Genomic DNA, 72089 nt, shown 5'->3' on the forward strand with positions numbered 1-72089 from the left:
ACTCCGATCCAGCAAAGTGTCGGGGAAGAGTTCTGTCAGCACGACGGCGTGGTGACGATCTTGATGTTCTACTGTCGCAGGGCTTCGCCTAAGCACCACTACAATATTATCGAGGACTATGGTGGAAGGGGGCACCGCACACGGCTAAGAGAACGATCTTAGAGATCAACTTGTGTGTCTAGGGGTGCCCCCTGCCCCCGTATATAAAGGAGCCTAGGGGGTGCGACTGGCCCTAGGAGGAGGCGCGCAGGAGGAGTCCTACTCCTACTGGGAGTAGGACTCCCCTCCCATTCCCTAGTTGGATTAGGACTTGGGGGGGGGAGGAGGAGAGGGAAGAAAGGAAAGGGGGGCGCCGCCCCCCTCCTTGTCCAATTCGGACTTGGGGGGAGGGGCGCGCGGCAGCCCCTAGGCCTCCTCTCCTCTTTCTCCACTAGGCCCATTAAGGCCCATTAGATTGCCGGGGGGTTCCGGTAACCTCCCAGTACTCCGGTAAAATGCCGATTTCACCCGGAACACTTCCGATGTCCAAACATAGGCTTCCAATATATCAATCTTTATGTCTCGACCATTTCGAGACTCCTCGTCATGTCCGTGATCACATCCAGGACTCCGAACTAACTTCGGTACATCAAAACTCATAAACTCATAATATAACTGTCATCGAAACCTTAAGCGTGCGGACCCTACGGGTTCGAGAACAATGTAGACATGACCGAGACACGTCTCCGGTCAATAACCAATAGCGGAACCTGGATGCTCATATTGGCTCCCACATATTCTACGAAGATCTTTATCGGTCAGACCGCATAACAACATAAGTTGTTCCCTTTGTCATCCGTATGTTACTTGCCCGAGATTCGATCGTCGGTATCTCAATACCTAGTTCAATCTCGTTACCGGCAAGTCTCTTTACTCATTTCGTAATACATCATCTCGCAACTAACTCATTAGTTGCAATGCTTGCAAGGCTTATGTGATGTGCATTACCGAGAGGGCCCAGAGATACCTCTCCGACAATCGGAGTGACAAATCCTAATCTCGAAATATGCCAACCCAACATTTACCTTTGGAGACACCTGTAGAGCTCCTTTATAATCACCCAGTTACGTTGTGACGTTTGGTAGCACACAAAGTGTTCCTCCGGCAAACGGGAGTTGCATAATCTCATAGTCATAGGAACATGTATAAGTCATGAAGAAAGCAATAGCAACATACTAAACGATCGGGTGCTAAGCTAATGAATGGGTCATGTCAATCACATTATTCTCCTAATAATGTGATCCCGTTAATCAAATGACAACACATGTCTATGGTTAGGAAACATAACCATCTTTGATTAATGAGCTAGTCAAGTAGAGGCATACTAGTGACGTTTAGTTTGTCTATGTATTCACACAAGTATTATGTTTCCGGATAATACAATTCTAGCATGAATAATAAACATTTATCATGATATAAGGAAATAAAATAATAACATTATTATTGCCTCTAGGGCATATTTCCTTCACAATCATCCTCCTCCCCGGCGGGGTCTAGCCGGCGAGCCCCAGGCCGCATGATGCGGTGCCCGCGAGGTCGTCCATTTGCTCCGCGCGGCCCTCCACCATGAGCCTCCTCATCACGCGGCCTCCAATTGGGAGCAGAGCCGGCGAACATGGCACCAGTGCTCGCTGTGGTGCGCGAAGACGAGGCCCCGGAGCGGCTCATGGGGAGCCGGCGTGCAACGGGCCGAGGAAATTGGAGGATGGTGATCATCTCGTCAGGGACCTGCGCTGCGCGCCCACTGAGAAGTGCTCGAACAGGTCAGCGTCCGCACCATCCTGTCTAGGTCAAGCTCGAAGAGCTTGGCGGCCGCCTTGGCCCAGGCCCTCTCGTGACGCTTCTTGTCGGCCGTCCGCTCCACCTCATAATCTCCAATGACCGGCCGCCACGGTGGTACTAACCTTCGACTACGTGGCCGGGGAGGAGATCACGAACAGCGCCGAGCGGACTGTAACATCCTGATTTTTCGAGAGTTCAATTTTTTTTCTCTAAGCCAAGGGATGTTGCAATGTAATCTTTAATTATATATTTTGGAGATTTCTCAAATTAATACCAAGTTGTTTGGAATTAATTTAACACATGTGAGGTGGAAAATATTTTCCGTAATATCCTGAGTTGATTTATTTGTTCGTAGTATTTCATTTAAGTTGTTCTTGCCTATTTTGTTACTTGGATTTCTTGGTTTTTTGAAGACTTTTAAGTTGTCTTGTTTCTGTTCCTCTTGTAGCAATCCTAGTAAAAGAAATTAATATTATATTATATTGATTTTCTTTTCTTCTCTCTCCTTTCATTTCTCTTTCTTTATTGGTCCTTGAACCAATACGTGCATCCTAGCCTAGCCATTGTTGGCATATTGCACGTATGCACCAAAAATTGGTCACACACATGCACGTATGCACTGGGCCATCTCTTCTCTATATTTCATTTTAAGTGTCCAGCCACCAAAGAAACTTGGCCTAAGGCCCAACCAGCAGGCCAGCGGCCCAGCCGAGTGAGCGAGCGGGTGGCTCGGCTCTCCTCCTTCCTCCCGCACGCACACAGAAGAAACGCCATGGCTGCCGCCTCTTCTTTTCCCTTCAAATCCCATTAATCCCTTCACCGTTTCCATCTGTCATCAACACAAGAATTACTCCCCACTCAACGACGAGTCCGTTTAGTCTAATGGCTCCACTCATGATGCGCTTAATCTCATGCAAGTAACCGACGAAGTTATTGGCCCAACAATGGCATTCACCTCCTGATCTCCCTCCTCCAGCGACCATTCGGCAGACCCTTCACGGCACGACGTGCGCCAGGAGCACCTCTATAAAAGCCCCATCATCCCATCCTCCAATTCCTTTCCAATCACTCGTAATCCACCCCGCAATACAGCCCCATCTCTGTTGTTCTTCGACTACCGCCGCCTAAGGTGAGCATCCTAGTCCAATTCCTCCCACCAACATAATCCCCTTAGCCAAGCCTACCTCCTAGACATCTCTTTTCGTCCGTTTGTTGTTGTTGGCCGCGCGCACAACGATGTCGTGCCGCTGCCACCCTTTTGGACCGACGTTGTCGTCAATAGATGGCCGTTCGTCATGTCCGCCCGCATCCCGGTGTTTCATCATCACCAAGAGCGTCATGCACCATCTTCTCTTCATCACCGGGGTTCAACGACGACGACGCGCACTGGAAATGTTCATTTTCTCTTCAACGACTTCCTCTCCGACTAGTGATCGGTGACTCAAATCCAAACTCAAACCCCTAGGAAGATTCTGATGAAGCTAGGAGCGAGTTGATTGTTTTGTTTGAGTAGATGTTGAATTGTGTTAATTTTTTTATCAAGTACGTATGATGTTTTGTGTAAGTAATCATGCGTAGTTAGTTATATTTTTGTTATGTTCGTAGCATGCTTAGGGTATTTCCTAATTATTGTTGTGAGTCTAGGATTATTTAGAATGTCGTAGAATTTGTTTCGGGTTTATTAAATTAGTGATGCATGATAATACAATTTGTTAATTTTTTTATCGTACATAGACATGTGCGTGAATACTGTGGGAGCAATATTACCATGTGTAGAAACAGTCATGTTTTAGTTTAATTGCGATAGGATTATAATTGTTATTTAATTATTATTTTCGGGTTATGTTGTGAGACATAACACATGACTGTTGTCATCTTGTGAATGATTGATGATGCCATGACTAGATTATTGTTGGTCCATTTGTTACACATGTATTTAGATTATTATTATTTTAGATGCCGCATGGTTTGTGCATATAATGTTTTGGAATCATTTTAGAATCATATTCATTTGATGTCATGTAGTTTATCTAGTTTAGTCGTGACGTTGTATAGTTTGGTTAGCATTGTCGATACTTGTTGTCAACTATAATATTTTGTGTTTTGTTAAAATGCTATTAACAGTTGTGAATATTAGATGTTATCTAAATATTGATTTGTGGGTAAATATTGTATTGCCATGCTATGTTGAGTCTTGTCGTTCAAATGCATAGGATAGTTATTGTTTTGTTTTTTATGCCATGTCAGTCATTATTTTTGTTTTTTATAGTTAGTCCAAAGTATTGTATTGGGCACTATTAAAGTTCAGTTAGCATATTGTTGTTTAGAACGTTAGACATGATGGCCGAGTTTTACTTAGTCCGGATAAACCTATACCCAACCAATCCATTCAATCCCTCTACTCATCATCAATCGATCTACCTGCTTCGAAATCTCCATATCCATCCACATCTTTCTACCAATCCTTCCTATATTGTTATTTCATTTGGATGTTATTTGGATTTTATTGCTTGTTATTTATTGTGCTTCGCCGTTACACGAGTAGGAGGCGACGGTACGGGAGAGGAGCACTACGAGGAAGAAGGAAACAGGGGACTCGACAACGAATGCATGCCTCCTTCTTTGATCATACTTATCCTATGGTTTACAAAATTGCATTGAGTTTTATTGTTGCTATGTGCATGCTATTTTAATTCTCGTAGCAAGCATGTCGATTGACACATTACCCTGATCCGCTTGTCGCCTATTTACTTGACACCTGAGTAGAAGTATATAATTCCGGTAGAGTAGAAATGCTTAGCCATGCTTATCACCCTGTAGGTGCCTTATTGAATGACCTCCAAGTCATTGACAGTTGAAACTTAATGCTGAGCTAGGCCGGTTGGCCCTTGTTGGCCCTCTCTATCCTCTTCTACTCTGGGTGAAACTTATCATCTGAATACTGGTGCGGGCGACAGCTGAATCAAGGATTGAAGGAGCGATTGGCTGCCCTTCACGAGTTGAAGGGGGCAATTAGTCGTCCGTGCCGCATAAGGCCTAATAAGTCTTGGATTTGAAGATTGTGATAACAGTACAGCCACATGCTATATGGGCACTGGCTTGGTCAAGTAAGCTAGTCAGCCTTAGGTGTCGATGTCGCCGTACCGCAGATGGGATAGCTGCCTTGCGAGGAGTATCCTCGGCACATATGGGGGGACCGGTTTGAGGACGTACTCTCAGTACCATGCGCCAGACTCGGTGGGCATGTCACATCTTTGGGGGATCTAGTCCAAAGACCTCGTCACCATCCTCCTGCCCGTACACCAAATGGAGTACTATACCAGCGGCCACTGGTGGCAACAAGTCGGGATTGTGTCGTGTGGGTAAAGTGTACGACCTCTGCAGAGTGTAAAACTATTCGAATAGTCGTGTCCACGGTCATGGAAAACACATGAATCTTTCTTGACGTACAGGACCTGTCTTGCTTATTCCCTCTTTTCCCTATTCTTGAAACCTATGAAGGATGTGAGTTGATCGAGGATCCTCACTTGATGAAAGTTAAAATTTTCTACGCATCACCAAGATCAATCTATGCAGAAACTAGCAACGAGAGAGAGAGAGGGGAGTGCATCTTCATACCCTTGAAGATCGTGACACGGAAGCGTTACAAGAACGCGGATGAGGGAGTCATACTCGTGGCGATTCAGATCGCGATAGATTTCGATCCAAGCGCCGAACAACGGCGCCTCCGCGTTCAACACACGTGCATCCCGGTGACGTCTCCCACGCCTTGATCCAGCAAGGAGAGAGGGAGAGGTTGGGGAAGACTCCGTCCAGCAGCAGCACGACGGCGTGGTGGTGTTGGAGCAGCGTGGTACTCCGGTAGGGCTTCGCCAAGCGTCGCGGGAGGAGGAGGTGTTGGGGAGGGGGAGGGCTGCAGCTTGGATGTGGTGCGGCTGCCCTCCCACCTCCCCTCTATTTATAGATGCAAGGGAGAGGGGGCCGGCCCCCTCCAGATGGATCTAGAGGGGGGGCGGCGGCCAAGGGGGGAGGCTTGCCCCCCAAGCCAAGGGGGGCGCCCCCTTTAGGATTCCCCCAAACCCTAGGCGCATGGGCCCTAGGGGGTTTGGCGCCCAGCCCACCTAGGGGCTGGTTCCCCTCCATATTCAGCCCATAGGGCCCTCCGAGGCAGGTGGACCCTCCCGATGGACCCCCGGAACCCTTTCGGTGGTCCCGGTATAATACCGATAAACCCCTGAACACTTCCGGCGACCGAATAAGGACTTCCCATATATAAGTCTTTGTCTCCAGACCATTCCGGAACTCCTCATTACGTCCAGGATCTCATCCGGGACTCCGAACAACATTCAGTAACCACATACAAACTTTCCCTACAACCCTAGCGCCATCAAACCTTAAGTGTGTAGACCCTACGGGTTCGGGAATCATGCAGACATGACCGAGACATCTCTCCAGCCAATAACCAACAACGGGATCTGGATACCCATGTTGACTCCCACATGTTCCACGATAATCTCATCGGATGAACCACGATGTCGAGGATTCAATCAATCCCGTATACAATTCCCTTTGTCTACCGGTATAGCACTTGCCCGAGATACGATCGTCGGTATACCGATACCTTGTTCAATATCGTTATGGCAAGTCTCTTTACTCGTTCCGTAACACATCATCCCGTGACCAACCCCTTAGTCACATTGAGCTCACTATGATGATGTCTTACCGAGTGGGCCCAGAGATACCTCTCCGTCATACGGAGTGACAAATCCCAGTCTAGATTCGTGCCAACCCAATAGATACTTTCGGAGATACTCGTAGTGCACCTTTATAGCCACGCAGTTGCGTTGTGACGTTTGGCACACCCAAAGCATTCCTACGGTATCCGGGAGTTGCACAATCTCATGGTCTAAGGAAAAGATACTTGACATTAGAAAAGCTTTAGCAGACGAACTACACGATCCTGTGCTATGCTCAGGATTGGGTCTTGTCCATCACATCATTCTCCTAATGATGTGATCCCGTTATCAATGACATCCAATGTCCATGGTCAGGAAACCGTAATCATCTATTTATCAATGAGCTAGTCAACAAGAGGCTCACTAGGGACATGTTGTGGTCTATGTATTCACACATGTATTATGATTTCTGGATAACACAATTATAGCATGAACAATAGACAATTATCATGAATTTGGAAATATAATAATAACCATTTTATTATTGCCTCTAGGGCATATTTCCAACAGTCTCCCACTTTCACTAGAGTCAATAATCTAGTTACATTGTGATGAATCGAACACCCATAGAGTTCTGGTGTTGATCATGTTTTGCTCGTGGAAGAGGTTTAGTCAATGGATCTGCGACATTCAGGTCCGTATGCACTTTACAAATATCTATGTCTCCATTTTGAACATTTTCACGGATGAGTTGAAGCGACGCTTGATATGCCTGGTCTTCTTGTGAAACCTAGGCTCCTTGGCAAGGGCAATGGCTCCAGTGTTGTCACCGAAGAGAGTCATCGGGCCCGACGCATTGGGAATAACTCCTAGGTCGGTAATGAACTCCTTCGTCCAGATTGCTTCATGTGCTGCCTCCGAGGCTGCCATGTACTCCGCTTCACATGTAGACCCCGCCACAGCGCTTTGCTTGCAACTACACTAGCTGACTGCCCCACCATTCAAAATATACATGTATCAGGTTTGTGACTTGGAGTCATCCAGATCTGTGTTGAAGCTAGCATCGACGTAACCCTTTACGAGGAGCTCTTCATCACCTCCATAAACGAGAAACATATCCTTAGCCTTTTCAGGTACTTCAGGATATTCTTGACCGCTGTCCACTGTTCCATGCCAGGATTACTTTGGTAGCTTCCTACCAAACTTACGGCAAGGTTTACATCAGGTCTGGTACACAGCATGGCATACATAATAGACCCTATGGCCGAGGCATAGGGGATGACACTCATCTTTTCTCTATCTTCTGCCGTGGTCGGGCATTGAGCCGTGCTCAATCTCACACCTTGCAATACAGGCAAGAACCCCTTCTTGGACTGATCCATATTGAACTTCTTCAATATCTTATCAAGGTACGTGCTTTGTGAAAGACCAATGAGGCGTCTCGATCTATCTCTATAGATCTTGATGCCTAATATATAAGCAGCTTCTCCAAGGCCCTTCATTGAAAAACACTTATTCAAGTAGGCCTTTATGCTTTCCAAGAATTCTATATCATTTCCCATCAATAGTATGTCATCCACATATAATATGAGAAATGCTACAGAGCTCCCACTCACTTTCTTGTAAACACAGGCTTCTCCATAAGTCTGCGTAAACCCAAACGCTTTGATCATCTCATCAAATCGAATGTTCTAACTCCGAGATGCTTGCACCAGCCCATAGATTGAGCGTTGGAGCTGGCACACCTTGTCAGCATTCTTAAGATCGACAAAAACCTTCTGGCTGCATCATATACAATTCTCCCTTAAGGAAACCATTAAGGAATGCCGTTTTGACGTCCATTTGCCATATCTCATAATGATAGAATGCGGCAATTGCTAACATGATTCGGACGGACTTCAGCTTCGCTACGGGTGAGAAAGTCTCATCGTAGTCAACCCCTTAAACTTGTCAATAACCCTTAGTGACAAGCCGAGCCTTATAGATGGTCACATTACCATCCGCATCTGTCTTCTTCTTAAAGATCCATTTATTTTCTATGGCTCGCCGATCATCGGGCAAGTCAGTCAAAGTCCATACTTTGTTTTCATACATGGATCCTATCTCTGATTTCATGGCTTCCAGCCATTTGTCGGAATCCGGGCCCGCCATCGCTTCTTCACAGTTTGAAGGTTCACCGTTGTCTAACAACATGATTTCTAGGACAGGGTTGCCATACCACTCTGGTGTGGAACGTGTCCTTGTGGACCTACGAAGTTCAGTAGCAACTTGATCCGAAGTTTCATGATCATCATCATTAACTTCCTCTCTAGTCGGTGCAAGCACCACAGAAACATTTTCTTGAGCTGCGCCACTTTCCGGTTCAAGAGGCAGTACCTCATCAAGTTCTACTTTCCTCCCACTTCTTTCAAGAGAAACGCTTTCTCTAGAAAGGATCCATTCTTGGCAACAAAGATCTTTCCTTCGGATCTGAGGTAGAAGGTATACCCAATAGTTTCCTTAGGGTATCCTATGAAGACACATTTTTCTGACTTGGGTTCGAGCTTTTCAGGTTGAAGTTTCTTGACATAAGCATCGCATCCCCAAACTTTTAGAAACGACAGCTTAGGTTTCTTCCCAAACCATAATTCATACGGTGTCGTCTCAATGGATTTTGACGGAGCCCTCTTTAAAGTGAATGCGGCAGTCTCTAAAGCATAACCCCAAAATGATAGCGGTAGGTCGGTAAGAGACATCATAGATCGCACCATATTCAATAGAGTGCGATTGCGACGTTTGGACACACCATTATGCTGAGGTGTTCCAGGCAGCGTGAGTTGTGAAACAATTCCACATTTCCTTAAGTGCGTGCCAAATTCGTGACTCAAATATTCTCCCCCACGATTTGATCGTAAGAACTTTATTTTTCTGTCACGTTGATTCTCAACCTCACTCTGAAATTCCTTGAATTTTTCAAAGGTCTCAGACTTGTGTTTCATTAAGTAGACATACCCATATCTACTCAAGTCATCAGTGAGGGTGAGAACATAACGATATCCACCGCGAGCCTCAACGCTCATTGGACCGCACACATCAGTATGTATGATTTCCAATAAGTTGGTCGCTCGCTCCATTGTTCCGGAGAACGGAGTCTTGGTCATTTTGCCCATGAGGCATGGTTCGCATGTGTCAAATGATTCATAATCAAGAGACTCCAAAAGTCCATCTGCATGGAGTTTCTTCATGCGTTTGACACCATTATGACCAAGGCGGCAGTGCCACAAGTATGTGGGACTATCATTATCAATCTTACACTTCTTGGTATTCACACTATGAACATGTGTAACATCACATTCGAGATTAAACAAGAATAAACCATTGACCAGTGGGGCATGACCATAAAACATATCTCTCATATAAATGGAACAACCATTATTCTCAGATTTAAATGAGTAGCCATCTCGCATTAAACGAGATCCAGATACAATGTTCATGCTCAAAGCTGGTACTAAATAACAATTATTGAGGTTTAAAACTAATCCCGTAGGTAAATGTAGAGGCAGCGTGCCGACGGCGATCACATCGACCTTGGAACCATTCCCGACGCGCGTCGTCACCTCGTCCTTCGCCAGTCTCTACTTATTGCGCAGCTCCTGTTTTGAGTTACAAATATGAGCAACCGCACCGGTAAATACGCAGGAGCTACTACGAGCGCTGGTTAAGTACACATCAATAACATGTATATCACATATACCTTTGGCATTGCCGGCCTTCTTATCCGCTAAGTACTTGGGGCAGTTCCGCTTCCAGTGACCGTTTCCCTTGCAATAAAAGCACTCAGTCTTAGGCTTGGGTCCATTCTTTGGCTTCTTCCCGGCAGCTGACTTACCGGGCATGGCAACTCCCTTGCCATCCTTCTTGAAGTTCTTCTTACCCTTGCCTTTCTTGAACTTAGTGGTTTTATTCACCATCAACACTTGATGTTCCCTTTTGATCTCCACCTCCGCTGATTTCAGCATTGAATATACCTCAGGAATGGTCTTTTCCATCCCCTGCATATTGAAGTTCATCACAAAGCTCTTGTAGCTAGGTGGGAGCGACTGAAGGATTCTGTCAACGACCGCATCATCCGGGAGATTAACTCCCAGCTGAGACAAGCGGTTGTGCAACCCAGACATTTTGAGTATGTGCTCGCTGATGGAACTATTCTCCTCCATCTTACAACTACAGAACTTGTCGGAGAATTCATATCTCTCGACCCGGGCATGAGCTTGGAAAACCATTTTCAGCTCTTGGAACATCTCATATGCTCCGTGTTGCTCAAAATGCTTTTGGAGCCCCGGTTCTAAGCTGTAAAGCATGCCACACTGAGTCAGGGAGTAATCATCACTACGCGACTGCCAGGCGTTCATAACGTCTTGAGTTGTTGAGAAAACAGGTGCTTCACCTAGCGGTGCATCAAGGACATATGCTTTCTTGGCATCTATGAGGATAATCCTCAGGTTACGGACCCAGCCCGTGTAGTTGCTTGATAACCCACAAGTATAGGGGATCGCAACAGCTTTCGAGGGTAGAGTATTCAACCCAAATTTATTGATTCGACACAAGGGGAGCCAAAGAATATTCTCAAGTATTAGCAGCTGAGTTGTCAATTCAACCACACCTGGAAACTTAGTATCTGCAGCAAAGTATTTAGTAGCAAAGTAATATGATAGTGGTGCTAGCAGCAACAAAAGTAAAGACAGCAAAAGTAATGTTTTTGGTATTTTGTAGTGATTGTAACAGTAGCAGCGGGAAAGTAAATAAGCGTAAACCAGTATATGGAAAACTCGTAGGCACCGGATCAGTGATGGATAATTATGCCGGATGCGGTTCATCATGTAACAGTCATAACATAGGGTGACACAGAACTAGCTCCAATCCATCAATGTAATGTAGGCATGTATTCCGTATATAGTCATACGTGCTTATGGAAAAGAACTTGCATGACATCTTTTGTCCTACCCTCCCGTGGCAGCGGGGTCCTATTGGAAACTAAGGGATATTAAGGCCTCCTTTTAATAGAGAACCGGAACAAAGCATTAGCACATAGTGAATACATGAACTCCTCAAACTATGGTCATCACCGGGAGTGGCCCCGATTATTGTCACTTCGGGGTTGCCGGATCATAACACATAGTAGGTGACTATAGACTTGCAAGATAGGATCAAGAACTCACATATATTCATGAAAACATAATAGGTTCAGACCTGAAATCATGGCACTCGGGCCTTAGTGACAAGCATTAAGCATAGCAAAATCATAGCAACATCAATCTCAGAACATAATGGATACTAGGGATCAAACCCTAACAAAACTAACTCGATTACATGATAAATCTCATCCAACCCATCACCGTCTAGCAAGCCTATGATGCAATTACTCACGCAAGGCGGTGAGCATCATGAAATTGGTGAATGAGGATGGTTGATGATGACGACGGCGACGAATCCCCCTCTCCGGAGCCCCGAACGGACTCCAGATCAGCCCTCCCGAGAGGTTTTAGGGCTTGGCGGCGGCTCCGTATCGTAAAACACGATGATTTCTTCTTTGATTTTTTTCTCATCGAAACTCAATATATGGAGGTGGAGTTGGAGTCGGAGACGCAACAGGGGGCCCACGAGGTAGGGGGCGCGCCCTGGGGGGGCGCCCCCCACCCTCGTGAGAAGGTGTGGGCCCCCTGGTCTTCATCTTTGGCGAGGATTTTTTATTATTTTTTCTAAGATGTTTCGTGGAGTTTCAGGTCATTCCGAGAATATTTGTTTTCTGCACATAAAACAACACCATGGTAATTATGCTGAAAACAACGTCAGTCTGGGTTAGTTCCATTCAAATCATACAAGTTAGAGTCCAAAACAAGGGCAAAAGTGTTTGGAAAAGTAGATACGACGGAGACGTATCAACTCCCCCAAGCTTAAACCCTTGCTTGTCCTCAAGCAATTCAGTTGACAAACTGAAAGAAAGAAAGAAAAACTTTTACAAACTCTGTTTACTCTTGTTGTTGCAATTATGTCAAGCCAGCATTCAAGTTTTTAGCATAAATCATAACTAACCACATTTGCAATAATTCTCAGGTCTCATAAGTACTCATATCAATAGCATTATCAACTAGCAAGTCATAATAATAAATCTCGGATGACAACACTTTCTCAAAACAATCATAATATGATATAACAAGATGATATCTCGCTAGCCCTTTCTGAGACCGCAAAACATAAATGCAGAGCACCTTTAAAGATCAAGGACTGACTAGACATTGTAATTCATGGTAAAAGAGATCCAATCATAGTCACACCCAATATAAATTAACAGTGATGAATGCAAATGACGGTTGTGCTCTCCAGCTAGTGCTTTTTAATAAGAGGGTGATGACTGAACATAAAAGTAAATGGATAGGCCCTTCGCAGAGGGAAGCAGGGATTTGTAGAGGGGCTAGAGCTCAGTTTTGCAATAGAGATAAATTGTATTTTGAGCGGTATACTTTCATTGTCAACGTAACAACTAAGAGATGGCGATATCTTCCATGCTAAACACATTATAGGCAGTTCCCAAACAGAATGGTAAAGTTTATACTCCCCCTCCACCAACAAGCATCAATCCATGGCTTGCTCGAAACAACGAGTGCCTCCAACATACATCAGGTCCCAGGGGGAGTTTTGTTTGCAATTAATTTTGATTTAGTTTGCATAAAGTATGGGACTGGGCATCCCAGTGACCAGCCATTTTCTCGCGAGTGAGGAGCGGAGTCCACTCCTCTTGAGAATAACCCGCCTAACACGGAAGATAAGGACAGCCTTTGTTGATACATGAGCTATTCGAGTATACAAAACAGAATGTTTATTTGAAGGTTTAGAGTTTGGCACATACAAATTTACTTGGAACGGCAGGTAGATACCGCATATAGGAAGGTATGGTGGACTCATCTGGAATAACTTTGGGGTTTAAGGGATTGGATGCACAAGCAGTATTCCCGCTTAGTACAAGTGAAGGCTAGCAAAAGACTGGGAAGCGACCAACTAGAGAGCGACAACAGCCATGTACATGCATTAAAATTAATAAACATTGGATGCAATCATGAGTAGGATATAATCCACCATGAACATAAATATCGTGAAGGCTATGTTGATTTTGTTTCAACTACATGCGTGAACATGTGCCAAGTGAAGTCACTTAAATCATTCAAAAGAGGATACCACCCTATCATACCACATCATAATCATCTCAATAGCATGTCGGCATACAAGGTAAATCATTATAACTCATAGCTAATCAAGCATGGCACAAGCAACTCTGATCTCTAATTGTTATTGCAAACATGTTTATTCATAATAAGCTGAATCAAGAACGAGGGACTCATCATATTTACAAAAACAAAAGAGGTCGAGTTCATACCAGCTTTTCTCATCTTAGTCAGTCCATCATATATCATCATAATTGCCTTTCACTTGCATGACCAAACAGTGTGAATAATAATAAGAGTGCACATGCATTGGACTAAGCTGGAATCTGCGAGCATTCAATAAATAGGAGAAGACAAGGCAATATGGGCTCTGGGTTAATTCAACAATAATGCATATAAGAGCCGCTTCAACAATTTAATTATGGTCTTCTCCTACTGACCCCCAAATAAAAGAAAATGAATAAAATTATTTACACGGGAAAGCTCCCAACAAGCAAAAGAAGAATGGGAAATATTTTTGGGTTTTCTTTTTAATTATTACTACTACAGCAGAAAAATAAACTACTACTAATTTTTTTTGGTTTTTCTTAAGGTTTAACAATCACACAAGAAGAAAGCAAGAAAAAGAAGGTAAACTAGCATGGATATTACAGTGAAAAAGTATGAGCACCGACATCTAGCAATGAGTGTGTGTGAACATAAATGTAACGTCGGTGAGAAATACGTACTCCCCCAAGCTTAGGCTTTTGGCCTAAGTTGGTCTATGGCCACGGCTGGGCTGGCGGATATCCATAATAATAGTTGTTGGGGTCGTACTGTGACTGTGATGAGGAGGGGTAGTTGGGATCATACTGATGTGCAGGGGTTATCGCCTGCTGAGCTGCAGCGTGGAGTCGGGCTGCCTCCGCTCTCCTCTCGTACTCTTCTTCCTCCTCTCTGGTAATAACATATCTTCCTTTTGTCTGTGAATCAAAGAAGGCAGGAGCAGGGAGAGTAATACGGAAAACACGTCGTTTATCAAAAATTAAGTGATGTAAGAGAGGTGATTCAGGCCTCTCGACAAACTGGTGCGAAGCCATAGAGTTATAATCTAAATATGCAGGAGGCAACTCCATATCACCCTCACAAATGTCTATTTCAAGAAAATGAGCTAAGCGGGTTGCATAAATTCCTCCAAAGAAATCTCCATTATGTCTATTATGATGCAACCTATGAGATACAGTGGCTCCCATATGATAAGATTGGTCTCCTAACACAGCACTCCTAAGAATGTTGAGATCAGGGACACACATGTGACATGCTTCATCCTTAGCATTTATGCATCTACCGATGAAAAGAGCAAAATAATGTATAGCAGGAAAGTGAATGCTCCCTATGGTAGCCTGCGTTATGTCTCTGGATTCCCCCACAGTTATACTAGTAAGAAAGTTTCTAAATTCAGATTTAGGGGGATCCCTAATACTGCCCCAAGATGGAAGTTCGCAAGCAGAAGTGAAATCTTCTAAGTCCATGGTATAAGATTTGTCATAAAGATCAAACATGACTGAAGGAGAATTACGCGAAGATGAATACTCAAACCTCCTCACAAATGAACTTGTGAGATCATGATACTGGGGGCATTTGTTAGCCTCAAAATCCTCAAGACCGGCATTGCGCAAATATGATTTGAATTCTTCTTTAATTCCCGCACGGTCCATAAAATTTTCTGACGGCCATTCGCAAGGCCGTACTGGAGCGTCTCTTGGTGGATCCTCGTCAGCATCGCGCATAGCAATTCTGGGTCCTTGCTTCTTAGAGGAACCACCTTGTAACATCTTCCTAAACATATTGTTTTTATATGAAAAATTCTGAAATTTTTAGTAACTTCAAAATAAAAGTAAACCAAATTCAATAAAACTGATAGCAACTACTCCTACAAGTGCCTAGAGCCTATATCAAGCATTAGAACTACTTGGAACCATATAAATTTGACATGCAAGCTCAAGAACATGGTCACCTATGCAGCACAAATTTGCAAAGAATAAAGCACTAGAACAAAAACTAATTAGAACAATGGAGGAGTCACATACCAAGGAACAATCTCCCCAAGCAGTTTTGCGAGAGGTGCTTTGAGCAAGGAGATCAAAAATCACAGCAAAAGTGGCTGGAACTCGTGCTTGAGTTGGTTTTTCGGGTTTGTGTGAGATAGAGGAAGACGATGGGTGCTGGGATAAGTGGAGGAGGGCCACCGTGGGCCCACGAGGTAGGGGGCGCGCCCTATAGGGGGGGCGCGCCCACCACCCTCGTGGCCAGGTGGCAGCTCCTCCCGCGGTAATTTTTGCACAGTAAATCCTCAAATATTCCCGAAAAAATCATCTTAAATTGGCATGGCATTCTGAGGACTTTTATTTTCGGGATATTTTTATATTGCACAGATAAGTCAGGAAACAGACAGGAAAAATACTATTTTTACTTTACTTAATATAAATAACAGAAAATGTAGAGAGGGTACAGAAGTTTGTGCTTCTAGTTTCATCCATCTCATGCTCATCAAAAAGAATCCACTAACAAGGTTGATCAAGTCTTGTTAACAACCTCATTCTGATAATCATGGAACCGGAGAAATTTCGAATAACACTAAGTTACCTCAACGGGGATATGCACATCCCCAATAATAAGAATATCATATTTCTTCTTGACAGTAGGAAGAGGAAATTCAAAACCTCCAAATATAATCGATGGAATTTTTCCAATAGAGTTGATACTATGAACTTGAGGTTGTTTCCTCGGAAAGTGTACCATATGCTCATTACCATTAACATGAAAAGTGACATTGCCTTTGTTGCAATCAATAACAGCCCCTGCAGTATTAAGAAAAGGTCTTCCAAGAATAATAGACATACTACCATCCTCGGGAATATCAAGTATAACAAAGTCCGTTAAAATAGTAACGTTTGCAACCACAACAGGCACATCCTCACAAATACCGACAGGTATAGCAGTTGATTTATCAGCCATTTGCAAAGATATTTCAATAGGTGTCAGCTTATTCAAGTCAAGTCTACGATATAAAGAGAGAGGCATAACACTAACACCAGCTCCAAGATCACATAAAGCAGTTTTAATATAATTTCTTTTAATGGAGCAAGGTATAGTAGGTACTCCGGGGTCTCCAAGTTTCTTTGGTATTCCACCCTTAAAAGTATAATTAGCAAGCATGGTGGAAATTTCAGCTTTCGGTATCTTTCTTTTGTTAGTAATGATATCCTTCATATATTTAGCATAAGGATTTGTTTTGAGCACATCAGTTAATATCATACGCAAAAAGATAGGCCTAATCATTTCAGCAAAGCGCTCAAAATCCTCATCATCCTTTTTCTTGGATGGTTTCGGAGGAAAAGGCATGGGTTTCTGAACCCAAGGTTCCCTTTCTTTACCATGTTTCCTAGCAACAAAGTCTCTTTTATCATAACGTTGATTCTTTGATTCTGGGTTATCAAGATCAACAGCGGGTTCAATTTCTACATCATTATCATTACTAGGTTGAGCATCATCATGAACATCATCATTAATATTTTTACTAGGTTCATGTTCATTACCAGATTGTGTTTCAGCATCAGACATAGAAATATCATTTGGATTATCAGGTGGTTCAGCAATAGGTTCACTAGAAGTATGCACAGTTCTACCATTTTTCTTCTTCTTTTTAGAAGAACTAGGAACATCAATATTATTTCTTTGAGAATCTTGCTCGATTCTCTTAGGGTGGCCTTCAGGATACAAAGGTTCCTGAGTCATTCTACCAGTTCTAGTAGCCACTCTAACAGCATAATCATTTTTCTTTCTATTCATTTCATCAAGCACTTCTTTTTGAGCCTTAAGTACTTGTTCTACTTGGGTGGTAACCATAGAAGCATGTTTGCTAACAAGTTTAAGTTCACCTTTAACATTAGCCATATAATCACCCAAGCGTCTAATCATATAAGCATTTTCTTTTAATTGTCTACCAAAATAAGCATTGAAGTCATCTTGCTTATACATAAAGTTATCAAACTCATCCAAGCATTGACTAGCAATTCTAGTAGGAGGGACTTCAACTTTATCATATCTATAAAGAGAATTTACCTTTACTACCTGTGTCGGGATATCGGGATCAGGAGGTTCTTCAGTAAATAAATAATTGAGATCATAGGTTTCTTCAACAGGCAATGAATTAAGACCATGTATTTCTTCAATAGGAGGTAAATTCTTAACGTCTTCAGCTTTAATACCTTTTTATTTCATAGATTTCTTTGCCTCTTGCATATCTTCAGGACTGAGAAATAAAACACCTCTCTTCTTCGGAGTTGGTTTAGGAATAGGCTCAGTAATTGGAGCAGGAGATGGCTCAGGAGGTGGCTCAGGAGGTGCCCAATTATTTTCATTTGTCAACATATTATTCAATAGAATTTCAGCTTCATCCGGTGTTCTTTCCCTGAAAAGAGAACTAGCACAACTATCCAAGTAATCTCTGGAAGCATCGGTTAGTCCATTATAAAAGATATCAAGTATTTCTGGTTTCTTAAGAGGATGATCAGGCAAAGCATTAAGTAACTTGAGAAGCCTCCCCCAAGCTTGTGGGAGACTCTCTTCTTTAATTTGCACGAAGTTGTATATTTCCCTCAAAGCAGCTTGTTTCTTATGAGCAGGGAAATATTTAGCAGAGAAGTAATAAATCATATCCTGGGGACTACGCACACAACCAGGATCAAGAGAATTAAACCATATCTTAGCATCACCCTTTAATGAGAACGGAAATATTTTGAGTATATAGAGGTAACGCGATCTCTCGTCATTAGTGAACAGGGCAGCTATATCATTTAACTTAGTAAGATGTGCCACAACAGTTTCAGATTCATAGCCATAAAACAGATCAGATTCAACCAAAGTAATTATATCAGGATCAACAGAGAATTCATAATCTTTATCAGGAACACATATAGGTGAAGTAGCAAAAGCAGGGTTGGGTTTCATTCTATCTCTAAGTGATTCTTTGTTCCATTTAATTAATAACCTCTTAAGCTCATATCTATCTTTGCAAGCAAAAATAGCAGTAGAAGATTCCATATCAAAAAGATAACCTTCAGGAATAACAGGCATCGTATTCAGATTCAATAATTTGTTTTTCTCTAGCCCTAGCAATTTGTTCATCAAGATATTCACTAAGGGGCACAGTAGTATCAGGCATACAAGCAGTTTCATCATAAGTATCATGCATAGTAGAAGTGGCATCATCAATAACATGCGACATATCAGAACGAATAGCAGAAGCAGATGTAGGTGTCGCAAACTTACTCATAACATAAGGTGAATCAAGTGCAGAGCTAGATAGTAGTTCCTTACCTCCCCTCGTAGTTGAGCGATAGATCTTGGTTTTGGATCTCTCAAGTTCTTCATAGTGTCCAGCAGATATAAATCCCTAGTGACTCAAAGAATAGAGCTATGCTCCTCGGCAACGACGCCAGAAAAAGGTCTTGATAACCCACAAGTATAGGGGATCACAACAACTTTCGAGGGTAGAGTATTCAACCCAAATGTATTGATTCGACACAAGGGGAGCCAAAGAATATTCTCAAGTATTAGCAGCTGAGTTGTCAATTCAACCACACCTAGAAACTTAGTATCTGCAGCAAAGTGTTTAGTAGCAAAGTAATATGATAGTGGTGGTAGCGGCAACAAAAGTAAAGACAACAAAAGTAATGTTTTTGGTATTTTGTAGTGATTGTAATAGTAGCAGCGGGAAAGTAAATAAGCGTAAACCAGTATATGGAAAACTCGTAGGCACCGGATCAGTGATGGATAATTATTCCAGATGCGGTTCATCATGTAACAGTCATAACATAGGGTGACACAGAACTAGCTCCAATTCATCAATGTAATGTAGGCATGTATTCCGTATATAGTCATACGTGCTTATGGAAAAGAACTTGCATGACATCTTTTGTCCTACCCTCCCGTGGCAGCGGGGTCCTATTGGAAACTAAGGGATATTAAGGCCTCCTTTTAATAGAGAACCGGAACAAAGCATTAGCACATAGCGAATACATGAACTCCTCAAACTAAGGTCATCACCGGGAGTGGTCCCGATTATTGTCACTTCGGGGTTCTCGGATCATAACACATAGTAGGTGACTATAGACTTGCAAGATAGGATCAAGAACTCACATATATTCATGAAAACATAATAGGTTCAGATCTGAAATCATGGCACTCGGGCCCTAGTGACAAGCATTAAGCATAGCAAAGTCATAGCAACATCAATCTCAGAACATAATGGATACTAGGGATCAAACCCTAACAAAACTAACTCGATTACATGATAAATCTCATCCAACCCATCACCGTCCAGCAAGCCTATGATGGAATTACTCACGCACGGCGGTGAGCATCATGAAATTGGTGATGGAGGATGGTTGATGATGACGACGGCGACGAATCCCCCTCTCTGGAGCCCCGAACGGACTCCATATCAGCCCTCCCGAGAGGTTTTAGGGCTTGGCGGCGGCTCCATATCGTAAAACGCGATGATTTCTTCTCTTTGATTTTTTTCTCATCGAAACTCAATATATGAAGGTGGAGTTGGAGTCGGAGACGCAACAGGGGGCCCACGAGGTAGGGGGCGCGCCCTAGGGGGGGCGCCCCCCACCCTCGTGAGAAGGGTGTGGGCCCCTGGTCTTCATCTTTGGCGAGGATTTTTTATTATTTTTTCTAAGATGTTCCGTGGAGTTTTGGGTCATTCCGAGAATATTTGTTTTCTGCACATAAAACAACACCATGGTAATTCTGCTGAAAACAGCGTCAGTCCGGGTTAGTTCTATTCAAATCATACAAGTTAGAGTCCAAAACAAGGGCAAAAGTGTTTGGAAAAGTAGATACGACGGAGACGTATCATTGCTGCCATCGTCTTTCAGCTTGGTTTTCTCTAGGAACGCGTTGAAGTTGAGGGCAACATTAGCGCGGGCCATTTGATCTACAAGACATATTGCAAAGATTTTAGACTATGTTCATGATAATTAAGTTCATCTAATCAATTTATTTAATGAACTCCCACTCAGATAGACATCCCTCTAGTCATCTAAGTGATACATGATCCGAGTCAACTAGGCCGTGTCCGATTATCACGTGAGACGGACTAGTCATCATCGGTGAACATCTTCATGTTGATCATATCTTCTATACGACTCATGTTCGACCTTTTGGTCTTTCGTGTTCCGAGGCCATGTCTGTACATGCTAGGCTTGTCAAGTCAACCTAAGTGTATTGCGTGTGTAAATCTGGCTTACACCCGTTGTATGTGAATGTTAGAACCTATCACACCCGATCATCACGTGGTGCTTCGAAATAACGGACCTTAGCAACGATGCATAGTTAGGGGGAACACAATTCTTGATATTTTAATGAGGGATCATCTTATTTATGCTACCGTCGTTCTAAGCAAATAAGATGTAAAAACATGATAAACATCACATGCAATCAAATAGTGACATGATATGGCCAATATCATTTTGCTCCTTTTGATCTCCATCTTCGGGGCGCTATGATCATCATCGTCATCGGCATGACACCATGATCTCCATCGTCGTGTCCTCATGAAGTTGTCTCGTCAACTATTACTTCTACTACTATGGCTAACGGTTAGCGATAAAGTAAAGTAATTACATGACGTTTATGTTGACATGCAGGTCATAAATAAATTAAGAAAACTCCTATGGCTCCTGCCGGTTGTCATACTCATCGACATGCAAGTCGTGATTCCTATAACAAGAACATGATCAATCTCATACATCACATATATCATTCATCACATCCTTTTGGCAATATCACATCACACGACATATGCTGCAAGAACAAGTTAGACGTCCTCTAATTGTTGTTGCAAGTTTTTACGTGGCTGCTATAGTTTTCTAGCAAGAACGTTTCTTACCTACGCCAAAAACCACAACGTGATATGCCAATTTCTATTTACCCTTCATAAGGACCCTTTTCATCGAATCCGATCCGACTAAAGTGGGAGAGACAGACACTCGCTAGCCACCTTATGCAACTAGTGCATGTCAGTCGGTGGAACCAGTCTCACATAAGAGTACATGTAACGTCGGTCCGGGCCGCTTCATCCCACGATGCCGCCGAATCAAGATAAGACTAGTAATGACAAGTAAATTGACAAAATCGACGCCCACAACAACTTGTGTTCTACTCGTGCATAGAAACTACGCATAGACCTAGCTCATGATGCCACTGTTGGGGATCGTTACAGAAATTTAAATTTTTCTGCGCATCACCAAGATCAATCTATGGAGAAACTAGCAATGAGAGAGAGAGGGGAGTGCATCTTCATACCCTTGAAGATCGTGACACGGAAGCGTGACAAGAACGTGGATGAGGGAGTCGTACTCATGGCGATTCAGATCGCGGTAGACTCCGATCCAAGCGCCGAACAACGGCGCCTCCGCGTTCAACACACGTGCAGCCCGGTGACGTCTCCCGCGCCTTGATCCAGCAAGGAGAGAGGGAGAGGTTGGGGAAGACTCCGTCCAGCAGCAGCACGACGGCGTGGTGGTGTTGGAGCAGTGTGGTACTCCGACAGGGCTTCGCCAAGCGTCGCGGGAGGAGGAGGAGGTGTTGGGGAGGGGGAGGGCTACGCTTTGGATATGGTGCGGCTGCCCTCCCACCTCCCCTCTATTTATAGAGGCAAGGGAGAGGGCGGGTAGCCCCCTCCAGTGAAGGAAATATGCCCTAGAGGCAATAATAAAGTTATTATTTATTTCCTTATATCATGATAAATGTTTATTATTCATGCTAGAATTGTATTAACCGGAAACATAATACATGTGTGAATACATAGACAAACATAGTGTCACTAGTATGCCTCTACTTGACTAGCTCGTTGATCAAAGATGGTTATGTTTCCTAACCATAGACATGAGTTGTTATTTGATTAACGGGATCACATCATTAGGAGAATGATGTGATTGACTTGACCCATTTTGTTAGCTTAGCACTTGATCGTTTAGTTTGTTGCTATTGCTTTCTTCATGACTTATACATGTTCCTATGACTATGAGATTATGCAACTCCCGTTTACCGGAGGAACACTTTGTGTGCTACCAAACGTCACAACGTAACTGGGTGATTATAAAGGTGCTCTACAGGTGTCTCCGAAGGTACTTGTTGGGTTGGCGTATTTCGAGATTAGGATTTGTCACTCCGATTGTCGGAGAGGTATCTCTGGGCCCTCTCGGTAATGCACATCACATAAGCCTTGCAAGCATTGCAACTAATAAGTTAGTTGCGGGATGATGTATTACGGAATGAGTAAAGAGACTTGCCGGTAACGAGATTGAACTAGGTATTGAGATACCGACGATCAAATCTCGGGCAAGTTACATAACGATGACAAAGGGAACAACGTATGTTTTTATGCGGTCTGACCGATAAAAGATCTTCGTAGAATATGTAGGAGCCAATATGAGCATCCAGGTTCCGCTATTGGTTATTGACCGGAGACGTGTCTCGGTCATGTCTACATTGTTCTCGAACCCGTAGGGTCCGCACGCTTAACGTTACGATGACAGTTTCATTATGAGTTTATATATTTTGATGTACCGAAGGTTGTTCGGAGTCCCGGATGTGATCACGGACATAACGAGGAGTCTCGAAATAGTCGAGACATAAAGATTGATATATTGGACGACTATATTCGGACACAGGAATGGTTCCGGGAGTTATCGGATATAAAACGGAGTACCGGGGGTTACCGGAACCCCCCCCCCCCGGGGGGGGGGGGGTTAATGGGCCTCATGGGCCCAAAGTGGAGCAGAGGAGGGGCGGCCAGGGCAGGCTGTGCGCCCCTCCCCCTCTAGTCTGAATTGGACAAGGAGTGAGGGGCGGCGCCCCCCCTTTCCTTTCTCTCCTCTCTCTCTTCCTTCCCCCTCTCCTAGTTGGACAAGGAAAGGAGGGGGTCCTACTCCCGGTAGGAGTAGGACTCCTCCCTGGCGCGCCTCCTCCTGGCCGGCCGCCCCTCCCCCTTGCTCCTTTATATACGGGGGCAGGGGGCACCTCTAGACACAACAATTGATCCTTGAGATCTATTAGCCGTGTGCGGTGCCCTCCTCCACCATAATCCTTGATAATATTGTAGCGGTGCTTAGGTGAAGCCCTGCGACGGTAGAACATCAAGATCGTCACCACGCCATCGTGCTGACGGAACTCTTCCGCGACATTCTGCTGGATCGGAGTCTGGGGATCGTCATCGAGCTGAACGTGTGCTAGAACTCGGAGGTGTCGTAGTTTCGGTGCTTGATCAGTTGGGCCGTGAAGACGTACGACTACATCAACCGCGTTGTGCTAACGCTTCCGCTTCCGGTCTACGAGGGTACGTAGACAACACTCTCCCCTCTCGTTGCTATGCATCACCATGATCTTGCGTGTGCATACGATTTTTTTGAAATTACTACGTTCCCCAACAGTGGCATCCGAGCCAGGTTTTATGCGTTGATGTTGTGCACGAATAGAACACAAGTGAGTTGTGGGCGATATAAGTCATACTGCTTACCAGCATGTCATACTTTGGTTCGGCGGTATTGTTAGATGAAGTGGCCCGGACCGACATTACGCGTACGCTTACGCGAGACTGGTTCTACCGACGTGCTTTGCACACAGGTGGCTGGCGGGTGTCAGTTTCTCCAACTGTAGTTGAACCAAGTGTGGCTACGCCCGATCCTTGAGAAGGTTAAAACAGCACCAACTTGAAAAACTATCATTGTGGTTTTGATGCGTAGGTAAGAACGGTTCTTGCTAAGCCCGTAGCAGCCACGTAAAACTTGCAACAACAAAGTAGAGGACGTCTAACTTGTTTTTGCAGGGCATGTTGTGATGTGATATGGTCAAGACATGATGCTAAATTTTATTGTATGAGATGATCATGTTTTGTAACCGAGTTATCGGCAACTGGCAGGAGCCATATGGTTGTCGCTTTATTGTATGCAATGCAATTGCGCTGTAATGCTTTACTTTATCACTAAGCGGTAGCGATAGTCGTGGAAGCATAAGATTGGCGATACGACAACGATGCTACGATGGTGATCAAGGTGTCGCGCCGGTGACGATGGTGATCATGACGGTGCTTCGAAGATGGAGATCACAAGCACAAGATGATGATGGCCATATCATATCACTTATATTGATTGCATGTGATGTTTATCTTTTATGCATCTTATCTTGCTTTGATTGACGGTAGCATTATAAGATGATCCCTCACTAAATTATCAAAGTATAAGTGTTCTCCCTGAGTATGCACTGTTGCGAAAGTTCTTCGTGCTGAGACACCACGTGATGATCGGGTGTGATAGGCTCTATGTTCAAATACAACGGGTGCAAAACAGTTGCACACGCGGAATACTCAGGTTTAACTTGACAAGCCTAGCATATAACAGATATGGCCTCGGAACACGGAGACCGAAAGGTCGAGCGTGAATCATATAGTAGATGTGATCAACATATTGATGTTCACCATTGATACTACTCCATCTCACGTGATGATCGGACATGGTTTAGTTGATTTGGATCACGTGATCACTTAGAGGATTAGAGGGATATCTTTCTAAGTGGGAGTTCTTAAGTAATATGATTAATTGAACTTAAATTTATCATGAACTTAGTACCTGATAGTATCTTGCTTGTCTATGTTTGATTGTAGATAGATGGCTCGTGCTGTTGTTCCGTTGAATTTTAATGCGTTCCTTGAGAAAGCAAAGTTGAAAGATGATGGTAGCAATTACACGGACTGGGTCCGTAACTTGAGGATTATCCTCATTGCTGCACAGAAGAATTACGTCCTGGAAGCACCGCTAGTGCCAAGCTGCTGCAGGAGCAACCAGATGTTATGAACGTCTGGCAGAGCAAAGCTGATGACTACTCGATAGTTCAGTGTGCCATGCTTTACGGCTTAGAACCGGGACTTCAACGACGTTTTGAACGTCATGGAGCATATGAGATGTTCCAGGAGTTGAAGTTAATATTTCAAGCAAATGCCCGGATTGATTGAGAGATATGAAGTCTCCAATAAGTTCTATAGCTGCAAGATGGAGGAGAATAGTTCTGTCAGTGAGCATATACTCAAAATGTCTAGGTATCATAATCACTTGACTCAACTGGGAGTTAATCTTCCTGTTGATAGTGTCATTGACAGATTCTTCAATCACTGCGACCAAGCTACAAAAGCTTCATGATGAACTATAATATGCAAGGGATGAATAAGACTATTCCTGAGCTCTTCGCAATGCTAAAAGCCGCGGAGGTAGAAATCAAGAAGGAGCATCAAGTGTTGATGGTCAATAAGACCACCAGTTTCAAGAAAAAGGGCAAAGGGAAGAAGAAAGGGAACTTCAAGAAGAACAGCAAACAAGTTGCTGCTCAGGAGAAGAAACCCAAGTCTGGACCTAAGCCTGAGACTGAGTGCTTCTACTGCAAGCAGACTGGTCACTGGAAGTGGAACTGCCCCAAGTATTTGGCGGATAAGAAGGATGGCAAAGTGAACAAAGGTATATGTGATATACATGTTATTGATGTGTACCTTACTAATGCTCGCAGTAGCACCTGGGTATTTGATACTGGTTCTGTTGCTAACATTTGCAACTCGAAACAGGGGCTACGGATTAAGCGAAGATTGGCTAAGGACGAGGTGACGATGCGCGTGGGAAATGGTTCCAAAGTCGATGTGATCGCGGTCGGCACGCTACCTTTACATCTACCTTCAGGATTAGTATTAGACCTAAATAATTGTTATTTGGTGCCAGCGTTGAGCATGAACATTATATCTGGATCTTGTTTGATGCAAGACGGTTATTCATTTAAATCAGAGAATAATGGTTGTTCTATTTATATGAGTAATATCTTTTATGGTCATGCACCCTTGAAGAGTGGTCTATTTTTGATGAATCTCGATAGTTGTGATACACATATTCATAATGTTGAAATAAAAAGATGCAGAGTTGATAATGATAGTGCAACTTATTTGTGGCACTGCTATTTAGGTCATATCGGTGTAAAGCGCATGAAGAAACTCCATACTGATGGACTTTTGGAACCACTTGATTATGAATCACTTGGTACTTGTGAACCGTGCCTCATGGGTAAGATGACTAAAACGCCGTTCTCCAGTACTATGGAGAGAGCAACGGATTTGTTGGAAATCATACATACAGATGTATGTGGTCCAATGAATGTTGAGGCTTGTGGCGGATATCGTTATTTTCTCACCTTCACAGATGATTTAAGCAGATATGGGTATATCTACTTAATGAAACATAAGTCTAAAACATTTGAAAAGTTCAAATAATTTCAGAGTGAAGTTGAAAATCATCGTAACAAGAAAATAAAGTTTCTACGATCTGATCGGAGGAGAATATTTGAGTTACGAGTTTGGTCTACATTTGAAACAATGCGGAATAGTTTCGCAACTCACGCCACCTGGAACACCACAGCGTAATGGTGTGTCCGAACATCGTAATCGTACTTTATTAGATATGGTGCGATCTATGATGTCTCTTACTGATTTACCGTTATCGTTTTGGGGTTATGTTTTAGAGACGGCTGCATTCACGTTAAATAGGACACCATCAAAATCCGTTGAGACGACGCCTTATGAACTGTGGTTTGGCAAGAAACCAAAGTTGTCATTTCTGAAAGTTTGGGGCTGCGATGCTTATGTGAAAAAGCTTCAACTTGATAAGCTCGAACCCAAATCGAAAAAATCTGTCTTCATAGGATACCCAAAGGGGACTGTTGGGTACACCTTCTATCACAGATCTGAAGGCAAGACTTTTGTTGCTAAATTCGGAGTTTTTCTAGAGAAGGAGTTTCTCTCGAAAGAAGTGAGTGGGAGAAAAGTAGAAGTTGATGAGGTAACTGTACCTACTCCCTTATTGGAAAGTAGTACATCACAGAAACAGGTTTCTGTGACACCTACACCAATTAGTGAGGAAGCTAATGATAATGATCATGAAACTTCAGATCAAGTTACTACCGAACCTCGTAGATCAATCAGAGTAAGATCCGCACCAGAATGGTACGGTAATCCTGTTCTGGAAGTCATGCTACTAGATCATGATAAACCTACGAACTATGAAGAAGCGATGGTGAGCCCAGATTACGCGAAATGGCTAGAAGCCATGAAATCTGAGATGGGATCCATGTATGAGAACAAAGTGTGGACTTTGGTTGATTTGCCCGTTGATCGGCAAGCAATTGAGAATAAATGGATCTTCAAGAAGAAGACTGACGCTGACGGTAATGTTACTGTCTATAAAGCTCGACTTGTTGCAAAAGGTTTTTGACAAGTTCAAGGGATTGACTACGATGAGACCTTCTCACCCGTAGCGATGCTTAAGTCTGTGCGAATCATGTTAGCAATTGCCGCATTTTATGATTATGAAATTTGGCAAATGGATGTCAAAACTGCATTCCTAAATGGATTTCTGGAAGAAGAGTTGTATATGATGCAACCAGAAGGTTTTGTCGATCCAAAGGGAGCTAACAAAGTGTGCAAGCTCCAGTGATCCATTTATGGACTGGTGCAAGCCTCTCGGAGTTGGAATAAACGCTTTGATAGTGTGATCAAAGCATTTGGTTTTGTACAGACTTTTGGAGAAGCCTGTATTTACAAGAAAGTGAGTGGGAGCTCTGTAGCATTTCTGATATTATATGTGGGTGACATATTATTGATTGGAAATGATATAGAATTTCTGGATAGCATAAAGGGATACTTGAATAATAGTTTTTCAATGAAAGACCTCGGTGAAGCTGCTTACATATTGGGCATTAAGATCTATAGAGATAGATCAAGACGGTTAATTGGACTTTCACAAAGCACATACCTTGACAAGGTTTTGAAGAAGTTCAAAATGGATCAAGCAAAGAAAGGGTTCTTGCCTGTGTTACAAGGTGTGAAGTTGAGTAAGACTCAATGTCCGACCATCGCAGAAGGTAGAGAGAAAATGAAAGGTGTTCCCTATGCTTCAGCCATAGGCTCTATCATGTATGCAATGCCGTGTACCAGACCTGATGTGTGCCTTGCTATAAGTCTAGCAGGGAGGTACCAAAGTAATCTAGGAGTGGATCACTGGACAACGGTCAAGAACATCCTGAAATACCTAAAAAGGACTAAGGATATGTTTCTCGTATATGGAGGTGACAAAGAGCTCGTCGTAAATGGTTACGTTGATGCAAGCTTTGACACTGATCCGGACGATTCTAAATCGCAAACCGGATACGTGTTTTTACTGAACGGTGGAGCTGTCAATTGGTGCAGTTCTAAACAAAGCGTCGTGGCAGGATCTACATGTGAAGTAGAGTACATAGCTGCTTCGGAAGCAGCAAATGAAGGAGTCTGGATGAAGGAGTTCATATCCGATCTAGGTGTCATACCTAGTGCATCGGGTCCAATGAAAATCTTTTGTGACAATACTGGTGCAATTGCCTTGGCAAAGGAATCCAGATTTCACAAGAGAACCAAGCACATCAAGAGACGCTTCAATTCCATTCGGGATTTAGTCCAAGTGGGAGACATAGAAATTTGCAAGATACATACGGATCTGAATGTTGTAGACCCGCTGACTAAGCCTCTTCCACGAGCAAAACATGATCAGCACCAAGGCTCCATGGGTGTTAGAATCATTACTGTGTAATCTAGATTATTGACTCTAGTGCAAGTGGGAGACTGAAGGAAATATGCCCTAGAGGCAATAATAAAGTTATTATTTATTTCCTTATATCATGATAAATGTTTATTATTCATGCTAGAATTGTATTAACCGGAAACATAATACATGTGTGAATACATAGACAAACATAGTGTCACTAGTATGCCTCTACTTGACTAGCTCGTTGATCAAAGATGGTTATGTTTCCTAACCATAGACATGAGTTGTCATTTGATTAACGGGATCACATAATTAGGAGAATGATGTGATTGACTTGACCCATTTTGTTAGCTTAGCACTTGATCGTTTAGTTTGTTGCTATTGCTTTCTTCATGACTTATACATGTTCCTATGACTATGAGATTATGCAACTCCCATTTACCGGAGGAACACTTTGTGTGCTACCAAACGTCACAACGTAACTGGGTGATTATAAAGGTGCTCTACAGGTGTCTCCAAAGGTACTTGTTGGGTTGGCGTATTTCGAGATTAGGATTTGTCACTCCGATTGTCGGAGAGGTATCTCTAGGCCCTCCCGGTAATGCACATCACATAAGCCTTGCAAGCATTGCAACTAATAAGTTAGTTGCGTGATGATGTATTACGGAACGAGTAAAGAGACTTGCCGGTAACGAGATTGAACTAGGTATTGAGATACCGACGATCAAATCTCGGGCAAGTAACATACCGATGACAAAGGGAACAACGTATGTTGTTATGCGATCTGACCGATAAAAGATCTTCGTAGAATATGTAGGAGCCAATATGAGCATCCAGGTTCCGCTATTGGTTATTGACCGGAGACGTGTCTCGGTCATGTCTACATTGTTCTCGAACTCGTAGGGTCCGCACGCTTAACATTACGATGACAGTTTCATTATGAGTTTATATATTTTGATGTACTGAAGGTTGTTCGGAGTCCCGGATATGATCACGGACATAACAAGGAGTCTCGAAATAGTCGAGACATAAAGATTGATATATTGGACGACTATATTTAGACACAGGAATGGTTCTGGAAGTTATCGGATATAAAACGGAGTACCGGGGGTTACCGGAACCCCCCTCGGGGGTTAATGGGCCTCATGGGCCCAAAGTGGAGCAGAGCAGGGGCGGCCAGGGCAGGCTGCGCGCCCCCTCCCCCTCTAGTCCGAATTGGACAAGGAGGGAGGGGCGGCGCCCCCCTTTCCTTTCTCTCCTCTCTCCCTTCCTTCCCCCTCTCCTAGTTGGACAAGGAAAGGAGGGAGTCCTACTCCCGGTAGGAGTAGGACTCCTCCCTGGCGCGCCTCCTCCTGGACGGCCGTCCCTCCCCCTTGCTCCTTTATAAACGGGGGTAGGGGGCACCTCTGGACACAACAATTGATCCTTGAGATCTATTAGCCGTGTGCGGTGCCCTCCTCCACCATAATCCTCGATAATATTGTAGCGGTGCTTAGGCGAAGCCCTGCGACGGTAGAACACCAAGATCATCACCACGCCGCCGTGCTGACAAAACTCTTCCCCGACATTCTGCTGGATCGGAGTCCGGGGATCGTCATCGAGCAGAACGTGTGCTAGAACTCGGAGGTGCCGTAGTTTCGGTGCTTGATCGGTCGGGCCGTGAAGACGTACGACTACATCAACCGCGTTGTGCTAACGCTTCCGCTTCCGGTCTACGAGGGTACGTAGACAACACTCTCCCCTCTCGTTGCTATGCATCACCATGATCTTGCGTGTGCGTAGGAATTTTTTTGAAATTACTATGTTCCCCAACATCCAGATGGATCTAGAGGGGGGGCGGCGGCCAAGGGGGTAGGCTTGCCCCCAAAGCCAAGGGGGGCACCCCCTTTAGGGTTCCCTCAAACCCTAGGCGCATGGGCCCTAGGGGGGTTGGCGCCCAGCCCACCTAGGGGCTGGTTCCCACTCCATATTCAGCCCATAGGGCTCTCCGGGGCAGGTGGACCCTCCCGGTGGACCCCCGGAACCCTTTCGGTGGTCCCGGTACAATACCGATAAACCCCTGAACACTTCCGACGACCGAATAAGGACTTCCCATATATAAATCTTTGTCTCCAGACCATTCCGGAACTCCTCTTTATGTACAGGATCTCATCCGGGACTCCGAACAACATTCGGTAACCACGTACAAATTTTCCCTATAACCCTAGCGTCTTCGAACCTTAAGTGTGTAGACCCTACGGGTTCGGGAATCATGCAGACATGACCGAGACATCTCTCCAGCCAATAACCAACAGCTGGATCTGGATACCCTTGTTGACTCCCACATGTTCCATGATGATCTCATCGGATGAACCATGATGTCGAGGATTCAATCAATCCCGTATACAATTCCCTTTGTCTACCGGTATAGCACTTGCCCGAGATACGATCGTCGGTATACCGATACCTGGTTCAATCTCGTTATGGTAAGTCTCTTTACTCGTTCCGTAACACATCATCCTGTGACCAACCCCTTAGTCACATTGAGCTCACTACGATGATGTCTTACCGAGTGGGCCCAGAGATACCTCTCCGTCATACGGAGTGACAAATCCCAGTCTCGATTCGTGCCAACCCAATAGATACTTTCGGAGATACCCGTAGTGCACCTTTATAGCCACCCAGTTACGTTGTGACATTTGGCACACCCAAAGCATTCCTACGGTATCCGGGAGTTGCACAATCTCATGGTCTAAGGAAAAGATACTTGACATTAGAAAAGCTTTAGCAGACGAACTACACGATCTTGTGCTATGCTTAGGATTGGGTTTTGTCCATCACATCATTCTCCTAATGATGTGATCCCGTTATCAATGACATCCAATGTCCATGGTCAGGAAACCGTAACCATCTATTGATCAACGAGCTAGTCAACTAGAGGCTCACTAGGGACATGTTGTGGTCTATGTATTCACACATGTATTATGATTTCCGGATAACACAGTTATAGCATGAACAATAGACAATTATCATTAACAAGGAAATATAATAATAACCATTTTATTATTGCCTCTAGGGCATATTTCCAACAGTTCTGGAGATAAAACATGTTTTCATCTAAAACTGCTTTTATCCAACTACTTTATTTGTCAAACAAAATTAGCTTTATGCAAATTGAGCCATACAGCCTTCATTTGAAGCCACATGTAGCTATTAGGTCCTTCCCCGTGGGAGGCATGTTGATTACGTAATGTACTCGTGACAATACTTTTGTTGAACAACAGAGATCTATGAAGACGAGGGCATCGACTACGACTATTATGATGATCCTGAGGAGTGAGGACACGTTTACTACATCGACTGCCTGTGGCGGAGATGGAGTCGCTACGTATTTATATATTCCGCTGTGTTTTTGGTTGTAATAAATGTCATGAGACATTTCACTATGTATGCCTTGTGACAAGAGTTATTAAACTTATATTTTATACTTATTTTAATGTTCTGCAATGATACCATTTCGCTGTGTTGTCAAGTTGATCCTGAATTGACAAATATACACAGGAGGGTGTGGAAATAATTTCGCCTCTGCCTGCGCGCAGGAGTACGAGCGGCACCCAAACGCCGGCAGCTTCCCGAGCGCGCGCACACCGACGATATCCCGCGGCCAAATGATCACATCGCGTTCCCGTTGGCATTTTCTGCAGCAGCCCGGGGGCAGTGTAGTACGAGCACCTGTCAGACCGGGAGAAGCACGACCTCAGTCTCTGGCAGCAAAGATCGTGAATTTTGGCCGGCGAACGCAGTAGTCCGCGGATGGCGAAGAGGCAGGCGTACATCCGACGTGGCGGGACGAGCTGCAGCGCGCGGCCGCGACGAGCAGCCCAGCAGGGGCAGCTAAAGCAGAGGACTGCTGCGAGTGACATGGTGATGGCCACAGCCGCAATGAGCGCGCGACACCGCATCACAGCGTGTCACTGGCGCGCGTGCAGCTGGACCGGCAAGCTGCTTATTGCCGGCGCAGATGCATGAGCCCGGTCATCATTATCTCAGGCGGCGGGGACGCCGAGGAGGTTGAGCGCCAAGTGGCGACGTGCTCGTCTTCGCCAAGGGAGTCAACTCGCGGCAAGGCATGAACCGCATGGCCTTCGACATCTGGTGTGTACGTACTACCGATGTGGAAAGTAACAAGAGAGAAAACAGAAGCAAAACCACCTTCAATTCTCTCCAAAACCACCTAGGCTGAGATTTATACGGTTTTGCAACGTTTAGGGGGAAAATAATCCGGTTTTGAAGTTGCGGAGGTTATTGATCCATTAAGGAGGATTTGAGGAGGGAAAACTATACTTTCTTCTTCAGTAAACTGCAAGCGGGCCGTACCACGGCCTAACGGGCTTACAGCCCACCGGGCATTAACCAAGGCAACTACCGAAAACCAACCGAAGTTAAGGAAGGAACAAAATGGTACGGGGCAGATCAAATCGGGGCAGGAAGTAGCTCAACCCCCCGGAGTGGACTGGCCGGAGCCGGACGGGAGCAGGATGGAGTGGACGACGGTGGAGGCGGCGGACGGGGCCAAGCTGAGCGTGCGGGTCTTCAAGTCGGCGGCGCCGGTGGAGGGCGCGGAGGACGTGGCGGTGGTGCTCGTGCACCCCTACACGATCCTCGGCGGCGTGCAGGGCCTGCTGCGCGGCATGGCCCAGGGCCTCGCGGAGCGGGGCCACCGCGCCGTCACCTTCGACATGCGCGGCGCCGGGCGCTCCACCGGCCGCGCCTCGCTCACGGGCTCCAGCGAGGTCGGGGACGTCGTCGCCGTCTGCCGCTGGGTCGCCGACACCCTCAAGCCGCGCGCCGTCCTCCTCATCGGCTCTTCCGCCGGTAGGTTAACTCCGCCGACCCCCTCGCTCCTCTCCGTAAGTGTTCGGTTTGCCTTGTTGTGAGATTCAGCGAAGCCGGTAATCAAATTGACCAAGTCAGTAGCTATTCTGAAACTGCATATCAGCAAATGGCATACGCAATTGACGATTAACTGATTAAGCACTCATCTTGACCTGCGACCTGAAATGGATAGGTGATGCGTTGCACTGTTGCATTGGAATTGAAAGCTCAAACAACCTTTTGTCCTGATGGAATTTGCCTTCAAATGTACTCATCGTACAATTTTCTTATTACTTCAGTGTCCCCAAAGTCCAAAGATCAAACTAACAGCTGGGTATTACTCACTGTCTCACTGATTTGTGCTCGGGGCTGTTGAGGGGCTGCTAAGCAACCCTTGAGACTCAGAGGCTCCAGTGACTGACCTTATCGTATTGTTAAGGCAACCCCAGTCTTCTCAGAAGCAATTTTTCTTGTTAGGTTATCACCACTATTTTTCAGCCTATCCTTATTAACGTAGGATACCCCGGTCTTCTCCACCGATGCGGCGATGCATCTTCAGTTTGCCGTGACGCGAGATTCAGTGAGGCCAGTAATCAAAATTGACCAAACAAGTAGCTCTTCTGAAACTGTATGTCAACAATTGGCATAAGCAATTGACAACAATTAGACACTCATCTTGACCCGCGACTAATGAATAGGCGATGTGTTGCACTGTTGCATCAGAATCGAAAGCTCAAACTTTCTGTCATCATTGAATTTTCCTTCAAATGTACTCATCAAACAGTTCTTTTACTATTTCAGTGACCCTAAAGTCCAAAGATCTAACTAACAGCTGAGTATTATCACTGAAATGTATTCAGAGCAGTTGAGCAGGTGCTAAGTAACCCGTGTGATAGAGGCGAGGGTTCCTCATCACCGTGTCTAAGAGGCTCCCATGGTGACCTTCTCCTGTTTTTAGGGTAACCCCAATCTTCTCAGAAGCAACCTTTCTTGCTAGATCATTACCACTACTTTTCATCCGATCATTAATGCAGGACACTAGACTAAGCAGATTAGTACTCCCTCCGTTCGGAATTACTTGTCGCAGAAATAGATGTATCTGGATGTATTTTAGTTCTAGATACATCCATATCCGAGACAAGTAATTCCGAACGGAGGGAGTATTTCTCGGAAGCAACCTGGACATGAGACAGTTGTGCTGTACCTATTTTTGGCCACTCATCTGTCCTAAAGATTAGTATTGACTTGACAGTAATGAGGTGTGCAAAGCACACCTACTCTGCTTACCTCTACCCAGTACTGCTCCCTGTGCTCCTAACTGGATTGACGTGCAAGGGTCTTAAGATTTCGTAATGTTAACACAGTGCAAAGCAGTGGCAACTAATTAAGTACCGGTAAGAGAACTTGTGTTGTTGCACAAAATACAATACTGGATCAGGATGATGACGAAATCGTTATGCCTACTAGTTTTCTTCATCCATTCATGTAAGTACTGAATTAAGTTTGGTCATGTATCTCAGTCTAGTTTCCTGTCACAGGAGCACCAATTGCGGGATCTGCAGTTGATAAAGTTGACCAGGTGGTTGGCTATGTTAGCATCGGCTACCCATTTGGTTTAATGGCCTCAATCCTATTCGGCAGACATCATGATGCTATCCTCAAGTCTGAGAAACCAAAGTTATTCATCATGGGAACCAAAGATGGCTTTACGAGCGTAAAGCAGCTGCAAAACAAGCTCAGGTCGGCTGCTGGACGGGTTGATACACACTTGATTGAAGGAGCCGGTCACTTCCAAATGGAAGGTCCTGCTTTTGATGCCCAGATGGTAGATCTCATTGTCAATTTTATCAAATCTTTGCCCAAATAGTGTACTGTAACTGTGTGAAAGTGCGCAAAGCGTGTAGTGATGAACATCGAAAACATACGATTTGGATAGTGCCTTCATGGTTTGTATTTTCTCGTGTTGTATGTGTACACTGGGTGTTGTGTTCGAGATAGTAATCAAATCTTAGTTTCCATTTCATATGAGTTTTAGACTCAGTGATGCAAGCCGCATGGAAAATCTTATTGTCATCACGACATTGTAATCCAATCTTATTATTGTTTGTATAGCCATACTTCTACTTGTGAGTGGTTGCTGTCCTTGCAGTCCAAAAACTGTACTCACATCATTATAATGGAACCAGGTATAGTTTCTGTCTCTTTCTGTCTTTCTGAAATTGTTTGTCAAGCGTTAGCTTCGTCGTAGGTTATATACATGGCTGATGTTGATCTTACGTCTTGTTCTCTGTTTTCAGGCTGGTGGAGGGTGGCCTTCACGACGACGAACCGAGACTAGAAACCTGAGGTTATATATGACCGGTGTTGATCTCATGTCTTATTCTCAGTTTTCAGGCTGGTGAAGGGTGGCCTTCACGGCGACGAATGTACGCTAGAAACTTGAGATGCACGTAACGCGGCTGATCCATCTAACAATAAATAAACTCGTTTTCAACTTTCAACAGATTTGGTTTCGGGGGATTTCATCATCAGCTTTGGAGAAACCTCTGGGACGAGCAACCTGGAGGTAGGGGAAGCATGCAATGAGCATTCTGAAGGGGGAACGTGTTGGATTTGATTTGAGCTGAAACAAGGGGCAGAGGGGGCCTAGCTGGGCATCGGTAGGTCTGATCCTCCTGCAATTTGGTCTGCACCTAGATCATTTTTCCGTCCTTTTTCGTGTCAGCAGATCAGATGGCGTGGATCTGCAGCGCGCGTCATCAAGGGCCGTACGTGGTCCTAATCTCCCACGCTTTATTTGCAAAACCTCAGCGTAAACTGTACCCCAGCTGATGCCTCTGGTGCTGCTGGTGGAACGCAGATGCAGATCCGGATGTGGTGACGAAACACAAAATCTTTTGCTGCGCTGAGTTATTGTAGAATGATATTTTTTACCAAATAAAATTGTATTTTTTTTAATTCACAGTTCATGTTTCGAGCATGCCGAGTTCACAAGTTAGCGGTGAGAATTGAAGGGCAATAACTCGGCCAGGACCTGACATCAAGAGCAGCAAGTACATCCATCCTCTTTCATGCTTGTGTAGAGATACGGTGGTGCCACACCACTGATCATCGGTACGCGTCCTCGCTAGTTTGGTCCTTGACCTAGAAAAAAAAATCACCTCGATCCAAAATCCACGCGAGTAATTGTAAATAAGAAGGTGAAATACGAATTCAAAGCAGAGAGGGGAAGAAGAAATCACGGTGCAGTGCCGTGTCAGGATTCAGAAATAATTTAGTCGAGCCACTTGCCACAGGAGCTGGAGCGGGGTCGGCTTTGTCTAACCACTGTCCGGTAGCGGTAAGTAAGTGCCGTTTCACTGTAGATAATTAATCAATGACGTTCACTCGCACTCTACTATTAGACACTGCATAAGCTGGTAGCACGCCGAGTAGAAACATGCAGGGCCACGGCTAATACTGTGCGGTAAATAGTAGAACATGACCAGTAGAATGGTTGGTAACCCTAGGAGGCACAGGCGCAGGGATGCTGTGTCAGGTGTCGAAAGGCAGGCAAGGCAACTACTGTCTACTGCTACCGACGTTAAACATCCGCTAACACTGAGCAAAAATGCCATCATGGTAAAACTGCAGCACGTTCCTAGGGATCCACGCCGATTAACTTTTTAAGCCGGGAAATTGCTGAGAAGCACATAACTATCTTCAACGGTGGGTAGGCTGCAAGTAAAAAAAATGATAAACAACGGGCAAATGACCCCTCAACTATATATCTAGAAGGGCTAGCTCCCCCTCTCTTTCCCTCTCTCTCTCTCTCGCCCCCGCTGCTGCCTGCTATGCCCCAGCAGCTATTGGAGCTCAGCCATCCAGAAGTAGCAGAGCGCTGGCTAGCTTTGGTAGCTGTTCGTCGATAAGAGCCCCCTCCCGCTTCCCGCACGCCACATATAGCAATCTTTGCTGTTGCCTCCCGATCCGCTGTACTTCCGGCATCGCAGGCCAAGGATTGCCACCGATCCATCGTTTGTTTTCCTCTAGCGCCAGGAGAGCTCCATCTTCTTCTTTTTTGCTGAGATTGGTGCTGCTGCTTGGAGTAGACGCCAGCTTTGTGGCAGGTCAGTTCCTCGTTTTCCATCCATTAATCTGAGAAATGGTTCAGCTGTTGATTTGAATCAGTCCTTGTTTATATATCTTTCTGCTTTCTTGCATAGATAGATGTTATATGTTCTGTAAGAGATTTATTTAAGTCTGTATCCGTCAGATGCGTATTGCTTTGCTGTTTTGTGTAGCTTGCGTCTGGATATTTGGGTTGCTTGATCTGAATTTGCATCTTTTCGATTGCCATGGATCTCAATGAGAATCGTACTTTTCTCGAGAATGAATAAGAATCATAATACTAGTTCATTCTCACCTTCACAAACCAAGAACTCAATAGAACATTTACTGATGTAGCTTGCTTGATAACGGCATGTAGATTAGCTCACTTTGCTGATTTCTATTACCAATCCAAATCGGTTCAGGAGTAAAAATTTGTAACCGCTGTTCTTCATGCCACTGCTGCAGATTTGTAGAACTTTAGCTGGATTATCTTAGCACAAGGTGTCTCTGTAAAACACTCCAGTTTCAGTAAGCAAACTGATACTGATAGAGTAGAAGCAGCCGCTTCAGTGGTTGCCCAAACCAATCTATAGTTCTTGCTGCTGCTGCTGCTGCTGAGTTGAACCAACCAATGGGTAGAGGAAGAGGCAGAGGCAGAGGAAGGACGGCGGCCATTGCCAGGAGCCATGAAGACAAAGGAAGCAGCGGTGAAGAGGTCGTGCCTGCAAGAAAGAGGAGAGGGAGGCCGCAGAAGCACTTCGCCGATAAAACCGAACAGGTTGATGTTGAGAATTTCGTAGAAGATGTCGATGGCGGCGATGAAGATGGCAAAGATGTTAAACTGAATGCAAGTGCTGGTGTGAAGAGAGGCAGGCCACTGAAGGAGAGCCCCAACATGGTCCTGGAAGAGAACAGCAATTCCAGCGTTCGATCAAGCAGCGATGAATCGGCCAGGACCAATGGGTTCAGGCAGATTGGGAACCGGAGGAAGAGCACGCCCCGGCGAGCAGCGGAGGCAGGGCTGGAATGCAAGTAGCAATGAGCAGTGCCATGCCAATCCATCCATGCGATTTTCGGTGCCAGGTAGCCTTCATAATTTGTTTCAAATGTAAACATGACATGCACCGAGTGCTGAAATTCGTGTGTTTATGTGGACGCAAAATGTATGAACTGATGATAGAACACCTACGGAATCTTGTTCAGCTGTTGTAGGCTGATTACTACTAGTATTTTGGTCTGCTTGTTTGTGGCAGAGCTTTACTTGAGGACAACTAGGGATGATAGTATTGCAATTTTGATCATGTTGTTGGTGCTACTCAGGATAAGGGTTATCTATCCAATCAGTTTTATGTATTTTTGGCTCGTACTCTGGTTCGTCAATCTTATCCAAACGAAACTGCTACCAGATTATATATGTTCAGACAAAAGAAAGCTAGTGCTATATTATACTACTCCAGAAGCCATCGTGCCAAGCTGTGGGACGACGATCAATTCCTCCTCGTCGGCAGAGTCGATCGTGGGAACTTGATGCTGGAAACTGATGCATTGTGTGTGTAACGTGATGTAGTAGCATTGCATTTGGACAGCCGTTCTCTCTGCATATCATCTACTCCCAACCGACCAACCAACCAGCGCTCCCACACCACGATTCAATTGGGAGCACATGACAGGAGCCTCGACGCAGACGAGGTGGTGGTGGTGTCGCTGTAGCAGCGGAAACCCGGGCCGCGTCGGGGAGGTAGGGGGGTTCGGGAGCCCGGACACGCGGGGGCAGGGCACGGCCGGCAGCGGCTTTCCGCAAAGCTGCGCCGCTTTGCGACTCGCCCGGCTCGGTGTGGGGCGGCGGTGGCCTGCGCGGCGGCCCCGCGGGCACGTGCTGCTGGCCGGCGAGGGGCGTGGAGCGGCGGACGCGAAGCGAGGTTGTACCCGTACGGGGCGGGCAGAGCGACGCTGTCGCGGGCGCGACATCATCATCGCCGCCGCCGCTGCCGCTGCCGCTGCCTGCCGTGGCCCGGCTCCGGACCCGGTGCGCCATCATTCGGCACTCCGCCCCGCTCTGCTCGCTGGCTGGGGGCATGGGCGTACTGCTACGGCCACTGGAGGGGTGCCCTGGGCTACTTGCGTGATAATTGCACTGTGAGTACTGGTCTGGGCACTGGCCAGGCGGGGCTGACCGCTGCACGAGGAGTCGAGCAGACCACGGCGGGACGCCGTGCCATGCCATCGATGAAGTTGCTGCACTGGGAATCGCTGACGCTCGTGATTTATGAGGCGATCGATGAAGCCGTCCGATCGGGCCTGCCTGGATTCCACGAACACGAAATGGGACATGGGCTCCATGTGACGTAGGCGCTACAATTGATACCTTTCCCCATTTTACTTTTGCTTCGATACACCTTTTTTTTTGCGAGGGAAAAGATATGCTTCGATACACCCTACAAACACATCAACGATCAAGGTCGGTCTGTCCCCCCCTTCATACTTAAACAACTAATAACATTAAAAAACTATTAAGTCAAGTCTAACCCTAATATTTCAAAAAAGAAGTCAAGTCTAAACCCTATTGAAATCCGAATGACCCGGCCTTAGAAAGTTAGCAGGTTCTAAACATTGATATCCAATCTCGAAAAAAAGACATTGATATCTTTCTGTGAAGAAGAATACTCGGATCGTGTAGAGCCAACCATAGTCAGAGATCATCGAGAGAGTTTCATCTTGGCATCCACGAGTAGACTCGAGCGTGTGGCTGACATTGTTTCAGCAGAAGCTGTTGTACTACTTTTTTTTTAAATGGAGGAGGACCCCAGCCTCTGCATCTGGACAATGCATGCAGTCATTTTATTAATTATTCACACAAGACCTTACAAGATTAAAGCCAACGTTTAGACAACATCTGTCGCTACTCCTACACAGCTGATGAAGGGACACTGATAGTCTGAGGCTAATACCAAACAGACCTCGTAACCAAACCTAATATCTAAAAACTGAGGTCCCAACCAGGACGCCTGCCGGGTATGGGGCATCCATCAGTTCAGCGCACTCCTCAACCAGGACACCTACCTGGTATGAGGCCACCACAGTCACCTGCCATCACTTCATCTTCAGTACTGTACTGTTGCATCTACCTTGTCCGGTTTAGCTGTCGTCGACGCCACCATGGCGTCAGACGACGCCACCATCCTACACGTATCCATCCACACACGCTCGTCGCCGAAACTCCGCAGCGCCATGCCGCCGGGATCCGTCGTCGGCCTTCCGGTAAATGAAACACTGCTCCTCCTTGTCCCTTCCAGCCAGCTCCTGCTCCAAAACGATGCCCTCAGGAGGGAGCACGACATCGAAGGCGATGTCATCGTCCGATCCGGTAGATCCAAATCTAGGGTTTCCCCCGAAACATCCCGATCATGTTGAGCAGTTTGCAACGACGATGCCTTAACACGAGGCATCGAAGACGCCGTCATCGTCCGCCATGACCGAAGTCGGCGCGATTTTCATCGGAAGTAGCGCCACCACGATCTCGCCGCTGACTGGATCCGAGCACACCCTCGCCATGTAGACGTATGGTGTCATCGGAAAGCCGGTTGAGGACCTCCGGCCACCCCATCCCGGCCCATCACACGCCGCCGGCCGGCCATAGCCGAAGCACGACGGATCTGGCCGGGATGCCAGATCCGCAGCCACCGCCGCCACCCAACCCGGCCAGGCAAGCCAACGACTCAACCCATCGGCCATGGGGGAAGCGGCCGCCGCCCCACGCCAGGGTCGCCGCCCTGGCCGCGCCGGCTGAAGACGAAGGCGCCAACGCGAGATCGATCCAGACGACTTGAATCCCTCGTGCGCGACCCCGATCAGCCACGCAGAACCTCCTCGCTGCGCTTACGAGAGGTTCACCGCCGGATCCACCACGCCGGCTTCCGCCGCCATGCCGCAAGCGGGCCACGCCTTCCAGGGCAAAGCGCCGTCGCGAGGAGAAGAGTGCCTTGCCGCTGGCGTCCTTCGAGGCGGGCTTCGGCCGTCGGCCTCCTCCGGCAGCGGCCAGGCCGCGGGCTGCAGATGCGAGGGACGGGGCGGCGGCGGCTAGGGTTCGCTCGTGCCGCCCCCCGAAGAGCGACACGAGCGCTTGCGATGTTATTTTTCTCCAATGTGACTATTAGAAGGGCATAAACGCATCCAAAGCCTAGGATGCAACAATGTCCCGGTGAGGATGGACAACATCACGGTGGTGGAAGCTTTAAAGCTTAATGAAGGTCATTCTATGGTGGCAGTCCCTATCTTGGGGTTTTGCAGAGTATTGCTTAGAGAGATCAGGAAGGTTACTATTGAGCATTGTAACAGAGAGTCAAATGTAGTTGCTCATCAGCTAGCTCATTGGGGGTCGTGTAAACACTCCCTCATTGTGGGTGGATGCACCTCCTGATTTTATTGCTAAATTTTTAGCAGACGATGTAAGAGTTATTTGATTTAATAAAGCTGGGCATCAAGGTCTTCCCATCAAAAAATAATAATCCGTATGACCCATTTGAATCCGTATGTGTTGTACAATTAATATGGCTGTATATATTTATGGGCGTCATCGCCCACTCCTCTTGCTCGCCTCATCCTTGCCGAACAGGCGCACCCTTGGAAGAAGCGATGATGCCCTCCTCTCTGGACCGTACCGGCCTCCACTCCATCCCACGTCACCCTCTCCGCTACATCTCGTATCGGTCTCTACCCCATCCCATGCCACTTCACCATCCCAATCCATGCCACCCTGTGCACCGTTTGGCACCACACCCACACCGCCAACTTATCAGATTAGTTTGGCGGCTGTAGCAAATGATTTTAGGGAACCCTAACTGCCGACCCAGTCACAAATGGGATGTCCCAACACGCCCCCGAAGGTAGTTCCGAAAATCTAGAGGCACATTCCCGACGGCCAGGATTCGGGGCTACTTCCGGTGTAACTTCTGGTTGAGCAACAGAGCCTTTGTTGTCAACCATAACCTTATGATGGAACCGATGCCACAATTTGAAGCTCCGAGGAGTGACCCAGAAGTTCTGTGATAAACTTCCAAATGAAGTAAAAAAAATCCTTTTTGAGTTAAGGAGGGTGTGGCGGATAGAATTGCCCCCGGTGCCCCCCCCTAAAAAAGGACTGGATGACCCAAGAACTATTTGTCAACCCTTCCTAGCGGGCCCGACTTGTCATAGACACATCGAACGGTCAATGTAATTAATGAGGCCACCCATCTCGCCACGCGGCGGCGTAACGGTTCCCTCACGCATTTTAACGGCTTCCAAGGCACCGGGATTCCAAGGCGCTACCATTAATGACGATCGATGCCCACCTACCATCTACCCCTCTCCATATCCTACTCTTCCCTAGGGGCCTACCATTGCACAATCCTCTCCGTCGCCTCAGCCTCCGGTCTCTACAGCCGTCGCAGGATGGCGTGTAATGACGACGGGGCCAGGTCCAGCCAATGGGCACTAGGAGGGTTGCTGCGTAGTCTAACCGCTAGTAAGGCATCATAGTTAGCGGAGTACAACATCCTGGCGTCGTCCAAGACGTTGCAACTCCCGTAGGAGTTGTTGTATTTCCCCAAAGAGGAAGGGTGATGTATCACAACAGCAAAGAGTTGTTGGGGAACGCAGTAATTTCAAAAAAATTCCTACGCACAGGCAAGATCCATCTAGGTGATGCATAGCAACGAGGGGAAAAGAGTGTTGTCTACGTACCCTCGTAGACCGTAAGCGGAAGCGTTATGACAACACGGTTGATGTAGTCGAACATCTTCAGGATCTGACCGATCCTAGCACCGAAGGTACGGCACCTCCGCGATCTGCACACGTTCAACTCAGTGATGTCCCACGAACTCTAGATCCAGCTGAGTGTCGAGGGAGAGTTTCTTCAGCACGACGCCGTGATGACGGTGATGATGAAGCTACCGGAACAAGGCTTCACCTAAGCACTGCAACGATATGACCGAGGTGGATTATGGTGGAGGGGGCACCGTACACGACTAAGATAATTGTCAACTTGTGTGTCTATGGGGTGCCCCCTCCCCCATATATAAAGGAGTGGAGGAGGGGAGGGGCTGTCCCTCTATGGCGCGGCCAAGGGAGTCCTACTCCCACCGGCAGTAGGATCCCCCCTTCCCTAGTTGGATTAGGAGAGGAAGGAAGGGGGAGAGAGGGGGAAGGAAAGGGGGGGGGGCACCCAATTCAGATTGGGCTTGGGGGCGCGCCCCCTCCTAGACTCCCTTCTACTCTCTCCCACTATGGCCCAATAAGGCCCATATACTTCCCGGGGGGTTCCGGTAACCTCCCGGTACTCCGGTATATGCCCGAACTCACCCGGAACCATTCTGATGTCCAAACATAGTCATCCAATATATCGGTCTTTATGTATCGACCATTTCGAGACTCCTCATCATGTCCGTGATCATATCCGGGACTCCGAACAACCTTCGGTCCATCAAAACATATAAACTCATAATACCGATCGTCACCGAACATTAAGCATGCGGACCCTACAGGTTCGAGAACTATGTAGACATGACCGAGACTCATCTTTGGTCAATAACCAATAGCGGAACCTGGCTGCTCATATTGGTTCCTACATATTCTACGAAGATCTTTATCGGTCAAACCGCATAACAACATACGTTGTTCCCTTTGTCATTGGTATGTTACTTGCCCGATATTCGATCGTCGGTATCATCATACCTAGTTCAATCTCGTTACCGGCAAGTCTCTTTACTCGTTACGTAATGCTACATCACGTAACTAACCCATTAGTTACATTGCTTGCAAGGCTTATAGTGATGTGCATTACCGAGAGGCCCAAAGATACCTCTTCGATACACGGAGTGACAAATCCTAATCTTGATCTATGCCAACTCAACAAACACCACCGGAGACACCTGTAGAGCATCTTTATAGTCACCCAGTTATGTTGTGACGTTTGATAGCACACTAAGTGTTCCTCCAGTATTCGGGAGTTGCATAATCTCATAGTCATAGGAACATGTATAAGTTATGGAGAAAGCAATAGTAGTAAACAAAACGATCATCGTGCTAAGCTAATGGATGGGTCAAGTCTCACATCATTCTCTAATGATGTGATCCTGTTTATCAAATGACAAGTCCTTGTCCATGGCTAGGAAACTTAACCATCTTTGATCAACGAGCTAGTCAAGTAGAGGCATACTAGTGACACTCTGTTTGTCTATGTATTCACACATGTACTAAGTTTCCGATTAATACAATTGTAGCATGAATGATAAACATTTATTATGGTATAAGGAAATATAAATAACAACTTTATTATTGCCTCTAGGGCATATTTCCTTCAAAAGTATTTCTCTTAGTTAAGAACCAAGGTTTAATTGAACCAGTAGGAGTCTACAAGCTAACAAGATAAGGAACACCTGCACACAAACAAAATAAATGCCTGCACCCAACTTGGCAGGTGGTTTTGGCAATCCCCTCGTCTTACTAGTTGCAAGGTTAAAAGAAAATAATGGATGATAATAATATAGTGGAGCGGTAAAATAATGGAGAGAAAATAAAAGAGCAATTTTGTAAACACAAGGATTGATGAAAATAGACCCAAGGGTCGTATGCTCACTATTGGCATCTCTCTGGGAAGCAGGTAATGACATGGTAGACAAATTACTATTGGACAATTGATAGAAAAGCGACATTCACGACTATGATTGTGCATGACATAATCATGTATAGGCATCACGTGCATGATAAGTAGACCGTAATCCAACTGCATCCATGCTACTTCTTGAGCTTGCGTTGGTTTTTTTCCTTCAAGAGGAAAGGGTGATGCAGCAAAGTAGAGATAAGTATTTCCCTCAGTTAGAGAACCAAGGTACCAATCCGGCAGGAGACAAGACACAAATCACCAATACCTACACAAACAATCAAACACTTGCACCCAACGCGATAAAGGGGTTGTCAATCCCTTCACGGTCACTTTCAAAGATGAGATCTGGTAGAGATAGATAAAACTAAACAAAAGATAAAGTAAATATTTTTGGGGTTTTTTGGTTTATAGATCGGAAAGTAAAAGATTGCAAAATAGTAGATCGTAAACTTATATGATGGAGAATAGACCCGGGGAACATAGGTTTTACTAGAGGCTTCTCTCAAGATAGAAAATAATACGGGGGGTGAACAAATTATTTTCGAGCAATTGATAGAAAAGCGCAAAGTTATGACGATATCCAAGGCAATGATTATGCATATAGGCATCACGTCCGTGTCAAGTAGACCGACTCGTGCCTGCATCTACTACTATTACTCCACACATCGACCGACTCCTGCGTGCATCTAGAGTATTAAGTTCATGAAGAACAGAGTAACGCTTTAAGTAAGATGACATGATGTAGTGGAATAAACTCAAGCAATATGATGTAAACCCCATATTTTTATCCATGATGGCAACAATACAATACATGCCTCGCTGCCCCTACTGTCACTGGGAGAGGACACCGCAAGATTGAACCCAAAGCTAAGCACTTCTCCCATTGCAAGAAAAACCAATCTAGTTGGCCAAACCAAACCGATAGTTCGAAGAGAATTACAAAGATATAAAATCATGCATAAAAGAATTCAGGGAAGATTCAAACAATATTCATAGATAAGCTGATCATAAATCCACAATTCATCAGATCTCGACAAACACACCACAAAAGAAGATTACATCGGATAGATCTCTGATAACCCACAAGTATAGGGGATTGCAACAGTTTTCGAGGGTAGAGTATTCAACACAAGGGGAGCCAAAGAATATTTGAAGGTATTAGCAGCTGAGTTGTCAATTCAACCACACATGGAGATTAATTATCTGTAGCAAGTAATCAGTAGCAAAGTAATATGATAGTTTTGGTAGTGGTGACAGCATCAATAGTAACGGTAACAGTGATAGCAGTAGTTTTGTAGCAAGTGTAACAGTGATGATAGCGGTAGTAACTTAACAAAAACAATATAGGATAAATTCGTAGGCATTGGATTGGTGACTTGTTGGATGATATTCATCATGAGACAGTTATAACCTAGGGCGATACGACACTAGCTCCAGTTCGTCAATATAATGTAGGCATGTATTCCATAAATAGTTATACGTGCTTATGGAAAGAACTTGCATGACATCTTTTGTCCTACCTCCCATGGCAGCGGGGTCCATATTGGAAACTAAGGGATATTAAGGCCTCCTTTTAATAGAGAACCGAAACAAAGCATTAACACATAGTGAATACATGAACTCCTCAAACTACGGTCATCACCGAGAGTGGTCCCGACTATTGTCACTCCGGGGTTGTCGGATCATAACACGTAGTAGGTGACTATAACTTGCAAGATCGGATCTAGAACATGAATATAATGGTGCTAACATAAACGGTTCAGATTCGAAATCATGGCACCCGGGCCCAAAGTGACAAGCATCAAGCATGGCTGATGACCCACAAGTATAGGGGATCAGTTGTAGCTCTTTTCGGTAAGTAAGAGTGTCGAACCCAACGAGAAGCAGAAGGAAATGACAAGTGGTTTTTAGTAAGGTAATGTCTGCAAGTGCTGAAATTGTAAGTAGCAGAGTAGTTTGATAGCAAGATAATTTGTAACGAGCAAGTAACGATAGTAGTAACAAAAGTGCAGCAAGGTAGCCCAGTCCTTTTGAGGCAAAGGACATGCCAAAATGGTCTCTTATGATAAGCAAAGCGTTCTTGAGGGTACACTGGAATTTTGTTGGAAATATGCCCTAGAGGCAATAATAAAGTGGTTATTACTATATTTCCTTGTTCATGATAGTTGCCTATTGTTTATGCTATAATTGTATTAATTGGAAACCGTAATACATGTGTGAATACATAGATCGTAATATGTCCCTAGTAAGCCTCTAGTTGACTAGCTCGTTGATCAATAGATGGCCATGGTTTCCTAACCATGGGCATTGGATGTCGTTGATAACGGGATCACATCATCAGGATAATGATGTGATGTACAAGACCCAATCCTAAGCATAGCACAAGATCGTGTAGTTTGTTTGCTAGAGCTTTTCTAATGTCAAGTATCATTTCCTTAGACCATGAGATTGTGCAACTCCCGGATACCGTAGGAGTGCTTTGGGTGTACCAAACGTCACAACGTAACTGGGTGACTATAAAGGTGCACTACAGGTATCTCCGAAAGTGTCTGTTCGGTTGGCACGAATTGAGACTGGGATTTGTCACTCCGTATGACGGAGAGGTATCTCTGGGCCCACTCGGTAATGCATCATCATAATGAGCTCAATGTGAATAAGGAGTTAGCCACGAGATCATGCGTTATGGAACGAGTAAAGAGACTTGCCGGTAATGAGATTGAACGAGGTATGGGGATACCGATGATCGAATCTCGGGCAAGTAACATGCCGATGGATAGAGGGAATTGTATACGGGATTGATTGAATCCTCGACATCGTGGTTCATCCAATGAGATCATTGTGGAACATGTCAGAGCCAACATGGGTATCCAGATCCCGTTATTGGTTATTGGCCGGAGAGATGTCTCGGTCATGTCTGCATGGTTCCCGAACCCGTAGGGTCTACACACTTAAGGTTCGGTGACGCTAGAGTTGTTATGGGAAATAGTATGTGGTTACCGAAGGTTGTTCGGAGTCCTTGATGAGATCCCGGACGTCACGAGGAGTTCCGGAATGGTCCGGAGGTGAAGGTTTATATATGATAAGTCCAGTTTCAGTCACCGGAATAGTTTCGGGGGTTATCAGTATTGTACCGGGACCACCGAAAGGTGTCCGGGGGTCCACCGGGTGGGGCCACCTGCCCCGGTGGGCCAAGTGGGCTGAACAAGGGTGGGAACGAGCCCCTAGTGTGATGGTGTGCCCCCCAAGGCCCAAGGCACCTAGGGTTGAAACCCCTAGGGGGTGGGGGTGCCTCCCACCAAACTTGGGGGGCAAGTTCCCCCCTTGGCCGCCCCCCTCTAGATGCATCTAGGGGGGCCGGCCCCCTATCCCTTCACCCTACAAATAGAGGGGGGGGGGTGGGAGGGCTGTCGCACCCCTTCCCTGGCGCAGCCCTCCCCCTCTCCAACACCTCCTCCTCCGTAGTGCTTGGCGAAGCCCTGCCGGAGAACTACAAGCTCCACCACCATGTCGTCGTGCTGCCGGAGCTCTCCCTCAACTTGTCCTCTTCCCTTGCTGGATCAAGAAGGAGGAGATGTCCCCGGGTTGTACGTGTATTGAACATGGAGGCGCCGCTTGTTTGGCGCTAGATCGGATCTTCCGCGATTTGAATCGCTGCGAGAACGACTCCGTCATCCGCGTTCCTTGTAATGCTTCCGCGCAGCGATCTTCAAGGCTATGAAGATGCACTCCCTCTCTCTCGTTGCTAGGATCTCCTAGATTGATCTTGGTGACACGTAGGATTTTTTTGAATTATTACTACGTTCCCCAACAGTGGCATCATGAGCTAGGTCTATGCGTAGATTCTATGCACAAGTAGAACACAAAGTAGTTGTGGGCGATGATTTGTTCAATTTGCTTACCATTACTAGTCTTATCTTGATTCGGTGGCATTGTGGGATGAAGTGGCCCGGACCGACCTTACACATACGCTTACGTGAGACTGGTTCCACCGACTGACATGCACTTGATGCATAAGGTGGCCAGCGGGTGTCTGTCTCTCCCACTTTAGTCAGATCGGATTCGATGAAAAGGGTCCTTATGAAGGGTAAATAGAAATTGGCATATCACTGTTGTGGCTTTTGCATAGGTAAGAAACATTCTTGCTAGAAACCCATAACAGCCACGTAAAACATGCAAACAACAATTAGAGGACGTCTAACTTGTTTTTGCAGTGTATGCTATGTGATGTGATATGGCCAAAAGGATGTGATGAATGATATCTGTGATGTATGAGATTGATCATGTTCTTGTAATAGGAATCACGACTTGCATGTCGATGAGTATGACAACCGGCAAGAGCCATAGGATTTGTCTTAATTTATTGTATGACCTGCGTGTCAATGAAAATGCCATGTAATTACTTTACTTTATTGCTAACCATTAGTCATAGTAGTAGAAGTAATAGTTGGCGAGACAACTTCATGAAGACACGATGATGGAGATCATGATGATGGTGATCATGGTGTCATGCCGGTAATGATGGTGATCATCCCGCGCCTCGAAGATGGAGATCAAAGGCGCAAGATGATATTGGCCATATCATGTCACTTTATGATTTGCATGTGATGTTTGTCATGTTTACATCTTATTTGCTTAGAACGACGGTAGCATAAATAAGATGATCCCTCACTAAAATTTCAAGAAAAGTGTTCCCCCTAACTGTGCACCATTGCGAAGGTTCATTGTTTTGAAGCACCACGTGATGATCGGGTGTGATAGATTCTAATGTTCGCATACAACGGGTGTAAGCCAGACTTACACATGCAAAACACTTAGGTTGATTTGACGAGCCTAGCATGTACAAACATGGCCTTAGAACACGAGCGACCGAAAGGTCGAACATGAGTCGTATAGTAGATGCGATCAACATGGAGATGTTCACCGTTGATGACTAGTCTGTCTCACGTGATGATCAGACACGACCTAGTCGATTTGGATCATGTATCACTTAGATGACTAGAGGGATGTCTATCTGAGTCGGAGTTCATTAAATAATTTGATTAGATGAACTTAATTATCATGAACTTAGTCTAAAATGTCTTTACAATATGCCTTGTAGATCAAATGGCCCATGCTAATGTTGCCCTCAACTTCAACGCGTTCCTAGAGAAAGCCAAGGTGAAAGACGATGGTAGCAACTATACGGACTGGGTCCGTAACTTGAGGATCATCCTCATAGATGCCAAGAAAGCATATGTCCTTGAAGCACCGCTAGGTGACACACCCATTTTCCCAGCAACTCAAGATGTTATGAACGCCTGTCAGTCGCGTAGTGATGATTACTCCCTGGTTCAGTGTGGCATGCTTTACAGCTTAGAACCGGGGCTCCAAAAGCATTTTGAGCAACACGGAGCATATGATATGTTCTAAGAGCTGAAAATGGTTTTCCAAGCTCATGCTCGGGTCAAGAGATATGAAGTCTCTGACAAGTTCTACAGTTGTAAGATGGAGGAAAACAGTTCTGTCAGCGAGCATATACTCAAAATGTCTGGGTTGCACAACCGCTTGTCTTAGCTGGGAGTTAATCTTCCAGATGACTCGGTCATTGACAGGATCCTCCAGTCGCTTCCACCTAGCTACAAGAGCTTTGTGATGAACTACAATATGCAAGGGATGGAGAAGTCCATTCGTGAGTTATATTCAATGCTGAAATCAGCGGAGGTGGAAATCAAAAAGGAACATCAAGTGTTGATGGTGAATAAGACCACTAGTTTCAAGAAAGGCAAGAGTAAGAAGAACTTCAAGAAGGACGGCAATGGAGTTGCCGCACCCGGTAAATGAGTTGCCGAGAAGGAGCCAAAGAATGGACCCAAGTCTGAAACTCAGTGCTTTTATTGCAAGGGAAATGGTCACTGGAAACGGAACTACCCCAAGTACTTAGCAGATAAGAAGGCCGGCAATGCCAAAGGTATATGTGATATACATGTTATTTATGTGTACCTTACCAGCGCTCGTAGTAGCTCCAGGGTATTTGATACCGGTGCGGTTGCTCATATTTGTAACTCAAAACAGGAGCTGTGGAATAATCGGAGATTGGCGAAGGACGAGGTGACGATGCGCGTCGGGAATGGTTCCAAGGTCGATGTGATCGCCGTCGGCATGCTACCTCTACATTTACCTACATGATTAGTTTTAAACCTCAATAATTGTTATTTAGTGCCAGCTTTGAATATGAATATTGTATCTAGATCTCGTTTAATGCGAGATGGCTACTCATTTAAATCTGAGAATAATGGTTGTTCTATTTATATGAGAGATATGTTTTATGGTCATGATCCGCTGGTCAATGGTTTATTTTTATTTAATCTCGAACGTGATGTTACACATATTCATAGTGTTAATGCCAAAATATGTAAGGTTGACAATGATAGTCCCACATACTTGTGGCACTGCCGCCTTGGTCACATTGGTATCAAACGCATGAAGAAACTCCATGTAGATGGACTTTTGGAGTCTCTTGATTATGAATCATTTGACACGTGCGAACCATGCCTCATGGGCAAAATGACCAAGACTCCGTTCTCCCGAACAATGGAGCGAGCAACCAACTTATTGGAAATCATACATACTGATGTGTGCGGTCCAATGAGCATTGAGGCTCGCGGTGGCTATCATTATGTTCTCACTCTCACTGATGACTTAAGTAGATATGGGTATGTCTACATAATGAAACACAAGTCCGAGACCTTGGAAAAGTTCAAGGAATTTCATAGTGAGGTAGAGAATCAACGTGACAGAAAAATAAAGTTCTTACGATCTGATCGTGGAGGGGAATATTTGAGTCACGAGTTTGGCACACACGTAAGGAAATGTGGAATTGTTTAACAACTCACGCCGCCTGGAACACCTCCACGTAATGGTGTGCCCAAGCGTCTTAATCACACTCTATTGGATATGGTGCGATCTATGATGTCTCTTACCAATCAACCACTATCATTTTGGGGTTATGCTTTAGAGACTGCCGCATTCACTTTAAATAGGGCTTCGTCGAAATCCGTTGAAATGACACCGTATGAATTATGGTTTGGGAAGAAACCTAAGCTATCATTTCTGAAAGTTTGGGGATGCGATGCTTATGTCAAGAAACTTCAACCTGAAAAGCTCGAACCCAAGTCGGAAAAATGCGTCTTCATAGGATACCCTAAGGAAACTATTGGGTATACCTTCTACCTCAGATCCAAAGGCAAGATCTTTGTTGCCAAGAATGGATCCTTTCTGGAGAAAGAGTTTCTCTCGAAAGAAGTAAGTGGGAGGAAAGTAGAACTTGATGAGGTACTGCCTCTTGAACCGGAGAGTGGCGCAGCTCAGGAAGATGTTTCTGTGGTGCCTGCATCGACTAGAGAGGAAGTTAATGATGATGATCATGAAACTTCGGATCAAGTTGCTACTGAACTCCGTAGGTCAACTAGGACACGTTCCGCACTAGAGTGGTACGGCAACCCTGTCCTGGAAATCATGTTGTTAGACAACAATGAACCTTCGAACTATGAAGAAGCAATGGCGGGCCCAAATTCCAACAAATGGCTTGAAGCCATGAAATCCGAGATAGGATCCATGTATGAAAATGAAGTATGGACTTTGACAGACTTGCCCGATGATCGGCAAGACATAGAGAATAAATGGATCTTTAAGAAGAAGACTGACGCGGATGGTAATGTGACCGTCTATAAGGCTCGGCTTGTTGCTAAGGGTTATCAACAAGTTCAAGGGGTTGACTATGATGAGACATTCTCACCCGTAGCAAAGCTGAAGTTCGTCCAAATCATGTTAGCAGTTGCTGCATTCTACGATTATGAGATATGGCAAATGGACGTCAAAACAACATTCCTTAATGGTTTCCTTAAGGAAGAATTGTATATGATGCAGCCAGAAGGTTTTGTCGATCCTAAGAATGCTGACAAGGTATGCAAGCTCCAACTCTCCATCTATGGGTTGGTGCAAGCATCTCCGAGTTGGAACATTCACTTTCATGAAATGATCAAAGCGTTTGGGTTTATACAGACTTATGGAGAAGCCTGTGTTTACAAGAAAGTGAGTGGGAGCTCTGTAGCATTTCTCATATTATATGTGGATGACATACTCTTGATGGGAAATGATATAGAACTTTTGGAAAGCATAAAGGCCTACTTGAATAAGTGTTTTTCAATGAAGGACCTTGGAGAAGCTACTTACATATTAGGCATCAGGATCTATAGAGATAGATCGAGATGCCTCATTGGTCTTTTGCAAAGAACGTACCTTGACAAGATATTGAAGAAGTTCAATATGGATCAGTCCAAGAAAGGGTTCTTGCTTGTATTGCAAGGTGTGAGATTGAGCACAGCTCAATGCCCGACCTCGATAGAAGATAGAGAAAAGATGAGTGTCATCCCCTATGCCTCAGCCATAGGGTCTATTATGTATGCCATACTGTGTACCAGACCTGATGTGAACCTTGCCGTAAGTTTGGTAGGGAGGTACCTAAGTGAACCCGGTATGGAACACTGGACAGCGGTCAAGAATATCCTGAAGTACCTGAAAAGGACTAAGGATATGTTTCCCGTTTATGGAGGTGACGAAGAGCTCATAGTAAAGGGTTACGTCGATGCTAGCTTCGACATAGATCTGGCTGACTCCAAGTCACAAACTAGATACGTGTACATTTTGAATGGTTGGGCAGTCAGCTGGTGCAGTTGCAAGCAAAGCATCATGGTGGGATCTACATGTGAAGTGGAGTACATAGCTGCCTCGGAGGAAGCACAGGAAGCAGTCTGGATGAAGGAGTTCATCACTGACCTAGGTGTTATTCCAAATGTGTCGGGCCCGATGACTCTCTTCTGTGACAACACTGGAGCTATTGCTCTTGCCAAGGAGCCCAGGTTTCACAAGAAGACCATGCATATCAAGTGTCGCTTCAACTCCATTAGTGAATATATTCAAGATGGAGACATAGATATTTGTAAAGTGCATACGGATCTGAATGTCGCACATCCGTTGACTAAACCTCTTCCACGAGCAAAACATGATCAACACTAGAACTCTATGGGTGTTCGATTCATCACAATGTAACTAGATTATTAACTCTAGTGCAAGTGGGAGACTGTCGGAAATATGCCCTAGAGGCAATAATAAAGTGGTTATTATTATATTTCCTTGTTCATGATAATTGTCTATTGTTCATGCTATAATTGTATTAGCTGGAAACCGTAATACATGTGTGATACATAGATCGTAATATGTCCCTAGTAAGCCTCTAGTTGACTAGCTCGTTGATCAATAGATGGTCATGGTTTCCTGACCAAGGGCATTGGATGTCGTTGATAACGGGATCACATCATTAGGAGAATGATGTGATGGACAAGACCCAATCCTGAGCATAGCAGAAGATCGTGTAGTTCGTTTGCTAGAGCTTTTCTAATGTCAAGTATCATTTCCTTAGACCATGCGATTGTGCAACTCCTGGATACCGTAGGAGTGATTTGGTTGTACCAAAAGTCACAACATAACTGGGCGACTATAAAGGTGCACCACAGGTATCTCCGAAAGTGTCTGTTGGTTGGCACGAATCGAGACTAGGATTTGTCACTCTGTATGATGGAGAGGTATCTCTGGGCCCACTCGGTAATGCATCATCATAATGAGCTCAATGTGACTAAGGAGTTAGCCACGGGATCATGAGTTACGGAACAAGTAAAGAGACTTGCCGGTAACGAGATTGAACGAGGTATGGGGATACCGACTATCGAATCTTGGGCAAGTAACATGCCGATGGACAAAGGGAATTGTATACGTGATTGATTGAATCCCCGACATTGTGGTTCATCTGATGAGATAATCATGGAACATGTGGGAGCCAACATGGGTATCCAGATCCCGCTATTGGTTATTGGCCGGAGAGATGTCTCAGTCATGTCTGCATGGTTCCCAAACCCGTAGGGTCTACACACTTAAGGTTCGGTGACGCTAGAGTTGTTATGGGAAATAGTATGTGGTTACCGAAGGTTGTTCGGAGTCCTGGATGTGATCTCGGACGTCACGAGGAGTTTCGGAATGGTCCGGAGGTGAAGATCTATATATGGGAAGTCTAGTTTCAGTCACCGGAATAGTTTCGGGGGTTATTGGTATTGTACCGGGACCACCGAAAGGTGTCCGGGGGTCCACCGGGTGGGGCCACCTACCCTGATGGGCCAAGTGGGTTGAAAAAGGGTGGGAACCAGCCCCTAGTGGGCTGGTGCGCCCCCCAAGGGCCGCAAGGCGCCTACGGTTGAAAACCCTAGGGGGTGGGGGCGCCTCCCACCAAACTTGGGGGGCAAGTTCCCCCCTTGGCCGCCCCCTCTAGATGCATCTAGGGGGGCCGACCCCCTATCCCTTCACCCTATAAATAGAGGGGGGTGGGAGGGCTTCCGCACCCCTTCCCTGGCACAACCCTCCCCCTCTCCAACACCTCCTCCTCCTCCATAGTGCTTGGCGAAGCCCTGCCGGAGAACTGCAAGCTCCACCACCACATCATCGTGCTGCCAGAGTTCTCCCTCAAATTCTCCTCTTCCCTTGCTAGATCAAGAAGGAGGATATGTCACCAGGCTGTACGTGTGTTGAAAACGGAGGCACCGTCTGTTCAGCGCTAGATCGTATCTTCCGTGATTTGAATCGCCGCTAGTACGACTCCATCATCCGCGTTCCTTGTAACGCTTCCGTTTAGTGATCTTCAAGGGTATGAAGATGCACTCCCTCTCTCTCCCTCGTTGCTAGCATCTCCAAGATTGATCTTGGTGAAACGTAGGAATTTTTTTGAATTATTACTATGTTCCCCAACAAATTTCATCGAGTCACTTTCATCATGTTGTTTTAATTCTTGTTCGGTACTTTGATAATTTGATATGTGGGTGGACCGGTGCTTAGGTGCTGTTCTTACTTGAACAAACCTCCTACTTATGATTAACCCTCCCACAAGCATCCACAACTATGAGAAAAGTATTAAGAATACATTCTAACCATAGCGTTAAACTTTTGGATCCAATCGGTCCCTTACGGAATAGCGCATAAACTGGGGTTTAAGCTTCTGTCACTCTCGCAACCCATCATCTAATTGCTACTCCACAATGCATTCCCTTAGGCCCAAATATGGTGAAGTGTCATGTAGTCGACGTTCACATGACACCACTAAGGGAATCACAACATACATACTATCAAAATATCGAACACATATCAAATTCACATGACACCACTAAGGGAATCACAACATACATACTATCAAAATATCGAACACATATCAAATTCACATGATTACTTGCAACATGATTTCTCCCATGACCTCAAGAACAAAGGTAACTACTCACAAATGATAAACATGCTCATGATCAGAGGGGTATTAAATAGCATATTGGATCCGAACATAGACATATAATCTTCCACCAAATAAACCATATAGTAATCAACTACAAGATGTAATCAACACTACTAGTCACCCACAAGCACCAATCTATAGTTCCGGTAACAAGATTGAACACAAGAGATGAACTAGAGTTTGAGAGGAGGCGATGTTGTTGAAGATGTTGATGGAGATTGCCCTCCCCAATATGGGAGAGTTGTTGGTGATGATGATGACGATGATTTCCCCCTCCAGGAGGGAAGATCCCCTGGCGGAATCGCTCCGCCGGAGCGCAAAAGTGCTCCTGCCCAAGTTCCGCCTTGAGGCGGCGGCGCTTCGTCTTGAAAGTCCTCCACTTATTTTTTCTAGGTCAAAACCAACTATATACCAGAAGATGGGCACCGGAGGTGGGCCTGGGTGAGCACAACCCACCAGGGTGCGCCTGGGCTCCCTGGCGCGCCCAGGTGGGTTGCGCCCACCTGGTGGGCCCCTCCGGTACTTATTGGCTCCAATATTCCTCATATATTCCATAAAAAATCCTCGTGAATCTTCAAATCATTTGGAGTTGTGCATAATAGGTAACCTGATGTAGCTTTTTTAGGTCTAGATTTCCAGCTGCTGGAATTCTCCCTCTTGGTGTGTACCTTGCAAATTATGAGAGAAAAGTCAATAGATTTGCTCCAAAAAGCATTATCATGGATTAAAACATCATAAATAACAGTAAGAAAACATGATGCAAAATGGACGTATCAACTCCCCCAAGATTAGACCTCGCTTGTCCTCAAGAAAAAACTGAAATCGAAAAACATGTCCACATGCTTTGAGAGAGAGGTGTCGATAAAAACAAAATACGGACATAGAAGCATTGATAACCCACAAGTATAGGGGATCGCAACAGTTTTCGAGGGTAGAGTATTCAACCCAAATTTATTGATTCGACACAAGGGGAGCCAAAGAATATTCTCAAGTATTACCAGCTGAGTTGTCAATTCAACCACACCTGGAAACTTAATATCTGCAACAAAGTATAATATGATAGTAGTGGTAACGGTAGCAAAAGTAACGGTAGCAAAAGTAATATTTTTGGGTTTTATAGTGATGGTAACAGTAGCAACGGAAAAGTAAATAAGCGAAGAACAATATGTGAAAAGCTCGTAGGCATTGGATCGGTGATGGAGAATTATGTTAGATGCGATTATTCATGCAATAGTTATAACATAGGGTGACACAGAACTAGCTCCAATTCATCAATATAATGTACGCATGTACTCCGAATATAGTCATACGTGCTTATGGAAAAGAACTTGCATGACATCTTTTGTTCTACCCTCCCGTGGTAGCGGGGTCCTATTGGAAACTAAGGGATATTAAGGCCTCCTTTTAATAGAGTACCGGACCAAAGCATTGATAACCCACAAGTATAGGGGATCGCAACAGTTTTCGAGGGTAGAGTATTCAACCCAAATTTATTGATTCGACACAAGGGGAGCCAAAGAATTATTCTCAAGTATTAGCAGCTGAGTTGTCAATTCAACCACACCTGGAAACTTAATATCTACAGCAAAGTGTTTAGTAGCAAAGTAATATGATAGTAGTGGTAACGGTAGCAAAAGGTAACAGTAGTAAAAGCAATGTTTTTGGTATTTTGTAGTGATGATAGCAATGGCAACGGAAAAGTAAATAAGCGAAGAACAGTATATGGAAAGCTCGTAGGCAATGGATCGGTGATGGAGAATTATGCCGGATGCGGTTCGTCATGTAACAGTCATAACCTAGGGTGACACAGAACTAGCTCCAGTTCATTGATATAATGTAGGCATGTATTCCGAATATAGTCATACATGCTTATGGAAAAGAACTTGCATGACATCTTTTGTCCTACCCTCCCGTGGCAGTGGGGTCCTTACGGAAACTAAGGGATATTAAGGTCTCCTTTTAATAGAGAACCGTAACAAAGCATTAACACATGGTGAATACATGAACTCCTCAAACTACGGTCATCACCGGTAAGTATCCCAATTATTGTGACTTCGGGGTTAACGGATCATAACACATAATAGGTGACTATAGACTTGCAAGATAGGATCAAGAACACTCATATATTGATGAAAACATAATAGGTTCAGATCTGAAATCATGGCACTCGGGCCCTAGTGACAAGCATTAAGCATAGCAAAGTCATAGAAACATCAATCTTAGAACATAGTGGACACTAGGGATCAAACCCTAACAAAACTAACTCGATTACATGATAGATCCCATCGAACTCATCACCGTCCAGCAAGCCTACAATGGAATTACTCACGCACGACGGTGAGCATCATGAAATTGGTGATGGAGGATTGTTGATGATGACGATGGCGACAGATTCCCCTCTCTGGAGCCCCGAACGGACTCCAGATCAGCCCTCCTGAGAGGTTTTAGGGCTTGGCGGCGGCTCCGTATCGTAAAATGCGATGATTTCTTCTCCCTGATTTTTTTCTCCCCGAAACTCAATATATGGAGGTGGAGTTGGAGTCGGAGAGGCAACAAGGGGCCCACGAGGTAGGGGGCGCGCCCTAGGGGGCAGGCGCGCCCCCCACCCTCGTGGAGAGACGGTGGCCCCCCTGGCCTTCATCTTTGGCAGGTATTTTTCTTATTTTTTGAAAAGTGTCTCCGTGAAGTTTCAGGTCATTCCGAGAACGTTTGCTCCAGCACATAAGTAACACCATGGTAGTTCTGCTGAAAACAACGTCAGTCCAGGTTAGTTCCATTCAAATCATGCAAGTTAGAGTCCAAAACAAGGGCAAAAGTGTTTGGAAAAGTAGATACGTTGGAGACGTATCAACTCCCCCAAGCATAAACCTTTGCTTGTCCTCAAGCAATTCAATTGACAAACTGAAAGTGATAAAGAAAAACTTTTACAAACTCTGTTTGCTCTTGTTGTTGTAAATATGTAAAGCCAACATTCAAGTTTTCAGCAAAGATTATAACTAACCACATTCGCAATAACGCATAGGTCTCAAGTTACTCATATCAATAGCATAATGAACTAGCGAGCCATAATAATAAAACTCGGATGACAACACTTTCTCGAAACAATCACAATATGATATAACAGGATGGTATCTCACTAGCCCTTTCTGAGATCGCAAAACATAAATGCAGAACACCTTTAAAGACCAAGGATTGAGTAGACATTGTAATTCATGGTAAAAGAGATCCAGTCAAGTCATACTCAATGTACACTAACAATAATGAATGCAAATGACAGCAGTGCTCTCCAACTGGTGCTTTTTAATAAGAGGATGATGACTCAGCATAAAAGTAAATAGATAGGCCCTTCGCAGAGGTAAGCAGGGATTTGTAGAGGTGCCAGAGCTCGGTTTTGAAACAGAGGTGAATAATATTTTGAGCGGTATACTTTCATTGTCAACATAACAACCAAGAGATGGCGATATCTTCCATGCTGCACACATTATAGGCGGTTCCCAAACAGAATGGTAAAGTTTATACCCCCCTTCCACCAACAAGCATCAATCCATGGCTTGCTCGAAACAACGAGTGCCTCCAACTAACAAGAGTCCCAGGGGGAGTTTTGTTTGCAATTATTTTGATTTAGTTTGCATAAAGCATGGGACTGGGCATCCCGGTGACCAACCATTTATCTCGTGAGTGAGGAGCGGAGTCCACTCCTCTTGAGAATAACCTGCCTAACATGGAAGATACAGACAACCCTAGTTGATACATGAGCTATTCGAGCATACAAAACAGGATATTTCTTTGAAGGTTTAGAGTTTGGCACATACAAATTTACTTGGAACAGCAGGTAGATACCGTATATAGGTAGGTATAGTGGACTCATGTGGAATAACTTTGGGGTTTAAGGAGTTTGGATGCACAAGCAGTAGTCCCACTTAGTACAGGTGAAGGCTAGCAAAAGACTGGGAAGCGACCAGCTAGAGAGCGATAACAGTCATGAACATGCATTAAAATTAATCAACACCGAATGCAAGCATGAGTAGGATATAATCCACCATGAACATAAATATCGTGAAGGCTATGTTGATTTTGTTTCAACTACATGCGTGAACATGTGCCAAGTCAAGTCACTTAAATCATTCAGAGGAGGATACCACGTACAATCATACCATAGGCTAGCTTCTAGGGTTTAGCCTCTCCGATCTCGGTAGATCGACTCTTGTAATACTCACATCATCAAGAATAAATCAAGTAGGACGTAGGGTTTTACCTCCATCAAGAGGGCCCGAACCTAGGTAAAACATGTGTTCCCCTGCTCCTGTTACCATCTGCCTTAGACGCACAGTTCGGGACCCCCTACCCGAGATCCGCCGGTTTTGACACCGACATTGGTGCTTTCATTGAGAGTTCCTCTGTGACGTCGCCGTACGGAAGGATGCCTCGTCTCGTTGTTAAAAGCAACATTACCGCCGGGGGACACTACAAAAAAAAGACACATCCGTGACATTTTGGGCTGAACGAATTTTTTTCTGTCATACATATGACACTTCTATGAGGATAATTGTGACAAAACCCGGTATCATCATCGATGTGGTGGGCTCCTACTTCTGTGACAAAAAATCATGACAGAAAATGGGCTTTTCGTCCTGGGTGGGCCGGAGACGCAACTGCATGACATTCTTTGGGCCATCCATGACGGAAAAAACCGTGGTAGAAGCGAGGGGGAGGAAAATTTCGGGGAGTTCCCGGTTACGGTGGGAGGTCGGGGGCCGAGCGATGCGCGTTTCTCTCGTACACGTACGCGCGCGTGTGTGAGGCGTTGGCTCTAACTGAACCCGAGCGAGGCGTTGGGCTCTAACTGAACCTGAGCGATTGCACTGCAGGCTACGCGTTACTGAACCTGAGCGATCGATCGATAGCTGTTAACTGAACCCGATCGAGCGATTCCTTCGCTACTGCTGCTAACTGAAGCCGATTGATGCTCCTCTGGATGAACAGTGAGCATTGCGCGCGGCGGGGGGGGGGGGGTTGGATGAACAGTTCCCGGTGGGGGTGGATGAACAGGACCCCGTGGTGTTGTCTCTGGATGAACAGGATCTCGATCGATCGAGCCGGTTGGGGCTGGATGAACAGGACCCCGTGGAGGGCTGGTTGAACAGGACCACCCCATGGAGGGCAGGATGAACAGTAGACGGTGGAGGGCAGGATGAACAGTAGCCCGTGGAGGGGTGGTTGAACAGGAGCCCGTGGAGAGGGCTGGTTGAACAGTAGTTGGTGGAGTAGCACGCGGTGGAGGCTGGATGAACAGGAGCCCGTGGATGAACAGTCGCAGGTGGAGGCTGGAGGAGGTCGACGGTGGATGAACAACAGCTCGTGGAGGCTGGAGGGGGTCGACGGTGGAGATGAACAGTATCCCGTGGAGTCCCGTTTTACGGTACGCCACACCCCTCCCGATGAACAGGACCCCCTTTTCGACCGTAGTGCTCCAACACAAGTCTGTTTCCTCCGTTTTGCGGTACGCCACACCCCTCCCGATCAACAGGACCCCCGTTTCGACCGTAGGAGGTCTGTTTCCTCCATTTTGCGGTACGCCAGACCCCTCCCGATCAACAGGACCCCGTTCCGAACGTAGGAGGTCCATTTCCTCCGTTGTGCGGTACGCCAGGCCTCGTTTCCATCGCCTGTTCTGTCCAAGCCCTCCCGATGAACACGACACATTCGGTTGCCTCCCCATGAACACGACACATTCCGTTGCCTCCCCATGAACACGACGACGATGCTGTTTCTCTGTTCTGACCCAGCCATGTACACGAGCCCTCGCCGTACGTATGCGCGAGTAGGCGTTCGAGACCCCGCCCGTATGTACACATACGTGGCTGTATTTTCTTTCTTGCAACCTGGCCGCTGTACGTACGTGTACATGCTATGTGCGCGCCTCTACTACGACACGTGAGCGCCTCTACTACGACACATGCGCGCCTCTACATCGACCAGTATGTACGTACACGTTCGCGACCAGAATGACAACGCTACACATGCTTCGACCAGGTGGGTCCCGACTGTCAGGCACTTCCTTGCCTGCGAAGATGTAGCTGGTGGATCCCAGCAGTCAAGGGGTGAATCGTTTTTTCCCCGGACGCACTTCCTTGCGTGCGAAGATGTAGCTGGTGGGTCCTAGCAGTCAGGGGGAAACGTTTTCTTCGTGAAATACAGTGGCCCGTCCGGTGGGTCCCAGCTGTCAGGTGGAGGAATCATTATTTTCCGCATAATAAGGAGGCACTTCCTTGCTGCAGCCGTGGACCCAGCTATCAGCCTCTCCACGTACAGTCAACGTCCGATGGAAGTCGTTCCTTGACCACGTTGACCATGCCGCGCCGAGAGCACCAGGGCGGTGGACGACTGCGAGGCCTAGGAAGGGGACGACACGGAGGCAGGGAAGACTCGGCAGTTGTTTCCCACGTGGAGGGGAGTACGACTGTACGAGGGTTTACTGGTTCGTCTGCCATCGCTAGAGAATAACAACAGATGTGGGTGAGTAGAGGGATGACTAGGCCAGCGATGGGAGTATGGTCGGGCGGTGAGGCCTGCGCGGCAGCACAGCCGGCCGCGAGGAGGAGGGAGCAGGCAGTCCCGCCGGTGCTTGTTTGAGCGGCTGGAGCAGGAAGAGCAGAGATTGAAGAAGCACGATGGCCATTGGATGGACATCTAACAGTCAGTGCTTGTGCGTCAACCTTTTTTTTAGGAAAGCCTCAAATCTGTGGAAAACAGCATACAACCCATCTGCCATTATTTCTAATAATTTACAGCCCATTTGCTAATTCTTAAGGTTTTTTTGGAGCCCATATTCTTTTTGTTAGCATTACAACCCATATTGTGGCAACGGTTAAAAAATTATACGAAATTTTGCATATTTCGGTGCGGTCCGAACTGTTTTTAATCCCGAAATTTCGACTCACATTCAAACTGATTTTAAAAATAAATGTATATCAATATAAAATCCAACAAATTCTCCACGCATAAAAATTAATGTAATTTAAAATCTTGAAATGAAAAAAGATATTTGAAACTAATTGCCGGTTTGATGTGTTTTAAAAATGTACAACCCATTTCTCATTACTGATGGGACATTTTCTCAGCCAGCCGAATGAAAGCTCTCCTCGTCTTGAATGATTTGCAGCCCAACAGGCCTGACAAAGCGACTTACTTGGCAAATCACAAAAAAACTGGGTTGTGGCCGTGGACCCAGCTGTCAGCCTCTCCACGTACAGTACTCTTCCAATGTAAGTTGTTCCTTGACCATGTTGACCACGCCGCACGGAGAGCACCACGGCGGTGGACGACGACAAGGCCTAGGAAGGGGACGACGCGACAGTGGAAACCCGCGCGGAGAGGACTACGAGGGTTCACTGGTTCGGCTGCGGTGTGAGGCTGTCGTCGCCGCAGGGCCTGGCCAGCGGTGGGAATAGTAGGGGCGGTGAGGCCTCTGCGGAAACATAGCCAGCCACGGGAGGCAGGAGCATGCAGCATGACCAGCGCTGCTTTGGGCGGCTGGAGCAAGAAGACCAGAGGTTGAAGAAGCACTACGGCCGTTGGATGGACATCGTACAGTTACTGGAGCTAGAATCATTCATATTGACTAAGTTGACAAAGCCCTTCGTCCCCGTCAACTTAGTAGGCCCACAAGTCAGCCTCCCAGCAAGGTAGGTCCCAGCTAGCCGGGGGAGTATTCATTTTTTCGTGCGTAATAAGGAGGCACTTCCGGTGGGTCCGAGCTGACAGCGGGGGGGGACGTTTTTTCACGAAATACGGTGGCCCGTACGGTGGGTCCCAGCAGTCAGGGGAAAAGATTTTTTTCGCAAAATACTGGTGGCCCGTCCGGTGGGTCCCCACTGTCAGGTGGAGGAATAATTATTTTGCACGTAATAAGGAGGCACTTCCTTGCTGTGGCCGTGGACCCAGCTGTCAGCCTCTCCACGTACAGTCCATGTCCGATGGAAGCCGTTTCTTGACCACGTTGACCACGCCGCGCTGAGAGCACCAGGGCGGTGGATGACGGCGAGGCCTAGGAAGGGGACGACGCGGAGCCGGGGAAGACGCGGCAGTGGATGCCCACACGTAGAGGAGTACGGGGGTTCACTGGTTCGCTGCGGTGTGAGGCTGCTGTCGCTGCAGAATAATAGGGGGTGTGGGTGAGTAGAGGGATGGCTTGGCCAGCGGTGAGAGTAGTAGGGGGCGGTGAGGCCTCCACCGCATTGCACCCGGCCACGGGAGGCAGGAGCATGAGGCACGACCGACGCTGGTTTGGGCGGCTGGAGCAAGAAGACCAGAGGTTGAAGAAGCACTACGACCGTTGGATGGACATCGTACGGTCACTGGAGCTAGAATCGTGCATATTGACTAAGTTGACAAAGCCCTCCGTCCCCGTCAAGTTAGTAGGCCCACAAGTCAGCCTACCACTAAGGTGGGTCCCAGCTAGCAGGGGGTATTCATTTTTTTGTGCGTAATAAGGAGGCACTTCCAGTGGGTCCGAGCTGACAGCAGGGGGAACGTTTTTTTCGTGAAATATGGTGGCCCGTCGGGTGGGTCCCAGCAGTCAGGGGCAAACTTTTTTTCGCGATATACTGGTGGGCGTCCGGTGGGTCCCTGCTGTGAGGTGGAGGAATAATTATTTTCCGCGTAATAAGGAGGCACTTCCTTGTGGCTGCCATGGACTCAGCTGTCAGCCTCTCCACGTACAGTATTCTTCCGATGGAATTCGGTCGTTGACCACATTGACCATGCCGCGCCGACAGCACCACGGCGGTGGACGATGGTGAGGCCTAGTAAGGGGACGACGCGGAGCCGGGGAAGACGCGGCAGTGGATGCCAACGCGGAGAGGAGTACGAGGGTTCACTGGTTCAGCTGCGCTGTCGTCGCCGTAGAATAACAGGGGGTGTGGGTGAGTGGAGTGGAGGATGGCCTGGCCAGCGGTGGGAGTAGTATGGGGGCGGTGAGGCCTCTGCGGCAGCACAGCCGGCCACGGGAGGCAGGAGCAGGTGGCATGACCGGCGCTGCTTTGGGCGGCTGGAGCAAGAAGACCAGAGGTTGAAGAAGCACTACGGCCGTTGGATGGACATCGTACGGTCAGTCGAGTTAGAATCGTGCATATTGACTAAGTTGACAAAGCCCTTCGTCCCCGTCAACTTAGTAGGCCCACTATACTGGGTCCCAGCTAGCAGGGGAGCATTCATTTTTTTGTGCGTAATAAGGAGGCACTTCCTTACGTGCGAAGATATAGCTGGTGGGTCCGAGCTGTCAGTGGTGGTAACGTTTTTTTCGCGATCTACAGAGGCCGTTTCGGTGGGTCCCAGATGTCAGGTGGAGGAAATCATTATTTTGCACGTAATAAGGAGGCATTTCCTTGCGTGCGGCCGTGGACCCAGCTGTTAGCCTCTCCACGTACAGTCCACTTCAGATGCATGTCGGTCGTTGACCACGCTGACCACGCCACGCCGAGGGCACCAGGGCGGTGGACGACGGCGAGGCCTAGGAAGGGAATGACACAGAGGCAGGGACGACTCGACCGTTGTTTTTGTTTCCCACGCGGAGGGGAGTACGACTGTACGAGGGTTTACTGGTTCGTCTGCCGTCGCCGGAGAATAACAACAGGTGTGGGTGAGTAGAGGGATGGCTAGGCCAGCGATGGGAGTATGGTGGGGCGGTGAGGCCTGCGCGGCAGCACAGCCAGCCACGGGGAGGAGGGAGCAGGCAGTCCCGCCGGCGCTTGTTTGAGCGGCTGGAGCAGGAAGAGCAGAGATTGAAGAAGCACGACGGCCGTTGGATGGACATCCAACAGTATATAGGCCATCTGTGGAAAGCCTCAAATCTGTGGAAAACAGCATACAACCCATCTGCCATTATTTCAAATAATTTACAGCCCATTTGCTAATTCTTACGGGTTTTTTTGGAGCCCATATTCTTTATGTTAGCATTACAGCCCATATTGTGGCCACGGTTAAAAAATTATATGAGATTTTGCATATGTTGGTGCGGTCTGAACTATTTTTAATCCCGAAATTTCGAGTCACATTCAGACTGATTTTAAAAATAAATGTATATCAATATAAAATCCAATAAATTGTCCACGCATAAAAATCAATGCAATTTAAAATCTCGAAATGAAAAAAATATATTTGAAAATAATTGCCGGTTTGATGTGTTTTAAAAATGTACAGCCCATTTCTCATTACTGATAGGCCATTTTCTCAGCCAGCCGAATGAAGCTCTCCTCATCTTGAAAGATTTGCAGCCCAGCAGACTTGATAAAGCGACTTACTTGACAAATCACAAAAGAACTTGGCTAGCCATTTTCAGAAAGAAAAAAACTACTGGGCTGGTCTGTGGTAAACATAAAAGAAAAGGCTGTCTAGACAGGCCAGAGTGTCCCGCACAGCCCAGTTGACACCCTGCTTCCGTCTCAAAAACAAATTAGATAAATGCCACTCCAATTATGGCGATTCATAAAAATGCCACTGCAATTTCCAAACTTTGAAAAATGCCACAACAATTTTTGCAAACTTTGAAAAACGCCACTGCAGTTTGCAAACTTTGAAAAACACCACTCCAGACTTCGAAAAATGCCACTAGAAATGACATTTTTCAAAGTTTGGAAATTGCAGTGGCATTTCTCGGATACACCAGATTTGGAGTGGCATTTATCAAATTAACCCAAAACAAAAATAACTGGGCAAGTTGCTGGGTCCCTGGTGTCAGCCGCTCGTTGTGCAATTCTCTCGTTTATTGACTACGTTGACAATGGCATGGGACCCAGATGTCAGAAATCCACTAGGAGGAGCCATTTTTTTATTGGCTTGAAATAAGGAGGCACTTGCTTGCGTACTGCCATGACCTTGGCGGGTCCCTGCTGTCATCCTCTCCACGTACAGTACTAGTTAGTCGTGCTTCAAAACTGATCGGCACGCCACTAAAAAAATAAAGTTCGATAACTAATGCGGCACCTCGGGCCAACGCAGCCATATCGAATTTTGCACGAGAAATTACACACCATGTTTCGTTGACATGTGGCCCTGCCAATATATCAGTGAGACGACGGTGAGTAGTAGGAGTACTTCCGAACGGACGTGTAGGCCGGGGCGCCTCTTCGTGAACCGTGGCAAACTCGCAACCGTCCACCGACTCTTCGCCTTTCCCTCTCGATTTGGAACTGCTGTCGCACACTCTTCCTCTCCCTCCTCCATTTTCCTTCAGCCCTTCACCCTTTCTTCTGCCATTGTTCGATCGTCTTCTCCATGGAGGGAACAGGCCGAAAATGACCCCGTTATTCTTGCCCCGATCTAAAAGATGACGTGGTGGAGGAACTCATTGATCGGTGCGATGTCATCACCTCGGCTAGCATGGCAGGTTCGTTCAAGCCCATTCTCGACTCAAATAATAACATCATTACAAAGAACCCAAGAGTCAAGGAGCGGTTTGATCTCCCCTATCTTCTTCGCCGTGACCCTGATGACTGGCGTCGGCACAACGGAGGCCTCGCCCTGTGCCAGTTGATGCCGCTTGATAATGATATGTATGATGTTAAGATGCCATCGCTCAAGGGCAAGGCTTGGGCGGGCGCAAATGGAGATTGGGTTGTTTACATTGGGTCCAATTGCGAGTGGGAACTTGTGAATGTGTACACTCGTCACCGGGTTCCACTTCCAAAAATCTCAGCACACTGCCCAGAGGTTGAGCACACCGGTAATGTGCGCGCGTTTAAATACGATCATGGTGACTATCTTCTACGGAAGATAGCAATTTGTCAAGTTCCCAACCGCTCTTGGAATTACAACAACTATGAAGTTGTTGCTATCTTCGACAAGCTTGTTGCCATCCTTAGTGGTTTGACTCGATGGACATTGCTCAAAAATCAGTTTCTGTGCACGAATGAGTACTGTGATGCAATTCAATACGAGGGCCTTGTGTTTGCTGCCACCACTCGTGGCACTCTTTTTGCATGGTATCCTCGTAGTTTTGGTACGTTTGTCTTCCACCGTAATTATAATTGTTTCATCCACATGCATGCGGATTAGCAAGTTTCCCTTTACTAATTAACCTTCTTCTTGTGTTTCCAAGGTCCTGTGAACATCCCACCACCTATACTTGAAAATTTTTATAACCAAGGGGGAGATGCCGATGGTGATGATCACGAGTAGCGCCCATATACTCTGTGGCGCCTGGCAACTAATTCCGATGGATCACCTCTTCTTGTGTGTATACAACCCACTGATGATGTTACTGCTAAGGAAGCAGGTCTCTCCCATGGTCGCACTCTTCGAACCTATTCCAACACCCGTTGCATGGTATTCGGGATGTATACTAGTGTGCTAGCGCCAACTCCTTCTCCCTGGCACAAAATTGATAGTCTTGGAGAAAACTCGCTCTTCCTTGGACAAAACTATCCAATGATGGTGAAAGGCAATCAAACTGCTGTTGACACATTTATGAGAAGCAACTATGTCTATACCTCGAACATTTGGGTGGTTCCCTACCCTGGTACTGATATAGTAGGCCGCTTCAGCCTGGATGATCAGTCCTGCATTGGTCTCTAGATCGACAACGGATGGCCCGTCCCGGAGAATCACTTGTGGTTCAAAGCAAGCGTTTCCAACGTCGTGGAATGGTTGAGTTGAAGTTCATTTCATGGCTTGTTATTTGTTGTGTGGTGAAAACTTTAGTATCTATAATGTATCCTCGTTGTCGATGTGGGTTGATGACCTGTTGTATGTAATAAAATGTTATGCATGTGATAAACTTACTAAATTTATGAATGGCTTTCAAGTCGCTTCTCTAAATTTGTACTAGCTTCACATGCTTCGCGCGTCGGGCGGGTGTTTTTACTGTAGCCATATGTTAATGTGTTCGTTGTACGTAACCAACACCTCGAATCCTCGATACTAGTATACTATATACTAGTAGGAGTAGTAGGGTGGCATGGGCCAGAACAAGCATTCACGTCCAGGAGTACGGCACACGCCACCACCACGACATCCATCTGACACCATATTATTTCTTGGAGTCCGTGCTAGAGCAATCTCTTCAACCTCGTCGTTTCTCTAACTTCAGCCGTCGCGCGGTGGGCGAGGTGGGGGTTTGCCGATAGTCGGTTTCCTTAACCACGGTCCCACTTGTAAGGCCAACTCCAACGCACGACCCCAAATGCACCTCCATTTTGCACGAACTCCAACGATAATTTTGACTAGAAAATCAAGACCAAAGAAAACAAGAACCACAAGAATACATTTTACTACTCCTGTAAGTTGGATTAGTGCCTTCTCGATGCATTCATTGTTGATCTACGGAGGCTCGATCTTGCGTGCTTCTTTCTTCTTCGAGTGTAAAGAAGTAGACATTGCTTCCTCGCATCTAGTCTCATGTCTAGCCTCTATTCTAGTAGGAGTATCAACAAGTGCACTAATCTCATCCAAGAGCAGAACCGAAGATTTGGTCGGGTTCTTCCTCCTTTTGCCGACACGTGGGACATCCAACATCCAGGTAGGGATGGCAATTTTATCCATGGATCTGGATACCCATGGATACCCGACCCGGTTGGGCAAGGGTATGGAGCGCATTTCTGCCCATGGGTCCTTGGATATGGATACCCACGAACAATCGGGTTGGGCACGGTTATAGTTTCTGCTCCATGGATATCCGGTGGATACCCGTATGACATGTTGGGCCATATGCCAGTGACAGTAGAAAGAGCGGATCAATGGGAAATGGCAGGCAATATGCAACTGGTGCCATAAGCTATATGCTGCAGAACCAACCTCTGGTATGTCACACTTAAGGACTCATCGTATTACTTGTTGCCTACTTATGCATGTAGTTTATGTTGTCATTTGTGAGTGAATGATGATGAGTTAATTTGATCTTTGTGAAGGCTTCATGCTGACTTTTCTATGCCCATGGAGCTCCATGGGTATGTGGGTATCCAGCCGGTTTGGGCATGGGCACAAGTTGTGCCCATGGATAATTTGGTGGATGGGCAGAGGGTAGGAAGATGGGTTATGGGTTGGATTTGGACCAGCTCCACCCGCCCCAAACCCGACCCATTGCCATCCCTACATCCAGGTCGTGTCATGAAAGAAAATAGAGTGGTAGTTGAAGCCACGAGATGTGCATCTTGGGTTAAACTGTAAATAGAATCTTACTACTCTTGAGTAACTCCAAAAGCGGCCACCGAAGATCTTTATTGGATTTTTTTTCATCACCAGCACATCGAGGTGAAAGTTGTGCAGGTTCAGTGGGTCCTCTTGCGTTTTCACTAACATGTGGGCCGCATGTGAGCAAACAGACGATGGGCTCCGCGCGTCCGCTGGCTGGTTGAGAAGAGAGATAGAGGAGGGCTAAGCACGAACTGCAGGAAATTTGTTCTACGTACCTTGATATAGGCTCGATATAGTGGGGTGGCATGGGCCATAACTAGCATTCACGTCTAGCAGTACGACACACGCCACCCACACGAGTTCCATCCGACACCAATTTTCTTGGAGTTCGTGCTACATCCATCTCTTCCCCCTCCTGTTTTCTCAGCCATCGCACGGTGGGCGGGGTGGGGGTTTGCCGATAGTCGGTTTGCTCAACTGCAGTCCCACTTGTAAGTGAAAATGCAACACCGCACGCATTCCCGCTTGAGCGGCGTGCCAGACCAACCGTGTGGGGGTGCGATGCGAACACGGCAGGCTTTTCCTTTTGAACTCGTAACTTGTAAAATTTGGTTCTGCTCCATGGTGCGACCGATAGATAGAAAATAACGATTT

General features: G+C 45.9%; 2 protein-coding genes across 2 annotated transcripts; both read left to right on the forward strand.

Moving 5' to 3' along the window:
- Window positions 1-33778: 33778 nt before the first annotated feature.
- On the forward strand, window positions 33779-36339 carry LOC125514367. The gene is made up of 2 exons (XM_048679676.1): window positions 33779-34209; window positions 35748-36339. The coding sequence occupies exons 1-2, from the start codon at window positions 33873-33875 to the stop codon at window positions 36074-36076; spliced, it is 666 nt and encodes a 221-aa protein (XP_048535633.1). The 5' UTR covers window positions 33779-33872; the 3' UTR covers window positions 36077-36339.
- A 1659-nt stretch (window positions 36340-37998) lies between these two features.
- On the forward strand, window positions 37999-39527 carry LOC125514368. The gene is made up of 2 exons (XM_048679677.1): window positions 37999-38318; window positions 38767-39527. Exon 2 carries the CDS (start codon window positions 38933-38935, stop codon window positions 39335-39337), a length of 405 nt encoding a protein of 134 aa, XP_048535634.1. The 5' UTR covers window positions 37999-38318; window positions 38767-38932; the 3' UTR covers window positions 39338-39527.
- The last annotated feature ends 32562 nt before the right edge of the window (window positions 39528-72089 follow it).

This window comes from Triticum urartu, chromosome 6 (assembly GCF_003073215.2).
Source record: "Triticum urartu cultivar G1812 chromosome 6, Tu2.1, whole genome shotgun sequence".
Classification (NCBI taxonomy): domain Eukaryota; kingdom Viridiplantae; phylum Streptophyta; class Magnoliopsida; order Poales; family Poaceae; genus Triticum; species Triticum urartu.

Excerpts from the sequence above, each read along its gene's own strand:
- LOC125514367 (XM_048679676.1), top strand. The coding sequence starts at position 33,873 with ATGGAGTGGACGACGGTGGAGGCGGCGGACGGGGCCAAGCTGAGCGTG. Across the intron at positions 34,210-35,747 it reads CCTCATCGGCTCTTCCGCCG|GAGCACCAATTGCGGGATCT; the intron begins GTAGGTTAACTC and ends TTCCTGTCACAG.
- LOC125514368 (XM_048679677.1), top strand. The coding sequence starts at position 38,933 with ATGGGTAGAGGAAGAGGCAGAGGCAGAGGAAGGACGGCGGCCATTGCC.